Source organism: Armigeres subalbatus, chromosome 1, assembly GCF_024139115.2.
Source record: "Armigeres subalbatus isolate Guangzhou_Male chromosome 1, GZ_Asu_2, whole genome shotgun sequence".
NCBI classification, from domain to species: domain Eukaryota; kingdom Metazoa; phylum Arthropoda; class Insecta; order Diptera; family Culicidae; genus Armigeres; species Armigeres subalbatus.
Genome location: NC_085139.1, coordinates 92,602,131 through 92,673,668, shown reverse-complemented (window position 1 = coordinate 92,673,668; position 71,538 = coordinate 92,602,131). Strand labels below are relative to the sequence as shown.

Here is a 71,538-nt window from a genome sequence, read left to right as displayed (position 1 = left end):
TTTCAGCTTCCGAAAGTTGTGCCAGCGTGTGAATCGTGTGTACCGGCGCAAGCGGAACGAATTAGAAGTGGCCAGGAAGGCCGCTCATCATGGTGTTGTAGTTGAACCCCTTGCTATCGAGTCGAGTGTTGTACCGGAGCAGATACTTGTAGGACAGGAAGCTGCCTTGGAAGACATTTCAGGTGGCTTACCTGCACCGATTGAGGTAACGGACACGACATGCGAGGTGCAGATAGCCAATGAACCATCAGCCTTTGAGGCTTCTGTGGCCGAATCCTTGGTTGTTCATGAGCTCTCTGACGACGACGATGAAGTGGAGTGCGTTGGTGTTATGTCTTTGGAAGAGAGCCTCATGCAACACGCAAACGCGAAGGATGCGACTGAGTCGCTTCCGTTCATTAGAATGGAAAACGACATGTTCCGTTGTAAGATATGTAGCGGAATTTACCCATCATTTGTTAACCTGGCCAAACACTTTCTTGACTTCCACCCGGAGAAGGCGAGCTTGATTCGTAGCAAATCGATGGTAACTTACTTCAAGGTAAAGCCTGGCACGCTACAGACCCGGAAATACGACTCTCAGGTTCTCATGAAGTGCGATCTGTGTGACACGCTGCTGTCCAGCAGTCTCTCCGTGAAAAGGCACCGCTGGAGATATCATGGTGCCTTTAAGAATTGTCAAGAAATTCCGTGCTCGGTGCCATCTTGTAAGAGCTTCTTTATGGATACCTACGGACTGAATCGGCATTTGTGTATTGTCCATTTCAATGGGGCTAAAACGGGTGCTACGGAAAACCCTTCAGCATCGGAAACTGATGGCGTCGAAGAAAATGGGAACTTTACTAATGGAAATGAAGCAGTATGCGTGCCCGATAGTACGGAAGACACCCCGCAGAACATGGACACCCCGATGGATGTGGTGTACTCCGATCTCACCGAAGGCTAAGGTAGGCTACCGATGAAATTGACCTTAATATTGTTTCATTTAGGAGAAACCCGAAAGTAATAACCAAAAGAAATTTAAAACTGTTCAATTTTTGCAAAAGAACACTCCCTTTATGACTAAGGAATTGAAGGTGTTTTGGGCATAACAAACAGGAAACATTTTATCGGAAACTCATATTTCAATTTTTAATTCATACTTCAATTTTTTATATAAATATCCATAAAATAATTGGATAACATGTTGACAAACTTGGCATTAGAATGATATACAAAAAAAAAAGCAAATTCACATTTCCATCGCTGCCGCTTGTTCGTGCGCATCGCCCGTGTACGGCTTGCGATGGATTAGCGCCATATGCCCACGAAGGGAGTTCTTCGTGTTGAACGCCCGGTTGCAGTACGGACAAAACCGGATAACCTGAGCGGGTGCACCGGGAACGTGATATTTCGTCTTGTGCTTCCTCATCGTGTACTGCTGGATGAACATCATCGGGCATTCGTCGCATCTGTAAGGGTACTCGCTCCTGTGCACGTAGGCATGCCGCTCGAGTCTGCTCCGCAGTGCAAACTGCTTCCCACATTCGGTGCACTGGTAAGCGATGCCGTGGTGAACGAACTGCGTATGAAGATTGAGCGACCCCGAATTAGTAAACTTTTGCTGACAAATCACACAAACGAACAGCTTTCTAACTTGTTGCGTGTATGATGGATAGTTCATCGCAATTTCTTGGTCGAGCTGGTCGGTGGTGTTCAATTCGGGTAGTTGCTGCTGCTGTGCGTAAAAAATCCTCCCAAGAGGAATTTCGTAGTTTAGAACCGGTGGAGCTAAATTAGGATCCAACCGTTCAATAGCGATAACGAATGGAGATAACACTTGGTATTGAGGAATTTCCGATGAAACTATCGCCTCGTCTTTTTCAATTTTGGAAATGAGCATTTGGCTTAAATCGTCCATAAGCGGTTTTTGATCATAGTCAGGAACAACGGTCCTGCAAGTGGTGCTAACATCATCTGGCAGCTCAGATTTTATTTCCGGATTCTCCGAGGTTCTAGGAATTACAGGAGGAGGAACAATTACTGGTGCAGATGAATTAGCAGTTATTACTGCAATCTCTGGTTGACGTATTTCAACTCGATCAGCAGTAGCCCCCTTTTGCTGATCCGTTCCAATTGGAGCCCTCAACATAATTCCATGTCCATCGCTTAAATGACGCCTTAAAGATCCAATAAAGTAATATTGTGCTTTGCACACTTCACATTCAAGGGGCTTTTTGCTTTGACCGTCCTGCTTATGTTTTACCGACTTGTTCAGTTTTCTTTTCTTTTTTGGAGGAGCGAATTCCTCCTCAGTTGCCGCTCGATTATGCAGTAATTGCGTGTGGAACTGCAGCTGCTTATCATCGACGAAGACCCTTGGGCAAAGCGTGCAACTCACGTTTAGACTGCCCACACTAGGATTTCCGTGATATCGGAACTGATGAAATTTCAACAAGCTCAGCATTGAAAATTGGGCATCGCACCGATCGCAATGGTGCGGCAGATCGTGGGACGATTTCCAATGTTTCTCATACTCCGACTTGAAGCGAAACTTGATCGGACATTTGCTACACTGGAACGGTAGATCCGATCCATTCTGGATATCGTCTTTTTGTTTCCCGTTGAGAACAAAGTCACATCGCAGGCATCTTTCCCGGAAGTTCTCAAATTCTTCCAATAACAACCGACAGGTGCTACAGATTCCGCAAGGACTGTCCACCAAAGTCAAAAGGTCAATTTCCATGTAGCGTTTAATGAGCTGCAGCAATGCGTGCTTTGGCTGCAGTAATTGGTTCGCTGCTAACAGCAAAGGTTCAACATTGGCCTCCGATAAACATAACCGGCAGTAGGAATCAGGTGCTCCGCTTGGCCTTAAATTAGTCGGAAGAAACATCATTTTGTAACTTTTTTCATATAACAATTAGGGGACCGGTTCGGCACTTCATCCCATAGCTCCTATTTCCATCCCATCAAAAACAAATCAATGCAAAGGAATTTGGTTTGTTTCTTATTTTTGTGATTGTTTTCAGCAGTGAGCACGCGTGTTAGCAAAAAGAAGCAACGAGATTGGCGCTGTGTTTCTTTGTTTTGCGATGAGATGAATATATGTTCAGTGAGATGGAAAATGGAACAATTCCCCTATTTTGTCAATTATTGTTCTCTTACACTATAACAAACTCTTCCTCCATCGTATAAAATGAGAAATTTCAACAAAAAACTTCGAAAAAATTGGAAAATCGCTTCACTTCATATTCATGCGTTTCGCGACGTCCACGACCGGCACCAGAAATGTGTAATGTAAATGCCATCAGAAGCAGAAGCACCGCCACCAGCGTCAACAACTCGAAAACTCCGGTGACAGTAAGCATTTTGATCATTTTGACAGTTCAAGGAGTGCACGGAGAAATATACACGGTTGTTTGTGAAAACTCATTAATAGGGCACTGCACGGACTGCTTTGTCTCAGAGTCTATTATTAGAGTTACGCAAAGAGTGAAGCCAAATCTACCTATTGAACTGTCAAACCGTCTACCTATCGAGCAAAGTAAACAAATGCTTGTTGGTAAGGCGGAAGTATTGTTATCGCCTAATGATTTTTATGGCGGATTAAAACGCATGAATTGAAATGTATTAGATTTGTTCTAGAAACAGTTTCAAAAACTTCAATACACCCCCCCAATAAAATAGCAACAAGAAACTCACGTGTTTGCACTCTGTGGGTGACTTGGTTATCGAATTAAAAAGCTTTAGCAGTGAACACTCCTGTGAAGTCACTTTAAGGGTTGGACAAAAATGAAAGTTGCAAACACAATAACAAGAAGATTATTCAGAATAAGTGTAAGAAGATCCTCTTTGCGCAACTCTATATAATAGACTCTGCTTTGTCTCTTTCTTGCTGCAAAGAAATTAGAAAACAACAAGGCCAGTAAACGTCAAAATGGATGAGGAATGAAAGAGCAAGAGATGTTTCCGTGCAGTGCCCTATTGGTGAAAAAACCAGGGGGGTAATATGCGGTGCATCGCGCCTCCTCTGCATGTAGTATGAAGCAAATGTAAATAAACAGTCCCACAATTTTTTCGTTAGTCAGCAGTAGTGTAGGTTATACTAAAGACACACTGGTGGTACAAGTACCACGGTTATATACCCTAGTACATATTGTACCATGGTTTTCCACGTTGTACCAGCATGGTACAAGGTGACACACTAGTGGTACAACTTGTACCATGGTATGAATACCATCAGTGTGTCATTAGTATTAACCAATATCCTACAAGATTCCAGTTCGAAAAATGTTACACTTGCCAAGCACCCCTTTCCCAAGCGGCGAGGCCCGGATAATACATCTTAGGTAGGCTTGTTTTGTTCGTGGATGACAGGCTCACTCCCCTGGAAAAAACACCCATTTTCTGTAGAAGTGCCTCTCCCCATTTAATGGGTAAACCCGATTTACCCATTAATGTGTAAAATCAGTTTGTGGCACAAAATGGGTATTTATTCACCCATTGAAATAAAGCGAGAATCACACAAAATGGGTGAAAAAATATCCATTTTTTGCCCAGATATAATTTAGCATTTTTGATAAATAGTTAATTTAATGGTAATAATGGTACTCATAATCATTAAGCATACACAGCAAAAAAAGTTGTTGAATATTACATCGAAATCGCTGCAACCCGGCGGATACATCGGTTGTTGAATATTACACAGCGCGACGTACTCAAGAGCTTGCTGTGTAATAAACAATGGCGACGTAATTTGTAACGATGTAATAAATAAGACGATGTAATTTAAGCGATGTAAATTATTGTGGTGTAAAATCGTCCAAAATGTATGATGCTAATTTGAATGATTTTGATCATTATATTTTTATGGGGTGGAATTTTCGGTTTTGAATGCTTTATTGAATTTGCACTAAAACAATATTTTATTGATCTTACTTACTTTTTTTTTTCAATACTGTACAAATTACAAAGAAAATTAATTTTGTACCCACAGATCGGGTTACGATGTTTTCTATATAATGCTGAAATGGCATAGTGAAATTCAACACTTCAAGATTACCATTCCTCCTATACCGGTAGCATTGTTCGCCTATTGGAAGGCTAGAGTATCATTCGTTGGCCTGTTCAGGCCATCCGCAGCTCTGAAATGGCATGGAATTATCAGCTATGGGCAGCGTATCGTCCTGAACATGATCTTCTAATCTGATGAAATGGCATGGCGGAAGCTGTGTGGCCTGTCACTCGAAACTGCCAGGCTGTTTTGGACGAATCACCACCGTGGAAAGAACATATCCGAGCGGCACGGAAGTCGGCGTTCTGGGACGACGTCAAACACTGAAAACAGGTATTCGAGAGGATACATATTTTTTGAGATGGTTCATTTAAAATGTTTTGTTATTCTTCAAAAACACATATAGGAATATCACGATGATCCCCAGAATGGAAAGGCGAATTTTTTTTAAGTTCGTGGAATGAATTATAAAACAAACCCTACTGAGATTCTGAAGGAAATTCTGAGATTCCTGAGGGAATCGGACTTTGGGATTCCGAAGAATATCTTTCTGGAATTTTGAAACGAATCTTTTTAGAATTCGGAAACGAATCTTTCTGTAATTCCAAAACGAATCCTTTTGATATTCCTTCTGGGTTTTTGACAGGATTAGTTTTGTAATTTCAATCCTTTTGGGCTTCGGAAGCGATTCCTTTTGGGATTCAAAAACGAGTACTTCTGCGATATCGAGAGACTACGAAGTGAATTTTTTTTGGGATTCAATAGCGAATCTTTATGGGATCAGGGATTCCAAAGCGAATCCTTATGGAATTCGAAAGTGATTTCAAATATATTCTTTTTGGGATTCCTTTTGAGATTCTGAAGCAAGTGTTTCTGAAACTCCAAAGGAAGTCCTTCTGGGAATCTAAATGAAATCCTTTTGGGGCTATCCATGTACCACGTGGACAGTTTAAGGTGTTTGGCGAATGTCCACGGTTCATACACATAAAATTTATATGCGCAGTTGTCCACGCTGGGGATACCCCCTCTATCTAAAACTGATCAAAACCTGTCCACGTGGTATATGGACATTCCATTTGAAATTCTAAAGCTAATTCTCACATTTCATTTCACTAAAGCCCTCTCACATTTCAAAGTAAATCGTTTGGGATTCCGAAGTAAATCTTTTTAGGATTCCGAAGTAAAACCTTTTGGGACTCCGAAAGGAGCCCTTTTGGGATTTTGAAGGATTTTTTTTTAATTCCGAATGAAACATTTTGAAATTGCGAAAAAAAATCTTAAAGAATTTCAAAGGGAATCCTTCCGAGATTCCGAAAGAAATCCTTTTGAGATTCCGAAGTGAATTCTTTTGAGATCCCGAATGATAACCTATTGGGATTTCTAATGGAATCCTTTCGAGATTACGAATGGAATCTTTTTAAAATTTCGAAAGAAATCCTTTTGGGTTCCTGAATGATATCCTTTTGAGATTCTGAATGAACTCCTTTTGGGATTGCAAAGGACACACTTTTGGGATACCAAAAATAAACATTTTGGGATTCCGAAGCATTTTTCTTGGATTTAGATGTGAATCCCTAAAGAATGCTCGATGCAATCACTAAAGGATTCCCGATGGAATCCCCAAAGGATTCTCGATGAAATCCCCAAAGGATTTCCGATGGAATCCCCAAAGGATTCCCGATGGAATCCCTAAAGGATTCCCGATGGAATCCCCAAAGGATTCTCGATGGAATTCCCAAAGGATTCCCGATGGAATCCCCAAAGGATTTTCGATGCAGTCCCCAAAAGATTTCCGATGCAATCCCCAAAGAATGCTCGATGCAATCCCTAAAGAATGCTCGATGCAATCCCTAAAGAATGTTCGATGCAATCCCCAAAAGATTCCCGATGCAATCCCTAAAGAATGCTCGATGCAATCCCTAAAGAATGCTCGATGCAATCACTAAAGGATTCCCGATGGAATCCCCAAAGGATTCTCGATGAAATTCCCAAAAAATGCTCGATGCAATCCCTAAAGAATGCTCGATGCAATCCCTAAAGAATGTTCGATGCAATCCCCAAAAGATTCCCGATGCAATCCCTAAAGGATTCCCTCTAGAATCCCTAAAGGATTCCCGATGCAATCCCTAAAGAATGTTCGATGCAATCCCCAAAAGATTCCCGATGCAATCCCTAAAGAATGCTCGATGCAATCCCTAAAGAATGCTCTATGCAATCCCTAAAGAATGCTCGATGCAATCCCCAAAAGATTCCCGATGGAATCCTCAAAGGATTCTCGATGGAATCCCCAAAGGATTTCCGATGCAGTCCCCAAAAGATTTCCGATGCAATCCCCAAAAAATGCTCGATGCAATCCCTAAAGAATGCTCGATGCAATCCCTAAAGAATGCTCGATGCAATCACTAAAGGATTCCCGATGGAATCCCCAAAGGATTCTCGATGAAATCCCCAAAGGATTTCCGATGGAATCCCCAAAGGATTCCCGATGGAATCCCTAAAGGATTCCCGATGGAATCCCCAAAGGATTCTCGATGGAATCCCCAAAGGATTCCCGATGGAATTCCCAAAGGATTCCCGATGGAATCTACAAAGGATTCCAGATGGAATCCCTAAAGGATTCCCGATGGAATCACCAAAGGATTCCCGATGGAATCACCAAAGGATTCCCGATGGAATCACCAAAGGATTCCCGATGGAATCCCCAAAGGATTCCCGATGGAATCCCCAAAGGATTCCCGATGGAATCCCCAAAGGATTCCCGATGGAATCCCCAAAGGATTCCCGATGGAATCCCCAAAGGATTCCCGATGGAATCCCCAAAGGATTCCCGATGGAATCCCCAAAGGATTCCCGATGGAATCCCCAAAGGATTCCCGATGGAATCCCCAAAGGATTCCCGATGGAATCCCCAAAGGATTCCCGATGGAATCCCCAAAGGATTCCCGATGGAATCCCCAAAGGATTCCCGATGGAATCCCCAAAGGATTTCCGATGCAGTCCCCAAAGAATTCCCGATGCAATCTCTATAGAATGCTCGATGCAATTCCTAAAGGATTCCCGATGGAATCCCCAAAGGATTCTCGATGAAATCCCCAAAGGATTTCCTAAAATTCCTAAAGAATGCTCGATGCAATCCCTAAAAGAATTCCCGATGGAATCCCCAAAGGATTCCCGATGGAATCCCCAAAGGATTCCCGATGGAATCCCCAAAGGATTCCCGATGGAATCCCCAAAGGATTCCCGATGGAATCCCCAAAGGATTCCCGATGGAATCCCCAAAGGATTCCCGATGGAATCCCCAAAGGATTCCCGATGGAATCCCCAAAGGATTCCCGATGGAATCCCCAAAGGATTCCCGATGGAATCCCCAAAGGATTCCCGATGAATCACCAAAGGATTCCCGATGGAATACCTAAAGGATTCCCCATGGAATTAGCAAAGGATTCCCGATGGAATCACCAAAGGATTCCCGATGGAATCCCCAAAGGATTCCCGATGTAATCCCTAAAAGATTCTCGATGGAATCCTTAGAGCATTCCCGGTGGGATCCCCAAAGGATTCCCGATGGAATCCCCAAAGGATTCCCGATGGAGTCCCCATAGGATTCCCGATGGATTCCCCAAAGGATTCCCGATGAAATCCCCAAAGGATTTCCGATGGAATCCCTAAAGAATGCTCGATGCAATCCCCAAAAGATTCCCGATGGAATCCTCAAAGGATTCTCGATGGAATCCCCAAAGGATTTCCGATGAAATCCCTAAAGGATTCCCGATGGAATCCCCAAAGGATTCCCGGTGGAATCCTTAAGGATTCCCGATGGAGTCCCCATAGGATTCCCGATGAAATCCCCAAAGGATTTCCGATGCAATCCCTAAAGAATGCTCGATGCAATCCCTAAAGGATTCCCGATCGAATGCCCAAAGGATTTTCGATGGAATCCCCAAAGGATTTTCGATGCAGTCCCCAAAGGATTTCCGATGCAATCCCCAAAGAATGCTCGATGCAATCCCTAAAGAATGCTCGATGCAATCCCTAAAGAATGCTCGATGCAATCCCTAAAGGATTTCCGATGCTGTTCAGATTTCGGTAAAATTTACCGAATACTGTAAAATGAGTTAAGTGTGTAAGTTGGAAAATAAAAAAAAACTTGCTCGTTTTTATTCATTTCTGATATATGGTTAAGGAAACAACAAATCTGTGACAAATCTATCAACATATCAATTGAGTTAAATATCTATCTTGGCTGTGCATATGCACAGCACATGTTTCGAAATGGACCAATTGATATGAAATTTGCAAAAAAGAATCCACGTGTCTTGGAGGGACTCGAACCCTCAACCTCCTACCAAGGATGTTAACGATCGTGCAGTAATTTGCGTTCGATCATTTAGTAGTTTGTCAATAACACAATCCAGAAGCTGAATTTCAAAATATGTTGTATGGTGGACTTCTAGTACGAAGGTTTTCTACCAACTATGCCTAATAATTCGTTGTATGAATTCCACTAGTAACGGAGGTATAGCTACAGTTTCAGTAACATAAACTAAATGATAACAAAATTCCAATCATTTAGTTTAAGTTACTGCAACTAGCGCTCTAACTTCGTTCTCAGTTGAACTCTACTAACGAAACATTAGGCAAAGTTGTAGAAAAACCTTCGCACTAGAAGTCCAACATACAACATATTTTGAAATTCAGCTTCTGGACCGTATTATTGACAAACTACTAAATGATCGAACGCAAATTACTGAATGATCGTTAACATCCTTGCCTCCTACTCTCTAGATAGGCGTGATAACCCCTACAAAACAAGACCACTTAAAGGTCACGTTTGCGGAAAAGCCATCAGAATCCGAGTATACTCTGGCACAGACCAGTTTGACGTCACCGGTTGATACATGGGTGGTAACGACCCAGCCGACACTGCGTGGGGTCGTGACAGTCCTGTGGCGGTCTGTGTAGCCGCTTGCAATTGCGATACCTGTACAAACCGCGGAGGCACTACAGATGCGTGTTCAGGTGCGGAAGGAGGAGCCCCATTGAAGGTCCAGGTGCCGACGATGGTGCTGCTATCGATGAAGTTCTCCTTGCCGGCGCGGATGCTGTCGTTGATGCTGTATGATGTTGCGATGAAGCAGCCCATAGTTCTGGTGGTTAAGGTAATGACGATGGTTGTGGTGGAAGTACTACTTCAGGACCGCCAACCAATGAAGCAGACTGGGTTTGAGTTGGAGTGGATTGAGCCAATGGCACCGTACCGGTGATCTTATTAAAAACCACAGATTCGACAACATTTTGTTTCGAACCTGTTTTAGAATCTACTGTCATCGTGTTGATTGTAGTCAATTTTTGGTTCGGCAGAGCAGAATGTTTCAGAGGACTTTGCAGGTTGACGTCTGAACACTGAACTGAAATTTGGACTCTGACTATAGTTGGCGTAGCGATAGATAAATCGATCTGATGGGGAATGCTGGTGGAAAGTAGGTGGGATGTACAACCGCGATTGTTGGAGCGTGCGGGGCTCCTGTTTGCTCTGCACAGCTGTTCACCCATTGAACAACATTATCGACTTTAGACCGCTTACTTAATCGGCTGCCTTTACTACGAACACTTTTGTTTTCTTCTTCTAATTCCAACTGAGATTCGAGCAGCTTATATTTGTCTTCAATAAATTTTTTATACGTTGCTTGGAGCTCTTCCAGCTTCTCAAGCTGAAGATTCAATTTGGGTTATTTTCCCGACTTTACGGAGTTGTGAGGCGCATGTGATTTAGACGCTATGCTAGCTACTTCGTCCACCTGACAGTTTTCACACGAAAAGTTGTCGATCGAATCAGAAACCACAGCACATGTGAAGTGCCACCAAGTTTGGCAAATATCACGCTGCACCATACTTTCCTCGCCTTTTAGGCAATCGCACTTTACGCAATCTGACCGTAGTTTGTCGAGCGTGTGTGCGTGTTGCAAAGCAAGATCTTCAAGCATGTCCGGAACCGATTTACTTGTTTCCATGACCGACGAGTTATTCGTAACTGCTGGAGATTTATCTAAAGTTTGTTCTCGATGTTTGTAGGGTTGATAACGTCCGCCACGAGCGTTGTAATTTGCTGAACGAAAATCTACTTGTGGCGGACGTTCTTAACTCTACAAACATCGAGAACAGTTTACATATCTTATTTTCCCTGCAAATAATGCTATATAATCTATATCAAGTAGCTATATCAGTAGTCTGAACGTAGTCTAAGATTCTGGCGAATCGGAATACTTCTCTGAGTCTGATTTTGAAAAAAAACGTCAATACCTGAAGAAGATCGTATAGATGCTAAATTTGTATTTTAAATATCTCAGTTTTGAATTGACTACCATGACAAGGTAATCTTCAACCTCAGCAACCTGCGAGTTGCGAGATCCTAACTCGGTCTTTTTTGCATTTGGCCGTGGTCTAGTGAGACGATCCCCACCGGTGTGTATCCAAATGAGTGTCTAGTATAAGAACAAATTGCGTTCATATTTTATTTACGCACTTGTTCTCGCACCGGTTGTTTCTATCAAGGTTGTTGAAGTGCAATCATGTTTCGCACCGGTGGTGAATATCCGCGGTTGCTATAACAAACACGGAATAAAAAAATCAGAAAAAATATTTATAAATATTTATTATTTTCAAATCTTTCAGATTTGTGATTATCAGATTAGTTCGACACACATCTGCTTGGTGGCGCTAGCTTACATGCAACAATTTAATGAGGTGGATATCTCGAGATCTATAAGACTTGGAAAGAGTTGCCGTCTTCTACAAAGTTATCTGGATGGTTGGAACCATTGCGATGGACGCCAGTTAGACGCCAAGTGGTTGTATTTCAAACTAAACTTGATGACTTCGACCATCCGAACAATTTTGTAGAATACGACAATATTCTAAAAATTTCAGAATACGAGATATCTAACCTATCAGGTTATTTCTTATACACTAGCGCCGTCAAGCGGTTATATTTCGAACTATACTTGCTTTCGTCATGATGGTTTAGACCACCCGAACAACTTTGTAGAAGACAGAAAAATCTAAAAATGTCAGAATTCGAGATATCTAACCTATCACATAATTTCATTCACACTAGCGCCGCCAATCAGTTGAAATCCAAACTAAACTCACAATGGTTTTGCCTTTCTCGTACAACAAAGTTGTACCGAAAAGGCTATCATTTCACTCCGAAAACGACCTTTTATCTAGGACTCGTAGACCCTAGTGTTATATACCAATCGACTCAGCTCGACGAACTGAGCAAATGTCTGTCTGTCCGTGTGTGTGTCCGTGTGTGTGTGTGCGTATGTGTGTGCACACTAAAACATTAGCCAACTTTTCTAGTACTAAACCTTAATCGATTTTACCGCAGCAAGTTGCATTCGATGGAGGATGTTTTCTTTTGTTCACTATTGAATTTCAAAACGGTTGAACTTCGCAAAAATAGTAAATATTCAAATAGTTCTCACATATTATTATTTCGGTATGAAATGCTCTCGGATGACAAGGTTATGTTCTCCCAAGACACAATTCGAAACTGACAGCATTCAGTTTTATAACAAGTTCAGTCTCAGCATCATGATGTCACATGAAAAGGCCTTTTCCATCGTACACCGGAAGAAAATGTAGCTACACAGAAAAATATAAACCCATAATGAGATAAAAAAATACCCATTTTAATGTTTTACGCACGGTAAAATTGGAATACTAATTTTCGGAGTACTTTCAATTTTCAGAGTACTAATCAATTTAAATAAAAATGGAGTCTGTTCAAATATTACGTAACGCAATAGGGGGTGGGAAGTTATTTTCACAGAGAAAAAAAAATTATTCCAAAAATATTCATTATCTTTAAAAAAGCATGAATCATACAATAGATAATAATTTATTGCATAGTCGACGGAACCTTCAAATTCTACACAAATTAGGATCTTTTTCATAAAATAGCATTTGTTACGCGTTACGCATAGGGGTGGGGGTGGTTCTGAAAATTGTAACGGATTGTTACGAGGGGGTGGGGGGTTCTCAAAAACAATATTTTCCACGTTACGTAATATATGAACAGGCTCATACCTAAAAAATGCGATCCTTCATATTTATTATTACCGAGGAGTACCCGAATAGAAAATACAATAGAATTACATTAAAATATTATAAAATTACAATAGATTTTATTTATGAACAACCAATTCTATTGTTCTTCTATTGTACCAATTAATTTTCCTTATTGTTCCAATAAACGTACAATAAAATCTATTGACAGAAAAATGTTGACAATAGAATTACAATAACAACATCTTTTGCTGGCGAGGATAGGGGATCTAAATGTCAATGAAGGAAAAATACATACGATTTGACAGTTCAGTACCACACATGTTTCGGACAGCAGAACAAAGGGAACCGAAGCAACAATCTTTATCTAGTAACTAAAATATCTTTTAACTTGATCCTTCGAGTTTGACATTTCACTTCAGCGCCTTCTGGTGACAATGTCATACGAATCATTGTTTCGTGTAACATTCTCGCAAGATGGTGGTAGAGGAGTTGAACGATGGATTTTTCAGAAAAATGTTTAAGCTGTTACGTCTGTTTGTCTGTGGCATCATTATCGGTCGCATTTTAATCAATCGCGCAGCGCTGTCATTTTAGTTTCGTTACTCGTTTCTGTATAGGTCACTATTTTCGGCTCTCAATTGGGTTGCTGTATTCCGTACCGGTGACGTTTGACAGTACATCAAATAGCAGCTACTGTTTTAGCAGCGCGTTTAGTAGCGACCGGTAATCTTGCTTTAAAAGCTAGTTATTGCTTTTTGCATTGAAACTTTTCGTATCGTCTTTAAAGATATTGACACTTGTCTTCAGCGATTGCTTCCTCGATTGACCATTTGTGCATGTTATTCACTCATACATAAATAATACTGTCAAAACTTGCATTTTACAATAAAAATGTTTAGCTAAAAGCTCTATCACAGAGAAACAAACGTCTCACTAAGAACAAAATGCAACCAAAATCATCGTCACGAAAACATTATCGCCCAATGCTAAATGCACTGTAGGTGGACAAGCGGCAATCAGGTGGCGGTAGTGAGCAAACGTCAAACTCAAGCAAAACCGATAGAAGCGCCATCAGTGGCCGATCGACCACCTACAAAAAATTGAATCCACCGTTAAAAAGATGAACGATGGAAGATGTGTAGAGTGAGACGTCTGTTTCTCTGTGGCTCTATTCTTTGACACCGATGCAGTCACACAACCGATCGAATATGATTGTCAAAAATCAGGGTTACCGATTTGATAACTATAGACCAGTGCATGATGTCGTAGGTTGACCGTTCACAGAGCTTTTTCACCGGGACTTAGTCTCCGGCGAATCTTCCGATAAATTGTTTCGTCATTTTATTCGCCTGTAGATGTCCTTTGCGATTGATTTCATTCTGAATGCAAAGAATATCACTGAAATATTAGGACCACAGCAATTTTAAACTTAAAATATGAATTTTAATTTTCCCCTCGTCTATTTTTCTTCTAACACCTTGTAAACAAGCTCTGTGAACTGTCAAAATAAGTGAGGTTGGGTAGAGTTTGCATTGGTCTATTACCTTGTCGCCGAGTCTGCACGGAGAAACACGTTTACTCATTAAAGGGTACTTTTTCTTAGCTATCTCTCTCTGCTGAAAAATTTATTCCTTTTGGGAGAATAGGGTAAAATACCCAATAGTGGACCCCCTAGTAGCGGAATTTTGCTCTTCCTGTCATAAGTCTTAGAAATTTTCAACATATTAACTCTGCTTGATATCTAACAACAAGCTCTGCATCCCCTCTTCACGATAGGGGATGCACGGATTTTATGACGGAAGGGGAATTGTCAAAGTCAATTTTTTATTTATTTATGTTTGATGTTTGTCTCTTTCTTGCTCCTCCTCCTGATGGTGGTATTGAACTCGATGACTCAGCGTGCAAGTCCCTGCATAATCCGATGCACCAGCGGACATATTTGAAACGAGTGAGTAATGTCACTTACTTATTTAGTGCAAATAATCTTCTATGCCAACATGATGAAATTTAAATTATAGACTTTGCATCTACAGATCACAACACCTCAATAGTGTAGTGGTTAGCAATTGCAGCTGTAATACGAAGTATGCGTGTTCGAATCCCACTTCATCCTTATTTTTTTATGATTGCGTTAAATAAATATAATATGAAAATTCATTTTTTGCCTAAACTTTTGAATAAACTTTGATAAAATGACTATGTATAAACTATTTTTTCTTATTAAGTTTTGCATGAGAATTTTAGTTGAACGTTAAAAACATAGAAGTCGCTTAGAAGGTTCACAGTGAACTTGTTTGGAACTTTTATGTTCGAAGTTTTTATGACGCTATTACACGTAAAGAAATAACCTTATATGTTATGGCAAAAAACCATTCGAAAATACTTATACTCTTCATTATGCCACCTAATGAATGATCCCATATCAAAAAGCTAATAACATTCATAAGTTAATGAAAAGTATAAGTTTCCGAATGTATGTGACTAATGCGATGTATAAGTTTTTTCTTATACAGTAGCCGTTCGATAACTGCAAAATGTTTACTTTTCAGTTAACGAATGCCGTTCGATAACTGCAACGCCAAGACGGTTTAACCAAATCGATTCTATTCGCACCACCCAGGTGTACATGAGCGAAAGCATAGAGATGAGTGACGTTTAGCGCTCGCACACTGGTGTGCTATTCGGCATGTGTAAATACATGTTTGTTTTCTTTCTGCTCATAACCTGATCGGGTCATCACAATGATTGCAAAGGAGTCAAAAAATATATGGAAATATACTCATTTTAACCCAAGCTTTGCTGAGTTGCACCATCTAAGAGTGTTTGTTTTCCTTTTATCGCCACTCACACATTCGGAGGTGAGAATCTCAATAGCTGAGTCGATTTTTTTGAGCGTGCACGCGCGCATATGACGTCGCAGCCCTTAACATTGACATTGAAATCGTGTCGTCATGCTCGTTTGGAGACACGTTTGACAGTTCGTTTAGAGACAAATGATTTATCTCCGCTCATCTATATATTCCACTATCTGTTGCGCTTTTTGCACTTTATAGGAGTTCTGCGAGTTTTTTTTTTCTCACAGTCATCTTTTTCTCACACTCAAAACACTCAAAAAAGTTTGATTTCCGGTGAATAATATTTGTGTATGAGTGCTCAATCTGAAAACAAATATACGTCAAATCATGGCGGAAATCGATTTAGTGTACACGCTTATATGTGACTAACGAGTAATGGGTTACAATTGGGTAAATTTCAGTAACAAAAATCGATCAACCCGAAATGAGAGTGAGTGTGAGAAAAAGAAGCGGGCAAATCACAATCTACACATAACTCTTCAAATTGGTGAAATAGGCAATAAATATATATTATTTATTATTTAATATTATATTTTGATATTAATAGCGCATAGAGCGCTTATTTGATTCACATTGTACTGAAATTTAAATAATGAGACTATATTGCGAATTATTTTGATTTTGGTGTTGCTGCCCTTTTAGCAAACCATTTTAGACATTACTGAAAATACAGCTATGCACCTGTCATTTTAATGATCTATACATGTTTGCTGGAAGAACAGCAAAATGAAATTTCGCTGGATGGATTGCTGGTTTTATAGCTCGGAAAAAATCCAGCAAAATTTCGCTGGTTTTTAGCGAAAAAAAATGGTGTGTAAATATTAAAATAGTTAACAAACATGATTATTTTGTATTCCGTGTATTCCGTGAAAATCGGAAATTTGTTTTCAATAAAATGAAAATATCTGCAGTTATCAGACGTCGCAACTCATTTCTGATTAGTGCGCATGATAGTACATCCATGCGTGCATGATGCGCACTACTAATGACATATTATAATCAATAAACCAAATTGTCACGAGTACTCAATCGCGCGGTCCGGTTTGGTGGCGGCCCAACAATATAATGAATTATTTGCAGTGGCTGATTTTCTACCCGCCGCTGTCACATCCAGGCGCTATAGTATATGCGCAAAATAGCCAGCAAGAGTTAACCGCCAGAAATTTGTATGGCGAAAGTCATCTAACGCGGGTTTTCTCAAAATAAGAAACTTTTCATGAAAAAATATTTGGTACCGATTATGTAGGAAGGTGTCCGCTACCATGCCTACCAAATATTTTTTTGATGAAAGTGCTTAATTTTGAGAAATCGAACCTTAGATGCCTTTCGCCATACTGATTTCAGAAAGTTAACTCCTAGTGTGCCGCTGTAAGCACGCTCAAAGCAGGCGATTCATTGAAATAGTCTCGGATGACAAGGTTAGGGCTCATTCACAAATTACATAACGCAAAAACACAGATTTGAACCTCCACCCACCCCTCCGTGACTTGTTTGTAAGAATTCCTTTATACCCACCCACCCCCGTATGTGACGCATAACGTCTTACTAAAATTTCACAAAAATGATAAATTGTTATTTTTAATGAACTTCACCTTAACTTCCTTCATAGTACATAAATAATAATGCAAAAATTGAATCTACCCAAGTAACCACCAAGCATTAATTCATGCATGTGTTCAATCACAGATCAGCATATTAAATGCTAATTGCATTAGATCAGTTTTACCTATGTAAAGATGCATTTATTCACCGCCTGTCAAGCAACGATACACTAGTTCAGCGTTATGAATGCAGCGATGCATTACATATGTTTTATTTCAACATGTCAAAATAATAAGGCATTATTTCTGTCGTAAAAGGGCCTTTTTCCACTTTAAGTCAACTTTAATGGCTGTATTATTTGCAAGCATATATAGCTTCATGGTTACTTGGGTAATTAGTAATTTCATTTTTCATATTATTTTATTATCATAAATGTTACCCGTAACTAAGAAAAACCGCCCACCCCCCAGACAAACCGTACATTTTGGGTCTGTCTCATTTGGAGAATTAAGGCCAGTATCGACTTAAAAAGTAGAGAGGTTACGGAATTTTGTTCAATATTACCAAGAGGAATTTTGACAACTGATCTGCATGGAGCAAATTGTCTCATTTACTTACGGAATAATCGAGCAGAATATTTTTCCGAAAGTAAAGTGACAGCTCCCATTACTTTGTGTGGGAACCTTACAAATGCCAATTGGGACCTAAAATGAAGAATCGATATTCGATTTTCTTTCAGGGAACGATGAAGGTAATCATTCTAAACGTGTCAGTTTTTCTTTAGACTCAAAAATCGAAAAGAACATTGTTTAATTTGAAATTGAAAAATAGATGAAAAATGCTTCCTCGACATTTTCGGTCTTGTTTGACGTACGGATTCAAACGCACTAGCAAAACACCGCAGGGCACTTGACTCAACCTTTGACAGTTAATATATGGGGCTGACGTTTTGGGCTGATGGTTCATTCGTTCTGAAATGTTGCACCGCCCAAAATTTGCCTTAAAATGTCTTAAACACAAAAATATTATTTTTACTGATTTAGAATTTTACCAGAATTTTTATAACAACGGTACAAGTATTCTTGACCGATGCACTATCGTTTGCAATCATAAACGAGGTAGGGCTTTAGGACCCAATTTTGTTTTTTGTTCTTTTCATGTGGATACTGCTGTAAGAATTTTGTTTCGATTCTTTACTTTTCCGATTCAGTGAACGGAATTTAACATGTGATTGAGATTGAAAAAGAAATTTATTTTGAACACGATACCAACCTTTAAACTTAAAAACACAGACAAACAGAGATAACACTCGTCAAATTCTATCGTTCACTGATTTACTGGTCAATTCATTAGTCAATAATCATTAGTTGGCCAATCGGTCACTAGTAGCGCGCGTATCGGATTTGCTCGAGTTTGACATTTGCTCACTATCGCCATCTGATTCGTGATTTGCTCAACTAACTGAAATCAACAGATGTCGTTAGTGTTTAAATGACGATGAATTCGATGAGTGAATGTTCAATGTGTTATGTCTGTTTGTCTGTGTTAGGGGCCATCCACAAAGTACGTCACGCTCATAGGGGGGAGGGGGGTTCCGAGCAGCGTGACGACTCATACAAAAATTTTAGAGGTTTAATACAAAAAGTGTGACGAAGGGGGGAGGGGGGTTCGAAAATCGCCGATTTTTGCGTGACGTACTTTATGGATCTTCCCTTCCCTTTTAATGTCGAATTTTGTAATTCCCATTGCAAACGTAGATTAGAAGCAGTTCCAGCATAACTTCTGTTAATTTTTTATTTACACAGGTTGAATTTAGTTTAGCACTAGTCTAAACCCCAAAAACACGTAGTTTTACACTGTGTTACTTTACAGTTTTGCACTTGATTCACCAATACAACTATGTTGAAGTTGCCAAAACCGTATGGGTGAAATAAACAAGTAGAAGAGAAAACAAACCACAAGAAAAAACACAATCGTTCTATAGCTAGTACAAAATACCTAAGAAATTTGTTTGGCAAATTTCAGAAATTTCAAAAGGAGTTCTTTCTGGAATGGTTTCAAAGTTCTTCTGGAATTCGTTCGAAAATTCTTCCATTGATTGTTTTGAGAGTTCCTTAAGGAATTATTATGGCAGAAGTTCCAGGAATTCATTCAAGAATTTTTCCAGAAAATCATTATACAATCCGTATAGATTTTTTTTCGTGAATTCTTTCAGAATTTTTCATGAAATTTCTTCGGAAATTCTTCCAGGATTCTTTTCTTGAATTATTCTATGTATCCCATGTATCCTTGTTGAATTCTTCCAGGAGCTCATTGGAGAATTCTTTCAGGCATTCATTCATAAATTCTTCAAGAATATTCCAGGCTATGTTATAAATGTCATTGGCATGTCACTTGACTTATTTATTCAGAGCTTTTGTAGAAGCCTGACTCACTTCATAATTTTTATGAAGCCATAATCCTTGAGTAGCCCAATATGTTTGTCCAAAAGTACATGGCTCTAATACTAAATCTGTGGTTAAAGAGTGGAATCTCTCCAAAATGTCACCTGTCATTTGAAATAATGTAATTTGAATTACATTTTGCCTCGCGCCTCAGATTGCGATTTAATTGCTACAAGCTCGTCATCATTACTGAACTGTTGTCTATATACTTTTGAAAAACTATAGCTTAAAAAAAAGTTCTAGGAAAATTATACAAATGAATGAAAAAGACATTTTACAAGGAATTGATGGTTGATTTTCAAAAGTAATTTGCAGAAACAGCTCCTGTAAGATTTTCAGGAAAACACCATTTACACGGATAAAAATGAATAAGCTAGTTTGCTTATTATTCATTCATTACTTATATTTTTCAAATTATATATTCTCTCCGAAGATTAAAAACTAATCCATTTTTCAAGCATTGCGCTGCTTTTCTAAAATACAATCATAAGATTGATTTTCCAGTTCTCATTATTATTCTGAAAACTTGGCGAATTTTTTTTCATGTTTTGCAAAGTGACGCTGCACATGTTGTTCAGCGAGAGAAAAAAAAGATAGCTGCAGGATTCCTGTTTTTTATAAAATAAGCAGTTGGCGGACGGCCGATAATGGAGGCTAGCCGTTCTTCCTGGAGGAATAAGTTCTGCCATGTACAGGTAACTTTTACTATTTCCGTTTTTCTACAGACCCTTTCAAAATAATATGACGATTTTATTTCAATTCACCCGTTCCACAGATTGATTTGGTCATCCCGATTTTGGTTGAGGAATTATGCTTGCAAAAAACAGGACTCCTGCATAATTCTCAACTCTATTGAAGTAACGATCGCTACAACCAGCGGTGCAGTGACGATAGCAGATTCAGTTTGCTTCCCCTACTGTTGTTTTAGCTGCTACCATGTCACCACCAGCAGCACGGCGGATAGTGTCCGGGAGTGAATCTTTCTAATGTCCCCTTGGAGGAGCTCAGATTATGAATGATTTTCCACCGTCGCAACCGATTTCGCCACCGTCTCTACTATCTCTAAAATGGGCATTATGACTATACTATACCGCAGAATGCTCTGAATGTTTATGCAACGAATACAATAAAAGTTCAATAAGTTTATAAAACAAGTTTCTTATTTCCTCGTATTATCTTCCAATTTTGACATTTCATATTGTTTATTTTGTTTTCTATTCAAAAATCGTTTTGGCGATAAACTGCATTTAATCTTCATAAAACTAAAAGTTGAATAAGCGTTTTCAATGATTAAACTTAAATTAAGCATTCACAGCTTACTATAAGTATAATCACACCAATGAGTGGATAGACCGAATATGGTTTTAGATTAAAATTTAATCTATTTAGCTTTTTTATTTTTGTCCGTGTAGACATCTCAGGAATATCTGCAATAGTTTTAGAAAAAAAAAATTATGAATAGGAATATCAATTAACCACTTGAGCTAAACATTTTACCTCGTTTTATTGTCTCAGTCAACTCTTTGACTTATTTGAGGTTAACTTCCCAAAGAACTCAAAGTTTATGAAGCCTCTAATAATTTAAAACTCCGAAAAAAAACGAAAAATAGGTTAATTTGTGAACTAGCCTGATGTTGGTTCAAAATCGAACGAATGTTCAGCCAAACCTAAAGAACAACATTTTGACGATTTTTAGTTTTAAATTTTGAAAATAGTAAGAGACGTCAAAAAACATGGGTTCTTTGGGATAATTGACCTTAAACATATCATCGATTGAGCGGACAAAAACGGGAAGGGTCAATTAGAAATCCGGGAGAAATCTTAGGTACATTTTGCTGATTGGAAGCCAAAATACATGAGATAGGCCGTTTGGCCCGAACTCACAATTGTAACCAACCAGGATGAATGAAGACTGCATTCCTTCTCGAATACAACCTGTTGTGAAGAAATCGGATAATGCTAAGTACCCAAAAGTGTGTCTCAATATGTTTCCATATATGGAAATTTTGAACTATTGTACTATTTACTACATGCGAGTTGTTATGTTATGAAATCTGATATGAGTCCTAGAGGTTTAAGTAAATTTTATTATATTTTGAGTAGCTTTAACTTCAATTAGGGTAAATGGGTTTGACCGTGCAAGTGTTAAATGTCAATTTGAATTGTCAAATCAAAATGCGCCCGACTGTTCTGTTTCTGAATGCGCACCCCACTGTGTTTAGTTCACCCAATGACCGATAGAAGGTTGTTTCCTGTGGATTACAAGCAGGGATGCCGCAGTGAGCAATCTATTGTATTAATTATCAAGGTAAATCCAATATTCTCTATTTTGGGTTGATTAAGGTCCGCTTTGGATAAAAGTAACTCAGCTTTGGGTAAATTGTATACTAGGGATTAAAGGCAAACTACCTACACGCAGAGTGTATGTAATTAAGAGTGGCGACACTGTCAGAATTGGAACAAAATTCATCTGTCATTCCCATACAAAATCGTGTTCCAAACGAGCAGGAGACCTGTCAAATGCGGCACACTTTTAATTACATACACTCTGCCTACACGGTTAGATGACTTTACCCATTAATGGGTACTGTGTTATTGTTGATATTATTCCCACCGTGAAAAATTCACCCATTTTCTTGAAAAAGTGTTACTACCCATTTTAATGAGTAGTGGCGCTTTTTGAAGAAAATGGGTGAATTTTTCACGGTGGGAATAATATCAACAATAACACAGTACCCATTAATGGGTAAAGTCATCTAACCGTGTAGTGCCAGAAAAGTCATTTTACTCAAATTTGGGTTATTGGCCCAAACCACGGTTTTGAGTGCAAACAACCCACTTTTGGGTAGTTTTGGTTTTCAGTGCAAGACACAAATTCAAAACTGACAGCATAAACAAGTTCAGTCTCAGCATCATGATGTCACATGAAAAGGCCCTTCCCATCGTATCCCACTGAAAAAAATGGAACTCAGAATCAAGCGCGTTGAGCGACATAAACTGACGTTTACATTTGAACCGTGTGCAGAAATGAGAGAGGACATTGCCAGGGATGCCAGATGATATTTTCAAATGTCTTCACAGTCGTTTAAAAATGTCTTCAAATGTCTTCAATATTAAGATTATAATTACCAGCGAGAAATTTCAAAATCCAACAGGTCTTCTTCTTCTTCTTCAATCGCTCTATATTCCAACTGGAACTTGGCCTGCTTTTCAACTTAGTATTCAATTAGCATTTCCACAGTTCTTATATGGAAGCTTTTCTATATGCTCGTCATTGCATGAGTATGTATCTAGTGTGGCAAGTACAATGGATACACTATGCCCAGGGTGTCGAGAATGTTTTCAACCCGATAACATCCTAGGGGACCGGGACCGAGAATCGAACTCACCATCTGCGGATTGGAAATCCTACGCCTTTGCTCGCAAGACTACGGGAGACCCCAATAAGTGTGTAAATTCAATAATCTCCTTGTATTACTGATATTGAATGATGTTTATTTTTCAACATTCAAATTGTTGGAATTCAAGAGAATATTTTTTTAAATTCTTAATTTTTTAAAACGAGTTTCCCCTGGATTTTGTACTAAGTTAGATTTTTAAACTGAATCTCCACGTGGAACTCTTCCAAGTTTCTTTTTAAAGAATACCCTGTTGGGATTCAAAAGTTACTGTGAAATACATCCAGAGAATTTTCTGAAGGAACGTCCGGATAAATATCTAGATCAACTTCCGGATAAATTCTCGATGGAGCTTCTTATAACTTTCTTCTGGATGCAGCTTCTTATTATTTCTGAAAGTCTCCTGAAAAAATTTCCCGAGGAATTCCTGTTGGAACATCCAAAGGATTTACTGAAGGAACTTCTGGAGAAAGCTCTGAAATAACTTCCGGATGAATACTTGGAAGAACTTAAGAAGGAATTCCTGTAGAATCTTCAGGATGAATTCCAGAGGGATTTTCTAGAGGAATACCTGAAGGATTTTGCTGATGAATTTCTGAAGGATATTCCTGAATTATTGAAGCAATTTCCGGTGGAATACTAAAATAAACTTCTGGAGAAATTCTTGGAGGTAGTTGGAGAAGCTCCTTAAGGTATTGCTGCAAAAAAATTCGAAAGAAACCCTGGAGGAAATAGAACTATACTTCCGGAGGCATTCTTGGAGAGTAATTCGGCAACTTTGAACGATCTTCCAGAAGAGAAACATCCGGAGGGATCCCTGGAATAGCTTCCGCAGAAATCCCGGGGAAAACTTTTAAAAGAATTCCTGGAAAAACTATTGGAGGAATTCGTGAAGGAACTACCGAAGGAGTTCTGGAGGAACTTCTAGAGGTTCTTCCAAATGAATTCCTGTAGGATTTTCGAAAAAAAATCCCTGAAACTTTCGGACAATTTCCTGGATGAATTTAGAAAAGAATACCAGAACGTATGTTTGAAGAAATTCTTAGAGGAATTCTCAGAGAAAACACTGGAAGAATGTCCAAAGATAATTCTAGAAGAATTACCAAAGGAATTCAAGGAAGATTTTAACGAAAGTGTGTAACAAGTTTCCTCTGATTTTGCTACTTAGTCTTTAATTAAAATTCCCTCGAATTTGTTGTGGAATTTCTCTGGATTTTTTTAGGAAGATTTTCACGGATTTTCATGGAAATAATGAGAAATAATCATTTAATACCAGAACATATTCTTGTCGACATTCGTAAACATTTTCTATTAAAATTAATTGAGACAATTTTCTTGTGGAAATTAAAAGGGATTTATTGTGGGAGTTCAGAAGAACTTGGAAAATAAGGAGAATTTAAATTTAAATTTTTTACGGAAATTATTAGACATAAATTTTGAACTGAATTCCCAATTTCAATTCTCTTGAGCTCTGACAAGAAATTCCTCATAATTTTCATCGGAAATTCTCCTTATTTTACACGAAAAATTCTTTGATTCACGGAAAATTCAAAGAGTTTCACGACGGATATTTACAGGAAAATCACTTGGAAATGCCTAAAAGATCAAATGAATTCAGAAGGAAATAAGATAAAATTCAGGTTCTAAAGCCTGTCCACGTTAAATTTCGGACATCCATCAACCCATGCGATTTTTTAAAATTTTCACAAACCACTAAGAAGATCAATTTACACGACAGTTGAATCTCTCCGCTTTATGTTATTCTTCCAGCGGGTTTTCCTTCTTGTCCAAAGAGATAAAATGGCTACAAATCAGTTGGACATTTTCTCAGTGTCCGAAATTTAACGTGGACAGGCTTTAGCTCAACGGCTGAATAGATTGAATCAAGTCATAAAAGAATTCAATTAATTTTTGCGTTCCGATGTAATGATCGAAATAACTTTTACATACACGTCAAAAACGCCGCCGCCAAGGAAAATTTAAACAAATTCTGCCATTGGGATTTTTTTAACCAGCGCACAACTCAAAGTTAAGTTCGTATGAGGTCTGAAATGCGTTGCAGTTATCAGCCCGCAAGTGTGAAGGTATTTTTATGTTTGAAATTCTAGGCCCGGGACAAAGACTTTTATAACTTTTGTATTTTTTTTGAATAATTTACATATAGATGACGCAGAATTTATAAGTAAAAAATAAAAATTGTATTTTCCACTCGCTGGCTTATTGATTGTCTTCAAGTATCTTCAAATAAAAAGATAAGTCTTCAAATATTTTGAAAAGTCTTCAAAATGTCTTTACGAAATAAATGTCTTCACAGAGATTCAAATGTCTTCAAATTGAAGACATGTCTTCAAATCTGGCATCTCTGGACATTGCATGCGTTCTATCTAGGCTATTGACATGCTATTGTTTAGCCCATTGTTAGATCGTAGTCAGGATGTCCCGGGCCATAATTTTTTTTCATACTGCGTTTAAATGATGACAGCGGGCTATGTCTATTGATGATGATGACAGCGCGCTTGTCACCGGCTCGGTTTTATCGGCATGTTTTGTCTCATTTTCACCTTTTGCTCGACGTTTAGCTGCAGTGGCATTCACACCACATTTTATTTTCAAAGCTTCCAGCTTGCAGCAAGCACGTATCATCGTGCACCACAAATATATTTTTAATTTTCCAGCATAATTGGTGAGTATTTCATTAAATATTTATGGAATTGAACCAAATGAATTAATAAGATGCTAATTCAACAGGAATTATAGTGAAATTGGCAACATCCACCACGAATTGTGAAGCTGCTATGCGAGGGCAGAGCACCGCAGAAACTTCCAGCAACCCAGCAAGTGTTCGTTCGTTACATAGGTTCCGTACCGCTCGGAAGCACATTCATCACCGCCGGGACCAGCGATGGGCCGATGAGGACTACAAGAAAGCCCACTTGGACACCCGCTGGAAGTCCAACCCGTTCGCCGGAGCCTCCGACGCCAAGGGAATCGTGCACGGAAAGGTCAGTGTCGAAGCCAGTGCCGCCGAATGCAGTTCATCAAGAACGGCAAGAAAATGACCGCCTTCGTACTCCGGGCCTGAACTACATTAAGGAGAACGATGAGGTCCTGGTTCCATAAGTGCCACCGAGTGCAGCTCATCAAGAACGGCAAGAAAATGACCGCCTTCGTACTCCGGGCCTGAACTACATTAAGGAGAACGATGAGGTCCTGGTTGCCGGTTTCGGTCGTAAGGGTCACGCCGTCGATGACATTCCCGGAGTTGCCAAGTCTCCTATTTGATAAGCATGGTTTAGAATTTGAATGAATATTAAATATATTTCTTTTTACCCTTCTTACACCCTGAGAAGGGTATAAAGATCGCTTGGAAAACCGACTTTTTATCCGAGGCTCGGAGACCCAAGTCGTATATACCAATCATCTCAGCTCGACGAACTGAGCACATGTATGTATGTGTGTGTGTGTGTGTGTGTGCGTGTGTGCGTATGTGTGTGCGTTACAAAATCTCACATCAAGATCTCAGCCGTCCGTGGACCGATTTGCACGATTTTAACACTAAACGAAAGCTATGACTTTGTCATTGTACGAGTTCATTTTTTTGCAATCGGACATTTGGTTCCAGAGATATGTGAGAAATACGAACATGAAGTGCATTTTCAGAAAACTAACCAAATAATGTCACATGAATATCTCAGCCGTCTGTAAACCAATTTGCATGATTTTATCTTTAAACGAAAGCTATGACTTTGCCATTGAACCCATTGTATTTTGTTCTTGCAATTAGACATTGGGTTCCGGAGATATCTCTGAAATACGAACATAAAGCATTAGACGTATCAACTTCACACATTGGTAAAATATGTCCCATCAAGATCTCAGTCGTCCTTGGACCGATTTGTGCGATTTTATCTTTAAACGAAAGCTATGTTTTGGCATTGGACCCATTCATTTTTTCTGCAATTGGAAATTCGGTTTCAGAGATATCTGTGAAATACGAATATGAGACATATTTTCAGACTACTAATGAAGAATTGTCACACCAATATCTCAGCCGTCTATGACCCGATTTGAACTCTTTTGGACTTAAACAGAAGCTGTAATATTGCCATTTAAGGCGGCAAATCAAATCTGCAGTCTTTTTGTATTTTTTAAAAATTGTTAAATTTCCAGAAATATCCCTTTTTTTCGATAAAAGCATGATGATATCAGATATTTTATACTCAATTGAAGGTCATATGCATAGAAATTGTAATATGCACAGGGCACACACAACCATTCAAAAGTGTAAGAAGGGTTGCGTTCACTGTAGGTGGATTAAGTCGGGTTTTTAATATTGTTTGTGCCTTTTTTTAATTGAAACGAAGAAATAATAATATTGCTCTACAAGGGTTTGATTCTTCATAGCTCCACAACCGTCTGATATCGGACTTCTACGTGAGGCTCAGGGGGCTTGATTTTGCATAGCTCGACATCCGTCCGTTGTTCGCTCCGCGTCAAAATCGTTCGGTCGGTGGCGAAAAACAAAAGATATTTTATAGATAGTTACTAGATAAAGATTGTCGCTGTCCGGAACATCTTTTGCTGGCGAGGATAGGGGCGCTAAATCCTAAATGGCAAAGAAGGATAAAATCCATACGATTTGACAGGTATGTACCACACATGTTTCGGACAGCAGAACAAAGGGAACCGACGCGACAATCTAACTAAAATATCTTTTCGAAAAACCAATCCTACGCCTTTGCTCACAAGGCTACTTGAGACCCCACTGAATATGTGAAGACCCGATTTTTAATATATCCAAATTCTGCCTACTCCTGATTTTGTCTACACTCGATTATATAACAGTTTTTATATGATTTAGGGGCCCTCCTTAGCCGTGTGGTAAGACGCGCGGCTACAAAGCAAGGTCATGCTAAGGGTGGCTGGGTTTGATTCCCGGTGCCGGTCTAGGCAATTTTCGGATTGGAAATTGTCTCGACTTCCCTGGGCATAAAAGTATCATCGTGTTAGCCATGATATACGAATGCAAAAATGGTAACCTGACTTAGAAACCTCGCAGTTAATAACTGTGGAAGTGCTTAAACACTAAGCTGCGAGCCGGCTCTGTCTCAGTGCGGGGATGTAATGCCAATAATAAGAAGAAGAAGATATGATTTATTCACGATCCAATTTTGCCACATTTTTTTCTCAGAAAAAATACTGAAAATAACTAAAGATTTTCATCGCCTGTTGCTTATAATGAATTATTTCAAAAATTTGGAGGTCTAAAAAGTATAGACACTATAGGTTCCATAGACGAGCTGAGGCGAAGGCGAGTGTAGCCAAACGAACTGTCAGTTAGTGTAGCCAAACGAGCATGACGTCACTATTGCAACCCAAGCAACGCAGCGTGTGACGTCAAATTCGCGTGGTACACTGTGAAAAAGTGGAGAAACACACATAATCGAAATAACCCAACCGTGCCTGGAACCTATAGTGTCTATACTAAAAAGTATAGTAAGAATTATTCAAAATGTTCCCTGTCCACGGATGATGGGGTCAACGTTGATAAGTCAAGTGTCTGCATATTGTTAACATTGTGAAATAATTTGTTCTTTTATAGTTCGCATTGCTAGTATAAAAGTATTATTAGTACCCAACACATTACCGATAGACGATAACGAGATGAATTTATTTGCATCCGAGTATGGTTACACTATTAAGCAGTACTGAAGTAAGTACTTTAAACCCGGTAACATTTCAATTTAACAGAAACGCGTCAAATATTTCTACCAATATATAGAAAATAATTAAACACTTGATATATCATACCTCCATGCAAATACTTAGAGAAGGTGTCGCATGATCTAACATCTGCTTGAGTATATGCTGCGGAGGTTCCGGCAGGGTCTAGTACCAGTCTTAACTAACAAAATACTAACACAAAAGACTGGGAAGCAAACGATCATCCATTGCACCAATTGTAGTTCATAGTTCAGTATACAGTAAGTAGTAAAAGTAGATACTGTAGATTTACTTATTTTGCATTATATACGGTGAATGTATTTGTTATTTCTTTTGTGTAATCTTTTTTTTTACTCTGACTTTTATTGCATGGATCAACGTATAAACAAACCTGTTTCTCTTTTAATTTTTTCGGGTTAGGAAAAAATAAGACATACTCTAATATAGAGAAAGATTGAAGGACATAGAAGACGTGACTAAGTGTATTCTGAAAGACAGATAACCTTATAACACATTAAATGACCGATAGGGAATGAATTCATCATCAGCGCTTGCTTGCTAATCAATAATATAGAGTCACGTTTAACTGAGACCACAGCCACCTATGTACATGAGAATATACTATATGATGCTTTCATCCACTATCCTTTTCTCTACATGACTAATAGTTCGACCACCTAAGGTCGTGAGGAGGATCAACTAATGTCTTTTTAAGCCCATCATCAAATGGAAGTTCACGAAATGGTTTGAAAACATTACCTACTGAATCTAGTTCCGAGATGATGGTGATGCTATGCAAGGCCGTCATAAGTCCACAAAGATAGTATTAGGCGTTTTCTTGGAACAAGGTTCAAAATATGTAGTTGTTAAAATTGCAGGCTCAATTTTTTTTAAGATTGTTTGGTGAACGGTTCTGAACTGTGGCCCATTTTGGCTTTTCGATTCAGTTTTGACTGCTTTCACTAGGTAATTTTCAAAACTTTGGACGATTATTGATACTCATCAAATTGTAATACGATATTTTAGTTTCAAAATACGTTTTCATTAAAAGTACAAAATCGAAAACAAAATATCAATGTTTAGTTATGTGACCAAAAGATCCAACGAGTAGTACATATTTTTAATGATGTTATTCATATAAATCAATGCTTCATAATCGTAAAATTCATTCATTTAGCTAGGAAATAGACGCAATGAAGCATTACCATACCATTGATAACTGAATCTTGGACCAGACTTTAAAGACTTGAATTTTGAAGAGCGGAATAGAACATGACCATTTGACTACTGAAATTTATGATATCAGACAGTACTGTAAAGGATATGACGCCATAATCTTGATCAACCGCCAAAATAATGGAAGCTCTTAGATTAATATGTCGATTTATTGCAATAGTACTTAAATTAATTTATTGTATATTTACGATACCATTTAAATTATTCCATGTTGAAACAAAGTCCACTAGTATGATCCCATCACATTACATCAAAGTGTTATGGCTCGGCTGCGGTGGTGGGCGCGGTGACGCGTTTTGACAGAGAATACAGAATTACTGTCAAGATGCGCCGTTGCGTTAATCGCTATAGAACGGCCTTTACTTGGAGATGGCATCAGTACCACCCGTTGTCAACATAGACTACTATTCGGTATTGAATGTCGGCTCCAAGAAAACATTAAATCAACTTTACATGTTAATTATTCGGAAAACATTCATGCGCGTGATGAGCTTTCATTATTATTATTATTATTTGTTTTCTAAACTGTCAGACTGCGGGAAGGGAAATGTATCGGTATGATCACAATACGAACCCAGACCGCAGTGACCTAGTGAGCAACATAGCTTGAGTCGTCTGCTAGTATTGTGTATCACACTGTGCCACCAAAGTACTCTTTAATGGGTAAAAAAGTACCCATTATGAAGTTAAATAGTTCAACTCATTAAAAGAGTAAACATCGTTTACTCATTAATGAGTAAACAACTTGTACGTCAAAAAAAAGTGTAAATTTCACCCATTATTGGAAAAAGTTTTTTGTTGACAATGGGTAAAATTCACTCTTTATTATTTTGAAAATCGCTAATAATAAAATCTACTTCAATTGTAATTCAATCAATAATTAAACAGTTGCCAAATATGTACATTAAATAAAATCGTTTTATTTCACCAATAATAAATAAATACATCTTTCAATGGCAGTACCGCCGAGAGTTCCGCACCGCGAGAGCATTCTCTCTGCGGGAACAGGCTTCAAAAATTCAGCTGGCACATTTCGTAGAAATAATTAAAATAACCTCCTCACTTAATGCTTCCGGCACTTCTTGTAACCATCACGTATTTTCCCGGGGATTTAATTTAGAGGGCCAGCGATTACTTCATGAGCTTCAATCGAACTCATCCATCGACATTTTCTCGCAAACCTAATTCTTTTCCGACAATTAGCTGTCCGCGAAGATTGAAAAGTTTCCATTTGCTGAAATGAATGTAAATAATATAAATTAAAGCATACAAACCAAATAAAACTAAAACAATGCTCACTTTAACTTCAGTCAACTTTTCGTGACGGCAGTCTTATGTAGATTTGCCGCAAACTATTTTTTCACCCATTAATGGGTAAAATCATTGAACTTGAAAGTGGACACAAATTACCCACAATCAAAATTTTTAAAATACCCATTATTTTGACAGTTTTATATATCGTCAAAAAATGGGTCAATTTTACTCTTTAATGAGTAATGCCGGGTTTACAGTGCACATGCATAGCCCAGCCGAGATACCAGTCTATTAAGACTTTAAGGTTCTGTCTCATTTGGAGAATTAAACTGAAAATAAACTTAAAAGTGACATTTCAATAATTATCGAATAACCCTGCTGGCAGAGCAAGATTACTTTTGACAGATATAGAATCATTTTGCATCGATGTCTTATTGGAATTGCTGGGTAGCACCAGCCATTCTTATAACCGGGTTATTTGCTAATTTTCGAACTGTCACTTTTAAGTTTAATTCTCCAAATGAGACAGACCCTTAAGGACGTTTTCACCGCTGGTCTATTTTTTTGGTCCAATTTTATAACAGTTTCAAAAATATAGACCGCCAAAAATAGACCAAATATTTGGCGTTTTCACCGGTAAAGTTTTATATCGAATGTTTTTGTTTTGATGCCGGAAAAAATGGTAGAAAAAATCTCAGCGGAGATGGTAGGTACGGTTTGGGGTATAAACAAAAATCATTACATTGATTCCGAATTTGTTTGGTAAGTCCTATTTTAAATAGTCTGCTGATAATAGAAATTGATTTTTGCATTTCTTTTTCAGATCCGATTGCAGAATCTGGACGAAGTTAATTGCCGACCGAACTTACTAAGGTAACGAGTGGTACCGAATCTCAGGTACCGTAATCAGGTCAAAATGAGCGATTGGTTTGATGAAATTTTGAACTCCGCCACTGTTGCTCAACATTTCATTGCGGATGACGCCGAAGATGCACTTTTCGCAGAAACTTCTCAAGATGGTGAGTTTATTTCACGTGATCGTTTAGTATCCGCTGTATTCCGTATGATGTTCACTTCATTTTATATCGAAGCGAGGATACCTATACTGTCCAATTATCGCATATTTGTAACATTTGCATTTTGGTTGATTTGGAAAATCATTTGTCAATCCTCCCCACAAACTCAATCATTTCCAGCTTACCACAGATAAGCAAGATAGTAAAGCCTATTCTACTTTTGTGTGATTAGATGCAGCAAATTGAGCATTCTGAACGATTCACAGGCCTTTTACAAAATGAAAAAACAATCAACTCTTCCGCTCATTTTTGGTCGCAACGAAAAATACGCGCCAGATAGTCGCATGAAAAACATACCTCCACAAAAAAGCTACTTTGATATTTCTTAAAATTTGGTCGCCACGTGGTGCATTCCGGCTATGAATGCCTGGATACCACGTGCTATTTGTACTGCGGAGTAATTTTTCACATCTATCAGCGACTTGGAAAATGATCACGAAAATTGTCATTCTGTTGCAAGGCACAATATGCTAGTGTTACAAATATGCAACCATGGGCAGTATACTGGGATTTGCAAATTAGACAGTATATTAAGAATAATCACGTAAACCTTTTACATTTGATGCTTAGGTGAGATCAAGGAAACACGCATATTGATCTGTGAATATTACTGATTAAATCCATGTCCTGTTCAAATCTGAACAAAATCAAGGGAGATTGGACATTTCTTAGAAATAGGTTCAGATCATTTAAAAAAATCAAATTCATTGCAATCAATTCCTTCGATCGCTTATTTATATGACTCTATCCCATTACTGTTTTGACCAGATTCCGTTCTGCAGCAGGTTTAATTAAGGCCGACCTTTTAATGAGTTAAACACATCTAAAACGGTAATTTATTTTGAGACGAATCCCCTTTGGGAACTTATCTTCGGTCCCAATCGGTTTGAGATAATGTGGGTGCTTCGAAATCGACCAATGCATCAAGAACCACCGCAATGTTGTCGTTAGAAAATTCACGCAGGGACCGAGCAATAAAAGGGAGTTCAGATTTGGATTCAGCAAGCTCCAACTCTTTTTTACAATTGTGCATCAGAAGAGATGAGGCATTGGTACTAATACTCTATATTCATTGGTGATTGAAGCATTGGTGATTTTCATCTATATTTTGTAATGTAGCACTTCAATTACCGGACCCTATAGTCATACCATGAACGCACTTTGAATTTTACGTTCAGGCGTCCTGAATAGACAATATCAGATTATAATTAACAGAGTTACAACATATTTAATTACACCTAAAAATATTTATTCCAGTTAATTTGTCCATCCTCGTATGTCTGTTGTTAATAAAAAAACTATTCTGTTTTCAGGAAATGAACAGGGTCGGCGGGGATCTCGACCTGGGCGGAGCCCGAATGTAGATCGAATGTTTAGCTTTGGACATGATAAAATTTACAATGATTACTTTCGTGAGAATTGTGTTTACAATGAGGAGACATTTGAACTACGTTTTCGCATTCCAAAAAACCTTTTTTTGGAGATTATGCAAAGACTACAGGATCGTTATGAATATTTCCGTCTCCGACACGATGCGACTGGTAAACCAGGCCTGAGTACACTGCAAAAATGTACAGCTGCAATTCGGCTGCTGGCATATGGCTCGTCGGCAGATTCCATAGATGAAAACGTTCGAATCGCTACTTCTACCGCTCTAGAGACGTTGAGGCACTTTTGCACTGGTATTATTGAAATCTACGGTAGTGAATACTTAAGACCTCCTAATGCAGAAGAATGCCGAATGCTGATGGCAGAGAACGCAATCAGAGGATTCCCGGGTATGATAGCATCTATTGACTGCATGCATTGGATATGGAAAGCATGTCCAGTTGCGTGGAAAGGACAATATCAAGGAAAGGAAGGGAAGGCAACCATAGTTCTTGAAGCATGTGCCTCATATAATACTTATGTATGGCATTGTTTTTTCGGCTCTCCAGGCACGTTGAACGATGTGAACGTGCTAGATCGATCTCATCTCGTTCATGACATCGTCGAAGTAAGTAACAATCATTTTTTGTTCTGTTGTAGTACATTGCTAGCTACAGGCAAATCCTAACCCAACGAGTATTTTCCCAATATCCAGCCAGGGCCAGGAATAGGGTAAGGCACCCAGAAATCACCCTCCCCCCAGTTTTTGCCCACCTATTTTAAAATCTTTATTTCTCCAAAATTAATTGGAAACAGCTAAAATTCAAGTTTTATTATAATTGTTTGATTATTGTATGGAAAAAAAAATTGAACTTCAACTGTTTCCGACAGCTAGTTTTCGAAAAATAAAGATTTAAATTGGTGGGCGAAAATATTTTGAAATCATTCCCATAAGCAAAATTATTTTGCAGTTACGTGGCTGTCAAACATTTTCCGCTTTTCGATTTTTTCCTTACATGCTGCACGGCGTACAAATGCGCGAGACTCTACATGAATTTACGATGATTTAAATACATCATTGCTCCAATCAGCTGCTGAATCTCGTGAAATTTCGTAACGAGTGTTTTTTAGTTGCATTCTTAAAAATTTTCTACTCGAAATATAATGTGAAAATATTTGTTACAAAGAATACAAAACTTAGTTTATTTTTTTTTTGTTTCCCAAATAATAACAATACTTCTCTAAAATGAGCATAACCAAAATCTCACACTTAAATCATTTCACAGATTTCGGTGAATTTTGCTTCAATTCACCGAAATCTCAACAGCAGAATTGTTCGGTAATTTTTTCATCAATTTTTCTGCGTTTTTTCCTTATTGTTAAACCGCAGAGTTAAACTTTCAAAACCACCGCAGATCTGTAAAATTATTCACCGAACAGTTCTGCTGTTGAAATCTGCGATTTATTTTAATTCAATGTTTGGCTCCGGCACAATAGAAAATTGAGATTGAGTGAGTGACAATGAGTGGGAGTGAGTGAGTGAGAGTGAGTGAGTGAGAATGAGTGAGTGAGAGAGAGTGAGTAAGAGTGAGTGATTGAGTGGGAGTGGGTGAGTAAGAATTAGTAAGTGAGTGAGAATAAGTGTATGTGTGAGATTGAGTGAGTGAGTGAGAATGAGTGGGTGTGGGATTGAGTGAGTGAGCGAAAGTGTGTGAGTGAGAGAAAGAGTGAGTAAGAGTGAGTCATTGACTGGGAGTGAGTGAGTAAGAATTAGTGAGTAAGTGAGGATGAGTGTATGTGTGAGATTGAGTGAGTGATTGAGAATGAGTGGGTTTGAGATTGAGTGAGAATGATTGAGAGAGTACGTGAGTAAGAGAGAGTGAGTGAGAGAGAGTTAGTAAGAGTGAGTGGGAGTGAGTGAGTAAAAATAAGTAAATGAGAGAGAGTGAGTAAGAGTTAGTGATTGAATGGGAGTGAATGATTGAGTGAGTGATGTGAGTGAGTGAGAATGAGTGTGTGCGCGATATTGAGTGAGTGAGAGAGAGTGAATGAGTGAGAGTTAGTGAATGTGTAAAGGTGATTGAGGTGAGTGAGTGATAGTGACTAAGTGATTGAGAATAATAGAGTGAGAATGAGTTAGAGCGTGTGAGTAAGTAAGCGAGTGAGTGAGAGAGAGGTGGCCGTCTCTCTACTGACTATTTCAAACTTCTCAACTTTTACTGCTCACTTTTCACTTCTTACTACTCATTTCTCACTTTACTCTTCTTACTTCTTTACGCTTCTTACTTCTCATTCTCAATTCCCACTTCTCGCTTCTCACTATTAATTTCTTCACTTCTCACAACTAATTTCTTACTGCTCATCTCATTTTTCATTAGTCACTTTTCACTTTTCTTTTCTCACTCATCGTAATTTACTTCACACTTTTCACTTCTCATTTTTCACTTCTCGCGTTTAATTTTCACTACTCACTATTTATCACTTTTCACTTCTAGTTTTAAAATTCTTTTTTGTTATTCTAACTGGTCATTTCTCACTGCTCATTGCTCACTTCTCATTTCTCGCTTCTCATTACTCAGTTTCCTCTTCACACTTCTCACATTTATCATTTTTTACTATCTACTTCACTAGGTTCTTTACATAATTAGTTTCCGTCAGAGATTACGCATTTCCCGTGCGGAATAAATTCAAACGGCATTTTTTTCCCGCGGGATTTGCATCTCTACACATGGGATTTTTATCCGTAAACTTTTCCCGCGATTGGGTTTACGGCAAAATATTTTTTCTTGTAGACTTCTCCTGTCACGGGAAACGCAAATCCCTCTCCCATTTAAATTACATGGGAGACCAAATCCCGTGACAAGTTTTCCGAACTGTAAATCAGCCTTAACCCTGGCCCCTAGTTGATGTTGCTATCTAAAAATATGTACCACGTTCGAAACAACTTCACCAATTATTTTTCAGAATTCTTTTTGTACTGGTTGTGTTATAATTATTCGTTATTTTACAGCGTCGCAGTTTGGGCGGATCCTGGGAAATCGGAAATCACGAGTATGAGCGTGGTTATCTGTTGGCGGATGGCATATATCCCGATTGGAGCGTGTTCCTGAAAACTATATCTATGCCTCAAACTGCCAAGGAGAAGCTTTTCGCCAACTCACAGGAAGCAGCCCGGAAAGACGTAGAACGCTGCTTTTCCAATATTCAGGGTACATGGCAAATAATCGGTAATCCTTGTCGCCTCTTTGACGTCAAGTCAATGCAGGACGTAATAACAACGTGCATCATCTTGCACAATATGCGAATTAAATTCAGAAGTACTGTGAACGAATGTTTTGAACAAAATCCAAACAGAATGGCGGGTTTCGTCGCTGGATCAGCTCCTACGCTGAATATTGGATTCCTTGACTTTTTGGACCAGCGTCAAACAATTAAGGATTCGAGACTTCACTTCCAACTTCGTCAAGATATTATCGAGCATCTTTGGGCAGTCAAAGGCAACAGCGTCGACAGTTAAAGGGAACTGTGAAAGGAAACAAATGTATTCCAATAAATAAAATTAGAAAATTATTAGGGCTCTTTTAGTGGAATATCTTCACCTGTCTTAAGACGAGTTTAGTCAAGAGTTTAGTACTTTCCATTTAACTCGTTATATGACCTCACAGTTGAGGTTGGAATACGTATCTGCAAAGATTTCAAAATGTGGTAGAATCAAGTGGAAAATACTTGGGCTTATTCTATGAGTAGAATGACGTGAGATTCCTCGAATGACGTGAGAAGAGTCGTATAGCTCCATTTGAATAACATGGTCACCTCACGTGAGAATTGCTAAAATCGACTCACCTCACGTCACTCGACTCGTAGAATAAGCCCAACTAAACTCGTCTTATGACAGGTAAAATAAAACTAGTTTATACAATTCTTTGGTTACGAAATCAGTGTTGTGCTGAATCATTATCATACGATAATGATTGCAATTTTTGAAAACTTTGAAAACTGACGTGAAGACAGTAGGCGAGTTGTCGTCGGCGACAACTTCTCAAATTTTGTACTCAAACGATAATAAACACAGAATTTTAATTCAAACATTGATCTTTACTTTTTGTCACTCCCCGATTTTATCACGTTTTCGACCCGATTTTGTCACCCCAAAAAAATTTGAAAATTTTAGTCGTGAATTTTATTTTTGTAAATAATACCGCAAACAACAATCACTTTCATGAAATAACTTTCACCGCCTTCAGTTTAGTATACATCATTTCTGAGTACATGTCAGGGATTTTTTACGCCTTTTCAACAAGAAATAACGAGTACCACTCCCGCATTTTACCTTTACAAGACATAAACTGATTCATATTTGAAAAATGAAATAGAAAAACTAAAATAAAAAATTTTACGATTTTGTCACCCCAAAATTCACCAAGGGGGTGATAAAATCGGAATATTACTGTAATGGAGATTGTTTCATCTTTGTCATTAAGCATCACTGAAAAACAATGTCACTGAGCAAAAGGGATTGTATGCTATAGAAAATCAATAATCAAACTTCCTCGAGGAACTCGGCCTCAAAAAGTTCCTCATCAAATTCTTCATCAAGTACTGGCTGTTTTTCAGCTTCGTCGTTGGGCAGATATTTTTTTGCTATATCAAATTTCTGTTTCTCGATTACTTGTCTACTCAGCACATCCAGATCGTTCAATGGTGTTGTGAGTAGTTTTAGTTCTGTAGCCCTCTCCATAACTACTGTATGTCTTTCTAACAGATCGTTTTTTCGCTTCATTTCGTGTATCACTTTCTGCCATACATTTTCTCCAGGCGTTTCATAAATCCGTTTAGCCTTATTCCTGCCAAGTGGTCGTTGTGCAGCCGTGGGTGTATAAAATAAATCACGTTCCATGGACTCCGTTCCTACGGGCGCATTGACAGGGGACATGGTGATAGATCCTTCTGCTGTGAAGAACAGTTGCTAATTAAAATGAGTAGAAAAGATACAAACATATTTGAAACATACTACCTCTACTGTTGAAAAGCATCTATCTACTAACAGATAACTACACTGCCGTGAATCGCATATCTGTCCCATCTTTGCTAGCTTTCCTATTCATATGGGATTAATATGCGATTCAAGGCAGTACACAGAACATATTATTACAACCGCATTGCTGAAAGCATACAGTGGACGTTCGATAACTGAAATGCTTTTTAACTGCATGCGAGTTATCGGACCGTTAAACTTCAAAACCAGTGACATTCATTTTGCTCATTCGGAAGCATTTGTATTGCATCTGACATCGACTAACAACCGTTTAACGTTTAAAATGTGTTGCAGTTATCGAATTTCTAGTATTGTAGGACAATATTTTTAATAGACGTGCTAACAGCAGTGCATACCCGAGCAAAGCTTGAGAGCAAATCGATAACTAATTTTGTTCTTGTGAAATCGCCTAATTTTGATAACTCAGGGTGATATCCTTTTGGCCGTTTTAACGGTTAAAAGATCAAAATCTACAGCAGAAAATCTTACTGTGACATCAAATCGAAAACTATTCCTGCTATCGATGAGAGCAAATCGAAAACTGATTTTGATATTGGTTCCGATAACAAAATAAGTACACAGTTTGATGTCAGATTATACAATTTAGAAATCAACAGCAAAATGAGATCCAAATATGTAATCAGTCATGATGATTCATATTTGAAAACAAATTATGATTTCAATTTGATATCTATATCAAAATATGTTCTCTATATGCTGTCTGTATGTTTTCAGACTTTGCTCGGGTAAGAAGTACAAAAAAACATAAGGGGCGTTCTAAAAAAAGGGAGGGTCAAGATTTTGTGCGTACACACAGTGCATACACTTGGTATACAAAAACAAGCGAAAAGAGAGTTCGAATCACCCCTAATACTAAGGACACACCTGTGGTACTTGTACCACAGACAAACAGACGTAACTCTTCATACAAACTGTTCGAAAAATTATCGTCATTCGCTTCCTGTTTCGTGTTTCAGAAAACACTACTGCCATCTGTTATCAGAATCGCGAGAAACACAGTCGGCCATGATTATTTCCCATTTGACGTTTGCTGCTAACGCATACATCTATATCAATCATCATCATCGTCATCAACACAGAAAACATTCAGCAGCATATACACTAATCAAATGTCAAAGCGATTGAACACTAGCGCCTCTCTTGGCACAATCGCGTAGCACAGATGTATTTCAAATCAACCGTTGAACACGTGAACGATGTTGAAATGAGAAGTGTTACGTCTGTTTGTCTGTGCTTGTACCATGGTACAAGAGGACAAGAAAATTATTCCAAGGCTATTTTTAATAAAGACAATAATCGGTTCGGTGCTCATTTCAAGATTCTTGTACCATGGTTCTTATACCACCAGTGTGTCATCAGTATAAAAAAAACTACTTATTTTTCATGCAATACATAGAATTCAAAAAAATTGAATAAATAAAAAAATATCAACATACCATCGTCAACTGACCTCATCCTCTTATTGGCACTAGCGACTTGGAATTTCGGCTCTGTTTTCAAAATATCGTAGCACCTTTGAATCTTAAAATGTCTTTGCTTCGTCTCTCTCAAAAATAATTCTCTCGCGGCCTGGTACTTATCATCCGTACTTTCTCCGCTTTTGTTCGCCCGGTTCACAAATGCCAAACATCCGATGTACTTCGATATTTGGTGGCTCAATTGGTTGAATCGCTGTCGCACACCGTCCACCGGTCTGTCTTTAATATAGTACATCTTTATCCCCGCGTGCTGTCTGACTGCCATCCAAAAAGTTGTTTTACTCTGATCTGTTCCTTTTACAGAATCTTTTGATATGGCCAGCCAGGAAAGACATAGCTGGGCATCTTCATCCTCAGTCCAGTTCCTACCTCTCTTGCTCTCATTGGATTGAGTTTGAGTTAATTGTTGAGACGTGGATCCTGAGGAAATTATGAGAACGAGTAGAAAAACTTTAATCCCAGATATATTAAAATTATGCTTAAAGCCTATCCAGCATTTCGCGCACAGTAATGGCTGCCGTTTTTTGACACTTGGCTGCCTAGAAAAGTTTCAAAAACGGCAGCCATTACCGCGCGCGAAATGCTGGATAAAGATTACGCCACTTATTAGAATGAAAAATCATGTTAACGAGAAAAAAAATATCCAAACTTCCGATTATTTTTTGAATGTTTTATAGGTCATTATAGCTGTACTGATTAGCAATTAATATTTCTGATTTTCTATGTGACGTTTTTATTTTAGTTGTATACATGCTTATTTTCCTACCTTCTTCGAAGTCCATTCTTTTCAGTTAACAGATGAATAATAGTTGTTTCAAAGATATTATGTCGACGATGTTCGGCACAAAAAGAAAATCAAAATAATCAGCATACGCAAATATCCTGAAAAGAATAATAAACTGACATTATTTTATCTAATTCTATAGAAATTGTGCCGTGAATAGCTGCGCGAAATAATCTAAAAGGACTTCCAGAAAGAATTACTGGATGAACACTAGGAAGAATCCTTGGAGGAACTCCATGAAGAATCCCTGGAGGAACTCCAAGAAGAATCTCTGGACGAACTCCAGGATGAATTGCAGGAGGAACTTCAGGAAGAGTCCCTGTAGGAACTCCAAGAAGAACCCCTGGAGAAACTCCAAGAAGAATCCTTCGAGGAACTTCACGAAGAATTCGCGGAGGAACTCTAGAAAAAAAAAATGGTGGAGGAACTTAAGGGAGAATCCCGGGAGGAACTCTAAGAAGAATCCTTGGAAGAACACAAGAAAGAATCCCTGGAGGAAATTCAGGAAGAATCCCTGGAGAATTCCAAGAAGAATTTCTAGAGAAACTCCAGGAAGAATCCCTGGAGATATTCAATGAAGAATCTACACACTAAGTTTTTGTTTTTCGAGCTCGGCAAGAACACAAGAAAGAATCCCTGGAGGAAATTCAGGAAGAATCCCTGGAGAATTCCAAGAAGAATTTCTAGAGAAACTCCAGGAAGAATCCCTGGAGATATTCAATGAAGAATCTACACACTAAGTTTTTCTTTTTCGAGCTCGGCAAAATCGGGCACCGCTGTAGCTCAGTAAATTTAAAAACTGAATCTCGGCAGAAAATTTCGTTTATTACTGATTTTCAGCAAAATATTTACCGTATCTCAGCAACCGAAACGTCACTTTTACTGAGATTTCGGCAATTAAGTGTGTATGTAGTAACTCCAGGAAGAATCTCTGGATGAACTCAAGGATAATTCCTTGGACGAACTCCACGATGAATCCCTGGAGAAACTCCAGGAAGAATCTCTGGAGGAACTCCAGGAAAAATCTCTGGGGGAACTCCAGGAAAAATCCCTGAAGAAACTCCAGGTAAAATGCCTGGAGCAATTCCAGGAAGAATCCCTGGAGGAACTTCAGTGAGAATCCCTGGAGGAGCTTAAGGAAGAATCCCTGGAAGAGTTTCAGAAATAATCCCTGGAGAAGTTCCAGGAAGAATCCCTGGAGGAGCCCCAGGAAGAATCCCTGGAGGAGCTCCAGGAAGAATCCCTGGAGGAGCTGCAGAAAGAATCCCTGGAGGAGCTCCAGGAAGAATTTCTGGATTTCCTTCAAGAATATGCCCTGGGGGAACTTCAGGAAGAATCCATGGATGAACTCTAGAAAAATCCCTGGAAGAACTCCAGGAAAAATCCCTGGAGAAAGTCAAAAAAGAATCCCTGGAGGAATTCCAGTAAGAATAACTAGAGGAACTTCAGGAAGAATCCCTGACGAAACTATGTACATGAAGAATCCTTGGAGGAACTCCAGAAAGAATCCTTGAAGGAGCACCAGAAAAAATCCGAAGGAACTAAAAAAAAAACCCTGAAGGAACTCCAAAAATAACCCTTGGAGGAACTCTAGGAAGAATCCCTGGTGGTACTCCAGGAAGAATCTTTGGACGAACTCAAGGATAGATCCCTGGATGAACTTCAGGATGAATCCCTGGAGGATCTCCAGGAAAACTCCCGGGAGGAACACCAGTAAGAATCGGTACAGGAACTCCAGGAAGAATCACTGGAGGGAGTTTAGGAAAAATCCCTGGAAGAACTCTGGGAAGAATCTGTGGAAGAACTCCAAAGTAAATCCCTGAAAGAACTCCAGGTAGAGTCCCTGGAGGAACTCTAGAAAGAATGTGTGCAGGACCTCCAGGAAGAATTACTGGAGGAACGCCGGTAAGAATCCCGGGAGGAACTACAGAAAGAGTTCTTGAGGAGCTCCAAGAAGAACCCCTGGGAAACTTCAAGAAGCATTCGTGGAGGAACTTCAGAAAAAAATTTGCAGAGGAACTTAAGGAAGAATCCCGGAAGGAACTCCAGGAAGAATCCCTGGAAGAACACAAGAAAGAATCCCTGGAGGAAATTCAGGAAGAATCCCTGGAGAATTTCAAAAAGAATTTCTGGAAAAATTCCATGAAGAATCCCTGGAGAAATTCCATGAAGAATCTATGGAGAAACTCCTGGAAGAATCTCTGGATGAACTTCAGAATAATTCCCTGGACGAACTCCACGATGAATCCCTGGAGAAACTCCAGGAAGAATCTCTGGAGGAACTCTAGGAAAAATCTCTGGAGGAACTCCAGGAAAAATCCCTGAAGGAACTCCAGTAAGAATCCCAAGAGGATCTCTGGGAAGAATCCCTGGAGAAACTCCAGGAAGAATCCCTGGAAAAGCTCCAGGAAGAATCCCTAGAGGAGCTCCAGGAAGAATACCGGGCGGAGCTCCAGGAAGAATCCTTGGAGGAGCTCCAGGAAGATTCCTTGGAGGAGTTCCAGGAAGAACCCCTGGAGGAGCTCCAGGAAGAATTCCTGGAGGAGCTCCAGGAAGAATCCCTGGAGGAGCTCCAGGAGGAATCCCTGGAGGAGCTTCAGGAAGAATCCTTGGAGGAGCTCCAGGAAGAATCCCTGGAAGGGCTCCAGGAAGTATCCCTGGAGGAGCTCCAGGAAGAATACCGGGCGGAGCTCCAGGAAGAATCCTTGGAGGAGCTCCAGGAAGATTCCTTGGAGGAGTTCCAGGAAGAACCCCTGGAGGAGCTCCAGGAAGAATCCCTGGAGGAGCTGCAGGAGGAATCCCTGGAGGAGCTTCAGGAGGAATCCTTGGAGGAGCTCTAGGAAGAATCTCTGGAGGGGCTCCAGGAAGAATCCCTGGAGGAACTCCAGGAAGAATCCCTGGAGGAACTCCAGGAAGAATCCCTGGAGGAACTCCAGGAAGAATCCCTGGAGGAACTCCAGGAAGAATCCCTGGAGGAACTCCAGGAAGAATCCCTGGAGGAACTCCAGGAAGAATCCCTGGAGGAACTCCAGGAAGAATCCCAGGAGAATTTCAAAAAGAATTTCTGGATAAATTCCAGGAAGAATCCCTGGAGAAATTCCATGAAGAATCTATGGAGGAACTCCTGGAAGAATCTCTGGATGAACTTCAGGATAATTCCCTGGACGAACTCCACGATGAATCCCTGGAGAAACTCCAGGAAGAATCTCTGGAGGAACTCCAGGAAAAAATTCTGGAGAAACTCCAGGAAAAATCTCTGGAGGAACTCCAGGAAAAATCCCTGTTAGAAACTCCAGGTAAAATGCCTGGAGGAATTCCAGGAAGAATCCCTGAAGGAACTCCAGGAGAAATATCATGAGGAACTCCGGGAAGAATCCCTGGAGAAACTCCAGGAAGAATCCCAAGAGGAACTCTGGGAAGAATCCCTGGAGAAACTCCAGAAAGAATCCCTGGAAAAGCTCAAGCAAGAATCCCTAGAGGAGCTCCAGGAAGAATCCCTGGAGGAGCTCCAGGAAGAATCCCTGGAGGAGCTGCAGGAGGAATTTCTGGAGGAGCTTCGGGAAGAATTTTCGGAGGAGCTCTAGAAAGAATCTCTGGAGGGGCTCCAGGAAGTATCCCTGGAGGTGCTCCAGGAAGAATTCCTGGAGGAACTCCAGGAAGAATCCCTGGAGGAACTCCAAGAAGAATCCCTGGAGGAACTCCAGGAAGAATCCCTGGAGGAACTCCAGGAAGAATCTCTGGAGGAACTCCAGGAAGAATCCCTGGAGGAACTCCAGGAAGAATCCCTGGAGGAACTCCAGGAAGAATCCCTGGAGGAACTCCAGGAAGAATCCCCGAATGAGGTCCAGGAAAAATCCCTGGAGGAGCTCCAGGAAGAATCTCTGAAGGAGCTCCAGGAAGAATTCCTGGAGGAGCTTCAGGAAGAATCCCTGGAGGATCCAGGAAAAATCCACGAAGGAGCTCCAGGAAGAATCCCTGGAGAAGCTCCAGGAATAATCTCTGGAGGAGCTCCAGGAAGAATCCCTGGAGTTCTTTAAAGAATAACACCTGGAGGAACTGCAGGAAGAATCCATGAAGGTACTCCGGAAAAATCCCTGGAAGAACTCTAGGAAGAATCCCTGCAGAAAGTCCAGGAAGGATCCCTGGAGGAATTCCAGTAAGAATAGCAAGAGGAACTTCAGGAAGAATCCCTGACGAAACTGCATGAAGAATCCTTGGAGGAACTCCAAGAAGAATCCCTGAAGGAACTCCAGGAAGAATCCTTGAAGGAGCTCCGATAAGAATCCGAAGGAACTCCAGAAATAACCCTTGGAGAAACTGTAGGAAGAATCCCTGGTGGAACTCCAGGAAGAATCTTTGGACGAACTTCAGGATGAATCCCTGAAGGAACTCCAGAAAAAATCCCTGTAGGAACTCCAGGAAAAATCCCAGGAGGAACACCAGGAAGAATCCCTGCAGGAACTCTAGGAAGAATCACTGGAGGGACCAAAGGAAGTTTAGGAAGAATCCCTGGAGGAACTCTAGGAAAAATCTGTGGAGGAACTCCAAAATAAATCTCTGGAAGAACTCCAGGAAGAACCCCAGAAAGAATTTGTGAAGGGCCTCCAGGAGGAATTACTAAAGGAACGCCAGGAAGAATCTCTGGATGGACTCCAGGGTGAATCCCTGCAGGAACTCCAGGAAGAATCCCTAGTGGAGCTCCAGGATCTGAAGAAACTCCAAAAATAACCCCTGGAGGAACTCCAGGAAGAATCTTTGGACGAACTCCACGACGAATCCCTGGAGAAATTCCAGGAAAAATCCCAGGAGGAACTCCAGAGAGAACACCAAAAGAATCCCTTCAGGAACTCCAGGAAGAATCCCTGAAGGAACTCCAGGATTAATCAATAGAGGATCGAAAGGAAGACTTCTTGAAGAAACTCCAAGAAGAACTGCTGAAGGAATTTCAGGAAGAATCCCTGGATAAACTTCAAGATAAATGCCTGGAGGATAATAGAAAGAATCTATGGAGCAACTCCAGGAAAAATTTCTAAAGGAACTCCAAAAAGATTCCCTGCAGAAACTGTAAGAAAAATTCCTGCAGCAATTCCAGGAAGATCCAGGAAACATCCCAAAAGAATTCCAAGAAACATTTCTGCAGGAACTCCAGGGAGATTCCTTGAAAGAAGTCCAGAAAGAATCCCTGGAGGAACTTCAGGAAAAATCCCTCGAGAAACTCCAGGAAGAATCTCTGAAGGAACTCCAAGAAAAACCCCTGGAGGAGGTTCATGAAGAATTCATGGAGGAACTCCAGGGAGAATCTGTGGAGGACCTTCAAGAAGAATCCCTGGAAGAACACCAGGAAGAATCCCTGCAGGAACTCCATGAAGAATCCCTGAAGGAACTCCAGGCAGAATTACTGGAGGAACCAAAGGAAGACTTCTTGGAGGAACTCCAAGAACTCCTGGAGGAATTTCAGAAAGAATCTCTGGAGGAACTCTAGGAAGAATCTGTAGAGAAATTCCAAGATAAATCTCTGGAGGAACTCTAGGCAGAATTCCTGAGGGAATTCCAGGAAGCTTCCTAGAGGAACTCTAAAAAGAATTTGTGGAGAACTCTAGAAAGAATCTGTGGAGAAACACCAATATAAATACCTTGAGGATACCTTGGGCCCTCCTTAGCCGTGCGGTAAGACGCGCGGCTACAAAGCAAGACCATGCTGAGGGAGGCTGGGTTCGATTCCCGATGCCGGTCTAGGCAATTTTCGGATTGGAAATTATCTCGACTTCCCTGGGCATAAAAGTATCATCGTGTTAGCCTCATGATATACGAATGCAAAAATGGTAACCTGGCTTAGAAACCTCGCAGTTAATAACTGTGGAAGTGCTTAATGAACACTAAGCTGCGAGGCGGCTCTGTCCCAGTGTGGGGATGTAATGCCAAAAAGAAGAAGAAGAAGACCTTGAGGATATCTAGGAAGAATATATGGAGGAACTCCAGGAAAAAACTCCAAAAAGATTCCCTGCAGAAACTCTAAGAAGAATTCCTGCAAGAATTCCAGGAAGATTCCCAGGAAGAATCTCTGCAGGAACTCTTGAAAGAAGTTCAGGAAGAATTCGTGGAGGAACTCCAGGAAGAATTCCTAGGGGAGTACCAGGAATATTCTTGGAGGAACTCCAGGAAGAAATTCTGGAGGAACTCTAGGAAGAATTTCTGGAGGAACTCTAGGAAGAATCGGTGGAGGAACTCTAGGATAAATCTCTGATGGTACTTCAAGAAGATTATCTGTAGGAACTCCAAGAAGAATTCCTTCAGGAACTCCAGGAAGATTCCCTGGAACAACTTCAGGAAGAATCCCTGGAGGAACTTCAGGAAGAATCAGGAGGATCTCCAACAGAAACGGGAGGAGGGAATTCTAAAAAAACTCGGGGAGCATCTTCAGAAAGAACATCAGAGGAATTGCAGAAGCTCCAGGAAATCCCGCTAAAATTACTTCAGGAATTGCTATAGGAGTTCCTTCAGATGATTTTAAAAACTTTTCCCTTCAATTTCTCTCGAACCTCTCCAAGAATTCCTCACGAAGTTTTAGATGGAATTCCTCCTGCAAGTTTCTACAAGAAATCCTTATTCAATTGAGTTGCACCAGTAAGTTCTCCTGTAATTACGGAGAAACTCGTGCTATTTACTCCAAGAGGATTTTTACTGAAATTTATTAACGATTTTTATTATTAACGATTTTTTTTAGGAACTTTCGGAGGAATTCCAGGTGAAGCAAACCTCGACAAATATCTGGAAGCATCCATTCATGGACGAACTAAAAAAGGAATACCCTCTTAAAAAAATTTCTACCCGAAAGCCAAGTGTCATTCCCGGCGGAACTTCAAATCCAGGGGAGTTATTGCTGGTGAAACATCAAGGAAGAATTCCCGGAAGATATTCAAGCGAGAAATTTCTGACGAAACAGGAAGAATTCTTGAAAGTACCAGAAAAGGAATTCTAGGCAGAACTCCATGAAACGTTACGTCATATAAGCGTGGTGTTATTCCATATTATCATACAAATCCTTCGAAAATTCAATGAAATACTTCCTGCAACCTGACAGGAGCAGCTCAGAAATCTGGTTAATTGAAGATCTAATTTATTTGGAGGATTGGAATTTCTAATGGAATTTCAAACTCCCGAAGTTATCGGAAAGGAGCGCAGGTGAAATTATTTAGAACTCTTCGAAGCGAAATTTCCGATTTCCTATAGGAATTATAATTATCACCTCGAATATGATTATAGCTCTGGGAATACTTTGTAAAATAAACCTACCTGAATTACTGACAAGAAACAAGCAAATTATATAATTAAAAGAATCTCCAGCTGGCTATTTTCCATTCGAAAAAAAAAATTACTGCTGATGCTATAGCTATAGCTGTTGTTGAAAAATTCAATAAAATGAAAGGATAAAAACAAAACAACGTCTGTCAAACAAGTCTTCTTCTTTTTGATATTGTTCGAAAAAAATTGAAACCGGACTGGATTCTGGTCCAAAACTCAGAAAAAATGAACCAAAAGAGTATGACAGTTTCAATTTTTTGAAACGAAACTGTTCGAAAAATAAATTTAGACCGCCCCGGTGAAAATGGTAAATTTAGATTTGGTCTATTCTACTGTCAAAATTTGGAATAGAACGCGACCAGTGAAAACGTCCTTACACTACAACTGCACTCCAAATAATCTAAACGGTACATTTTACGTGCACACGTAGCTGCAAATGCTTCAGAAAATTCAGGTGAAGCTTACGTGTCCGGTGAATTCTATCCAAAACTCAAGTAGAACTTACCTGATTTTCACGTAGAATGAGAATTCTATCAAAAAATCAGGTAAAAGTTACGTGAATTTCAGGTGGAAAAAATCTACGTACTTTTTCAGGTGGAAACAACGTGCAGATTTTTTTGGGTGTGGTCAACTCTCGAAAAAAAAATAAGAATTATTCAAAATGTTTTGGAAGTCTATATGACAGTCAAAAATCATTAATTGCTTTATATTTGTGCAATGTTGAATCCTCTAAAGTACTTTTCTCGAAACATTTTATAATGAGCGAGAAAGGCATCATCACCGCTAGGTGGATTAATCTGGGTTTTGATGATAAATAACCGAACAATTTTCAGAAGACGGCAAATTTTTGATTTATGAGTTACATTATTTTTCCGTGTGATGGTTTGGCAACGGTTGGAGCGGGTCGCCAAATTTGCCAACTCGCTATTCACCGATGGTTGCGTTTACATTTCCCAAACCCGTTTATTGTACTTCCAGTTGAAAACCGAAGTGAGCTCTCGCGACAATCGTGTTTTCTCCCGTTTCCTTTTGTCGCAACTACGTCGCGACTAGTGCGCATCACGGCGCACGGCGGTGGCATAGATGCGCACTAGTCGCGATGCACTTGCGACATCAGGAAATAAGGAAAAACTCAATCGTCGCGAGAGCTCACTTCGGTTTTCAACTGGAAGTACAATACCAATGACCGGTGCGAGTTCGCGTCATGATAGAGGTTGCTATTTTGGCTTTATTCACGCACTGGTGGGGATCGTCTGAAGACGCAATAAAATTAGTTCTTCGTAAATAAACCGCGTTTTTTATTATTTCGGCTGAACCCGAAACGCAGAAGTGCGTCTGACGCTTTGCATGTCCTGACCCAGCGCCGAAAGCTTTTCGGCCGCCCGCATCGATTAAAGGACTTCGGGGTACTTATTCTTGTCTTTGGGAAGATCCATTAATTACGTAACGCAAAAATCGGACTTTTTCAACCCCCCCTCCCCCCTATGTCACACTTTTTGCATTAAGCATCTGAAAATTTTGTATGGATCGTCACACTTCACTAAACCCCCCCTCCCCCTCTAAGCGTTACGTAATTTGTGGACGTTCCCTTTTTCACCAACAAAAGGCTTCGCCTCTGACCTTAGCTTCCTTTGTGGGTCGAGACTTCCGCTTTGCCCTACTGGCCAGAGATTTTCGGTTCTTTGTGCCGACGGCACCGGCCGGCTGGTACCCTATTGCGGCCCAGCGACTTGCGCCTGGTTGGTGCCTTTCGCCTTTTTGGGCCGAGAAGTCGCTTTCTCGGGTCGACGGCCTGTCGGATTCCTCTGCACCCCGATCTGCTCCGTCCAGGCAACCTTTATGGTCGCACGTCTCTCTCCCCACCACCCGCCGGATAAGTGCGTCCTGTTCTTGTCCTTCGACTTGAACAGCCTGGCGGAGCATACGAAGGTTCTGTTTTAGTTCCTTACTGATGTTCTGCCTTGCGCTCGGAAAACTCGATATTATCGAGTTGCTCGGCCAAGAAATCTTCAAACATTTTTCCATGAGTTCTTCACAAAATTCCATTAAATATTCTTTATAAAGTTTCATTGCTGGTTGATTTGATAGCAGTTGAACTTTCTATAAATAAAATAATGCTGTAATTCCAAGACGATTGATTCACTTTGGAAAATTTTGTTTCATTCAAACCGAACAAAATCGAATTTGACAAAAAACAAACAACCTGAGTGTATACTGACCAAAGTATTTAAAGTATCACAGTGGTTGGAAGCTTTCCTGGGCTTACTTTCCTGATATGTAAATATCGATGTGTATCGATTTTCGTCGGACTGTTTCCTTTTTTGGCTCGGATTTAAGTCGCTTTTTATCTGTGTTGTGTTGATTTTTTATAGTCGGTTTTTGTATCTGGGTGTGATTGATTGACTTTTCTAGCCCTGTGCAGTAGAAGTTTTCGTGTATCGGTCGAGGTAGCGGTGGGTAATATTGAGAATAATATCGCGTTTTTTGTGCACCGTTCAGCATCGCTAAATATGTCGACGTCTGCCTGTGATCACTGTGCGAGACCAGTTAAGGAGGAGGATTCCATCATTTGTATGGCTTTTTGCGAAAAAGTGTTCCACCTGAAATGTACGGCTTTGCCGACGACGCCTACGAAGCTCAATAAGCCATTTGTGAAGATTGTTCATGAAAGCCCAAACCTTGTGTGGATGTGCGATGAGTGTGCGAAGTTGATGAAGATGATGAGATTCAAATCGGCTGTCTCGTCATTCGGTGACGCAATCAATGCGATCACAGAAAGACAAGAATCTGTTCATAATGAGATCAAAAAGCAACTGACTAGACAAGGACAACAGATCGCACAACTCTCGAAACGCATCTCACTATCGACTCCGGCTAAAGTACCCGACAACACCCTTCGCAACCTCCGTCGAAAAGACGTCGTGACGATGACGCGGCTAACAATCAACAGCTTCTTGGTGGAACTAAGATCGTGACTGAAGCCAGTGTAATCACTGTTCCTGATCCCGTCGAGTTGTTTCTCGTATCCATCCAAGCGTTGAACGAGAAATGGTAGACAAAATGGTAAAGGAATGTCTGCCGGGTGCAGATACTGTTAAGGCCGTCCCGCTGGTACGACTAGGAGCCGACACGAGTCGTATGACCTTTATCTCGTACAAAATCGGAATCGATCCAAGGTTCCGCGAAATAGCATTAAATACCGATACTAAGGGAATTCTGTTCCGGGAGTTCGAGGATCGTTCCTCAAAAAACTTGTGGCTTCCTCGTCCGGACGATCATGATCTCCGACGAAATTGGAACATCGCCGTTTTCGACTCCTGCGTCTGGAGTAGATACCCGAATAAAAAGTACAATATAAAAACAGTAATTTTTTATGTTACAATTAGAAAGAATACATTAAAACTACAATAAAAAGAACTGTAAATTGAACAATAAAAATACAATACAATATATTGTATTGAACCATAAAACTTATTGTTATTGGGACTTTTACAATAGAAAAGCAGGGTTGTTAGTTACCGTAACAGTAAGAAAATCCTTTTTTTCCCATATATTCTGGAACACAAAACAATGATTTCTATTGTTCTTATATTGTTAAAAAATTTTGAACTAAACAATAAAATGTGTTGTTAAACAATTGTTTTTCCAATTCGAATAAATCATTGTTGTTCTATTATATTTTATTTGGGTTTTTTAAGACATTATACTGCCCACATTCGCATATTTGTCCCATATGAATAGGAAATCCAGCAAATATGAGATTGACATGCGATAATGGGCAGTATAGTGGAATTAAAGTAAATTTGTTATTTTCTACTATAAGATAATAGAGCTTTATGTCAATCAATTACATTACAATAAAACAAATATTTATTTTATACTGTTATATATATATTTTATTTCCTCAAATAAACATATTGTCTTCATTATAATCACTGTAACAAATATTAAGTCCTAATTAAAACTAAAACTCTTTATATCCAATATCAAGTGATATAGCTCATCTGGCCGGTACATAAAATTGAAACACTGCTACACTAATTGCTTGGTCTGAGCGAATTATTAGCAGCAATAGTATTTTATTACAATTCATCTAGTTACCGTAAACGGTTATCGGTGCATTTTGTAGACTTCTCTGGGTATTAGTGTTAAACCTAATACTTCTTCTTCTAGAATATAAATGTCGAATATAAGTGTCGATGGAGCACTTCCACAATAATTAGCTTTATGATGTTTATACTAAGCTACCAATTATGAATTCGTATATCATGTGGGTCATATCCATTTTAAGAATATTCTGAATTCAGACTATTGTCTACAAAGTTGTTTTCTAACCAACTAAGAACAATTGCAAATGAAACACTCACCCGTGCAATAGAATCAACAGCTCACTAATGTCTCCCATGAGACACCGTCCCGAGGATTTTACCACTGTACATTTATCGCGAAACACGTGCTGAACAAGCGATCCTGGGCCACGCGCGTGCTGAACAATCGAAATCCGGCTGCATAGGTAGCACTATTCCAGCTTTCGCATCACATCATCGGAGTGCTCGCTCCTCGGATCGCCCTCAATGAGCCCGACCAGTATGGAACCGCCATCGTCAGCATTGAAAATCACGTTCCACAGCAGATTGAATTCGTACAATGTATTGAATCACTCCATGAAGAACTTGGCCTGATCAGCGATCGATGACATGCTCACATCATAAGTATAGATGCAGTTCCTTGAGCCACCGCTCTTCCTCTGTGTCTCGTCTGCGGAATAGACTACGTGATGACCTCCGGAATTCAACGATTAACGATGCAGATGGTGCGCCAGAGTTGTCGTATCTGTTGTGGTTGTCGAATCACTGCGAAAATCAGTAATTGGTACTGGAAAAAGGGGTTAAAGGCTATTACACCGAATTAATGGTCAACAATCTGGAAAACTGAAACTTTTAGCCTTTTAGTTAGGCGATAGCCAACCTGCAAGAAAATAAAGAAAAAGCTTATTTGATCGAAGATTTTCTATATATCCCATTATCCGAGCCATTATCTATATTTACCAAATAAACTTACTGAAAACGAATGTTATTTGATGCAAATTTGAACGGAGTCTAAAAACTACATTGAAATCGCCATTTTTTGTCACTTTGTTTTTGTTTGTAATTGGAGAAATAGCATTTATTGTAATTTTATTGTATTTACAATAGATTGTTTTATTTGAGTTAGAAATCGTACAATACAAGAACAACAGTTTTAATTGTTACCCATAAATTTTATTGTTCCTGTATAGTTTACACAATGAAACTTGAAGTTTTGTTCTATTCGGGTAGCCCCCGGTGCAACCTGTTACCTGTAATATCGCACTATGACTTGATCCATTCTCTCCGTTCCTGTATGCCAGAACGCACTGCCTGTTGCCATATGGGAGCATCCACAAATTACGTAACGCTTAGAGGGGGAGGGGGTAGGCCAAAGTGTGACGATCCATACAAAATTTTCAGAAGTTTCATACAAAAAGTGTGACATAGGTTGAAAATGCCCAATTTTGCGTTACGTAATTAATGGATCTTCCCTATGGGAGACCCCGAACGACTTGATTCAGTCCCGCTAGCTGCTTTCTGCCTGCACAATCGTTTCCTGCCATTAGAGTCATACTGGCTCTGCTATGGAGTTTGGTGTTTAGGTCTCCCAACCACCTTTCTCAGGCAAGTATGCAATCCGTGACAATATTTATTTTCCTGATTTGCTCCTGTGTTCTAGCGCAACATTCAACTCTATTGTACCTACAAGCGGCCGATCCGGCAGTGATGCAGCTCCGACCAGAACATTTTTTACATGTGCGGCTATTGTCAATCCCTCGTTATCTTCGCAACCGGAACGCATTGTGGAAAGCATTATGGAAGCCCCCGACTTCTCTAGCTCAGTTCTGCCTTCTGCTGCCTGCGCTCACCTCTGTCGTCCTGGTCGCTAGCTGCAGATCGGGGGTCTTCCAGCATCCGACGACAGGCAAGTACAATCAAGTTTTCGTTTCTCCGACGTTTGATGCCGATTCACTTTTCAGTATCCTGCGCTCGACAAATCTACGTGCTGATTCCCCCATATGGCCTACCTTTGGGAATCCGGAACGCGCCGCAGAGAGTCTCAAAGGAGCTCTCAACTTCTACGACTCAGTCAAGCCTCTTGCCATCTCTGCTCATCACAGTTGCTCCGGTCTGTCGTGTTCGGAGGAGACGGAGACTTCCCGCGAAATACATCACAAAACTGAAGCTGACTCCGCTCATCTGTCACTCACACATCTGGCACTCGTGTCCAATGTATATGCCCTCTTATTCTGTTTATATTTATATTATCAATACCCGTCTCAATCCCTACACGGTCCTGCTGTCGGAAGCGGGGAGAGGGTCGTCCAACAACTTGAATACGCCGAAGAACATGATTATCCATCAGCTCAACCGAGATATGATATCGAACACCTTGCCTCTACATCCAGTACGCTCCCGGGACGCACTCATACCACAAGCTCAGAGAAAGACCCTCTAGTCCTCCCAATTCAGTCGTGCCATTCCTGGCAGCAACCAACAGACGTTCCGGTCCTGTGCTTGGGTCAGGCAATGGGGTCTACCAAACTCCTTATGTCGGCAAGTACTTCCATCCAATGAATCTTTCTCTGCATGATAGTGTTCCGGTTTGCAGTGATTCATCCGCTCATCGCCCCATGCAGTCTGACATATCCATCTACTACCAGAACGTTGGAGGAATTAACGGCCTTCTAAACGAATATAGACTAACTGTTCTGGATCAGAACATCGACGTCATAGTGTTTACCGAAATCTGGCTTGATTCTCGAGCGAGAGCTACGTTTTCGGAGCCGGCTACGAAGATTTTCGCTGTGATCGCAACACGACGAATAGCAGGAAAACTACCGGAGTTGGCGTACTTGTTGCAGTTAACTACAGCTCAAAAGCACAATTGGTTGAGGACGATTCTTGGAACACCATTGAGCAAGTATGGGTTGTTATTCAGCTTGGTGACAGGCAACTATTCCTCTGTGCTGTGTACATCCCTCCGGATCGGACTCGCGACTTGGATCTCATTGACAAACACTGCCGATCTGTATCTTGTGCTTCAGATATGGCCGCGTCTTGTGATGAGGTTGTGATTTTGGGCGACTACAACCTTACGAGCATTACATGGACTCCTATTCACAGCGGCTTCTTCCGTCCGGATCTTGAAAGCTCCACGCTCCACGCAGGTGCCGTTAAACTTCTGGATAACTACAGTATCGCAACGCTATCTCAAATCAATGGCGAGGTTAACGAGAATAATCGCTCTCTGGACCTCTGCTTCGTGAATGGTCGTACCAAGGCACCTTCCGTCTGTTTGGCCCCTGCACCCTTAGTTAAGGATGTTGCTCATCACCGCCCTCTAGTGATTGCCGTCGAAGATAATGTTATGCGTGATTTCTCCAATCCCCCAGCCGTGGTGTCGTACGATTTCCATAAGGCGGACCATCGCAGTATTACTGAAGTGCTATCAAATATGGATTGGAAACATATTCTTGATCCAGTAGACATTAATTTTGTTGCAGAATCTTTTTCTCACATCATGGTGTACATCATCGACAGATGTCCCAAAAAGTCCGTTCGATCAGACTCTCGTATCCCGTGGATGACGAATGCTCTCCGGTCGCTGAAAAGGTGCAAGAAAGCTGACCAACATGGTTTTACAGCTGGCCGTTCAACAACTACTAACTTGTTGTGCCTAACGTCGTACGTCACGGATAGCATGATTGCACGCACTCAAACGGACGTGATTTACACGGATCTTTCTGCAGCATTCGATAAGCTGAACCATAAAATTGCAATCGCCAAGCTTGACAGACTTGGAGTCGGTGGAAATCTTCTCGATTGGTTTCGATCATATCTGACCGGACGCCAGCTTGTAGTTGCTTTAGGCGATTGTCGCTCGGATAGTTTCCGCGCTTCGTCTGGTATACCGCAGGGCAGCCACTTGGGGCCTTTAATTATCCTGCTTTACTTCAACGATGTTCACCATGTAATCGATGGACCACGGCTATCCTTTGCGGACGATCTGAAGATATTTCTTCGCATCTGCTCAATAGCCGATTGCCAATCCCTCCAAAACCAGATCACTGTGTTTGCCAACTGGTGTACTCTGAACCGACTTGTGGTTGTTACAAATTGCAACGCAGCGCAATATACACCGGGGCTCAACTGCCGGGGGAGAGAAGGACCAATGTTACAAATTGCAACGCAGCGCAATATACACCGGGGCTCACCTGCCGGGGGAGAGAAGGACCAATGCGTCCGATATACCACCGCTATTTTCACTAACGACCACGCTAGCAATTCGGATAAACACCACTTTTCACTGAACAACGGTTTCGACGGTTTACAAATTCAATTTATTATTATGCATCCCAAGATAAACACTCAGATCGTGATCATCCCAATCAGCCTCCGTTGAATTGCGCTGGAGCGCGCCCATTTACTTTACACACGGCGGCTATTCAACTATGGCAACCCCATTCGGCGGCTTATTAAATTAAACAGCACAGGCTCACACCCTGTGTAAAAGCTTATGGGCGCGCTGCTGCGCAATCTTTGCTTGCGCGTTATCACCGCGAAGAGTTGAGCGTTTAAGAAGAGCGCGACAATATTTCCACGTGTTCTCCATCACGCTTACTTTACGAATGAATGCCTAAAGTTCAATATGAATTTCTTCAACCGCGTTGCCTAGCAACCTATTAGATTCTATGATTGCTTTGATGTATTGCATTAAAATTTAAAATTTTTGTTATAGCGCTCAGTAGCCTAGCAACTTGTTAATCTATGGTTGCTATGATTGGATTTTGTTCCCAACAGTGGTCAATCCGGCGAAATGTTCGGTAATTACTTTTCACGAATGAAGGAGCCGATAGACGAATCCAAGTAAAAATAAGAAGAAGACACACGACGGTGTTAACTTTGACAGATCCTACAGCGCAGCATAGGAAGATCATTTTAAAATGCTTATAATAAATTATAGACAAATTGTAATTAAAATCTGATTGATGTATGATACGGAAAAAGTTCCGAAGTTTTTGATAGATACATTTTTGGAAAATATACAAAAAACAAATGAGATAAGCTTCCAAATAAGTACCTGAGAACTTTTTCCGTATCGTACATCAATCAGATTTTAATTACAATTTGTCTAGAATTTATTATAAGCATTTTAAAATGATCTTCCTATGCTGCGCTGTAGGATCTGTCAAAGTTAACACCGTCGTGTGTCTTCTTCTTATTTTTACTTGGATTCGTCTATCCGGTTTAGTTACTCTCTTCTCGACACGACTATTAATCGAGTGCATTGCGTGAAAGATTTGGGAGTTCTTCTGGATTCGCAACTTACATTTACCCAGCACATATCCTTTGTCGTCGATAAAGCGGCCAGAATGCTTGGCTTTGTGTTCAGGGTCGGGTGGCGAAAAATTTCACCGACGTGCATTGCTTGAAGGCACTCTACTACTCTCTCGTCTCGTCGGGTCTAGAGATGTCGCAAATTAATCGATTACTTCGATTAATCGATTCATCGTTGTGATAATCGATTAATTTTGAATCGATTATTACCCAACGATTAATCGATTCAATAATCGAGATGAATCGTGAGTAATCGATTAGTTACTGATCGATTAATCAGAATTTTACGACATCATAAGGATGTCGAAAATTAATTGATTATTTCGATTAATCGATTCATCGTTGTGATAATCGATTAATTTTGAATCGATTACTATACAATGATTAATCGATTCAATAATCGACTAGAATCAAGAGTAATCGATTAGTAACTAATCGATTAATCGGGATTTTACGACATCTCTAGTCCGGTCGACGTTGGAATACTGCTCGGCGGTCTGGTGTCCTTACTATATAACAACGGATCGGAACGCCTCGAATCAATACAACGCCGCTTTGTTCGTTTTGCATTGCGCAAACCACCATGGAGAGATCCATTTCGCCTCCCTAGTTACGAGGATCGCTGCCAGCTGATCGACCTTCTTCCGTTGCGTATCCGTAGGGACTTAAGCAGAGCACTGACCGTCGCTGACATTATACAAGGAAAGATCGATTGTCCAGACATTCTGCAACAAATTAACCATAACGTGCAACATCGGCCATAGCGGAATAGCATAATGTTGAGACTTCCCCTTCGCCGCACCAACTATGGTCTGAGCAACGCATTGAACGGCTACAGCGAGTTTTTAATATTTAGGGTGGCATCAGTATTTGACTACCACTTGACAAGAGATGCGCTTCGCCGTAGTTTTGTAAATGTTTTTCATCGTAGTAGCGTTGTGAACGGGGACGAAATTTATTCGGCCATGAAACATTGACGAGTAGGCATAATAGGCTGATCAGAGAGCTTTATTTGAGCGTGAAGTTCTGCAGACGATACTCGGCGGACTGGGCACGTTGTTCGTTTGACGGAAGAGCGTCAAGCGAAGATATTATTCAGTAGAGAACCTGGTAGAGGCTGTAGGCTTCGTGCAAGTCCGCGTACATGATGTACACCATAAATAAATAAATAAATACTGTAAGTGTAATGGATTTATGGGAGCTTGTAGGGATTCAATTATTGAATATCTAGAGGATTGCCAGCAGTCCGTGACTATTTTTAGAAGCCCATAAACCCCACAGTGAGTGGATACGAATTCTTACTCCGAAAGTACTTGAGAGCCAACTTAAAGGTATGTATTCTAGGAATTGAAAAAAACATTTTTCTTACTTGGAATTTTTCGAGAAATGGTGTGGAAAGTCAGGGAATTTTATTCTCAAATTTGACTCGACACCCTGATCGATGATCATACTAAAACTAAAACTTGTTCCATTTATTACACATATAATCATTGGATAGCATTTCGCCAAACTTTGAAAGCGAATGATGTACATTCACATTTCCGTCGACGCCGCTTGCTGGTGCGCACCTTCCATGTACTGTTCGCGATGGATTGACGTCACATGTCCATGAAGGGAGGCCTTTTTAGTGAACGCCCGGTTACAGTACGGACAAAAGTGTATAAACAGAGTGGGTGCACCGGGAACGTGATATGTATTCTTGTGCTCCCTCAACTTGCAGTGCTCGATGAACGACATCGGGCATTCGTCGCATTTGTACCGTAACTCGCCCATGTGCTGGTAGAGATGCCGCCCCAGAGTAGTCCGCAGTGCAAACCGCCTTCCACACTCGTTGCACGGGTAAGCGACCCCTTCGTGAACAAACTGCTTATGCACACTGAGCGAACTCGCATGAAAAAATTGTTTCTGGCAAATCTTACAAACGAAAACTTTCCTATTTCTTTTTCGCTTTTTCGGAATATTGTGGTCGTGCTGTCCGGTACTGTGCAGTTTTCTATTTTTTCGCTTGTATGATCGGCAGTTCTTTGGAATATTCCTGTCAAGCTGTTCAGTAGTGTCCAGTTCAGGTGGCTGCTGCTTTTGTGTGTAAAAAATCCTCTTAAGAGGAATTTCGTAGTTTAGAATCGGTGGAACTAAATTTGGGTCCAACCGTTTAACAGCGATAACCAATGGACATAACTCTGGGTGTTGATGAACTTCTATCGATTGGTTTTCATCAATCCTAGAAATGGGTATTTGACTCAAATCGTCTATAAACGGTTTTTGATCGTAGTCTGGAAAAACAACCACGCTCGTAGTACTAACTGGATCTGGCAGCTCCGACTTTATTCGCGGATTCTTTGAGATGTTGGTAATTACAAAAGGAGGAACAGTTACTGGTGTAGACGAATTAGCAGCTGTTACTGCAATCTCTGGTTGAGGTATTTCAATTTGATCAACAGTAGCACCCCTTCGCCGACCCGTTCCAGCCCAATCTCCCAACTTCATTCCATGCGTATCGCTCATATGACGCCTTAAAGATCCACTAAAGTGATATTGTATTCTACAGACATCACACTCGAAGGGCTTTTTGCTTTGAGCGTTCTGCTGATCGAATACCAGTTTTGTTTTCTTTGTTGGATGGTCAGATTCGTTCTCATTTGGCGCTGGACCATGCAGTACTTGTATGTGGAACAGCAGCTGCTTCTCATCGGCAAAGACCCTGGGACAATGCGAGCAGCTCACCTTTAGACTGTCCACGGTAGCATTCCCATGATATCGGAACTGATGAAATTTCAACAAGCTCACCATTGAAAATCGGGCATCGCAACGATCGCAATGGTGAGGCAGATCGTGAAACGATTTCCAGTGTTTCTCATACTCCGACTTGAAGAGAAACTTGATCGGACATTCGCTACACTGGAACGGTAGACTCGACTCGCTCTGGATGCCGTTTCTTTGTTTCCCGTTGAGAGCAAAGTCACATCGTAGGCATCTTTCCCGGAAGTTCTCGAACTGTTCCAATAAAAATCGACAGGTGCTGCAGATTCCGCAAGGATTGTTAACCGAAAACGAAAGATCAATTTCCATGTAGCGTTTAATGAGCTGCACCAACGTTTGCTTCGGCAGCAGAAATTCGTTCGTAGCTTCCAGCAAAGGTTCGACATTGGCCGTCGACAAACATAATCGACAGTAGGAATCAGGTGCACCGCCCGGCCTAAAAGAAAGACATAATTTGCGTTAACAATTTTCTAGCCATTGGAAATGTGATAATTGTTATCTTACACTATAAGAAACTCTTCCTCCATCGTATAAAAAGAACAATTTTTGGGCAAAAAACTGCAAAATGTTGGAAAATCGCTTCACTTTGCATTCCAGTACAACGTCAACAACTCTGAAGCTCAGCCACCGGGGCAGGTTTTAGAACTTGACAGTTTAAGCAGTGATGCCATCGTATACACGCTAATATTATGCATCTCGAGATAAAATAGAATACACTGCGGTTTTCTGCTGGTTGCTTCTCAGGTAATCGCAAAGGTCACTAAACACAACCTGGGACGGGACTTGCAAAGAGAATAGACCAGTGCATGATGACGTAGGTTGACAGTTCACAGAGCTTTTTCTCCGGGACTTAGCCTCCGGCGCAGCTTCCGATAAAATTGTTTCGTCATTTTATTCGCATGTAGATGTTCATTGCGATTGATTTCATGCTGAATGCAAAGAATAACACTAAAATATTCGGATCACAGCAATTTGAAACTAAAAATATGATTTTTAATTTTCCCTTCGTCGATTTTTCTTCTAACACCTTGTAAACAAGCTCTGTGAACTGTCAAAATAAGTGAGGTTAAGTTAGAGTTTGCATTGGTCTATATCGTGCTCAGAAGATTCTACCCGGGATTTAGGTAAAACACTCAAGGAAACAGTTGAGATTTGAGAATCGATGATCAACTGTGATGAAAAGAAGAACAAGTGTCAAAACAAGGAAAAAGCAGGGAAAAAGAAGCCGTCTTTGCAGGTCTCGTCTCAGAACACAACAGAGTCAATGAAAATCTTATCCACCGTATGCACTTGCTATGATAAACACTCTGCATGTACTTACACCGAGGAAAATTTCCGCATATACCTACGTTATGTGTGAAACTATAGATAGTGGAATATAATAGATTCTACTAAATATCTATATGTGAAACTATATAAATTTTTGCAATTAGAATTTCCAAATAAAACGTATGTTCACACCTGGGTGCTGCGGATAGAGCCGCTTTTCTGCGCTCAAGCGAGCAGAGGGATATTTTGAAATCACTCCCATAAACAAAATTATTTTGCAGTTACTTGGCTGTCAAACATTTCCCGCTCTTCGAATTTCTCTTTCCACGCTGCACGAGGGCGCACAAATGCGCTAGACTCTACATGACTTTACGATTGTTTACATACATTGATGCTCCAATCAGCTGCTGAATCTCGTGAAATTTCGCAACGAGTCCTTTCTAATTGCATTCCCACTAATTTTCCACTCGAAATATAATGTGAGAATATTTGTTACAAAGAATACAAAACTCAAACAAAGTTTATTTTTATTTTTTCCCAAAATAATAACAATACTTCTCAATATTAGATCAGAAACGAACATAACCACAATCTTCAATGTTTGGCTCCGGCACAATAGAAAATTTTGGCTTCAGTTTGACAACCAAATCGATTCTATCCGCACCACCCAGGTATTATTGTGCAAAATAAAATTTATGTTTGAGATTAATGACATTTATTTGACGACGCAAAATAGAAATTATGTTTGTGGTTTATGAGTTATATTTGTTAATAAACCATATCAATATGGTATTTCTTTCATTAAAAATAAAGGTAATTTTTGTTATCCAGTTTTCCGCGAGCGGTAATGGCCGCCAGCTAGCCTGCGGGTTAGTCTCTGATTTGACGTTTCTGGAGGTCAACTGCACCCACCGCTCCGAGCATTCTGACCAATGTGGCATATAAGAAGGTGCTGATTAGGTGAATTCAAGCCTTCATATATACCACATTGATCAAAATGCTCGAACGGTGGGTGCAGTTGACCTCCAGAAATGTCAGAGACTAACCCGCAAGCAAGCAGGCAGCCATTACCGCTCGCGGAAAACTGGATTATACATTTATTAAGAGAAAACAGATAATGGGATTGATTTTTGTTAGAGCAAAAATATGTTGGCCAATGAATTTCCTCATGAAGCCCATAATTCCACCATGTCTCCGATTTGCAGCTGCGGGTTGTATGTTCTCAGAGCTAAGAATTGCCAAATTTCTTGTTAGGCATTTGTACACAACGCCGAACATATCCAGCTTTTTACGCTAGCCATAAATAAACTGTGGTTGTTTAAATTTGACGTTTGATTTGTACAGATTTTATGGTACTGATCAAGTAGCCATGGAATCTGTCCAAAACATATGTCAATATTTTTCATTCCAATCTTTTAAAATATTGGGTGCATGACTTTATGGATATAAAATCCCGCAGGTGATTGAGCTAGGGACGGCTTGAAAGTAGAGACGATCGCCGTGGTCGGGAAACGGAAGTTGCGGGTAACCTCAGGGTTAATATTTTTCGATTTTTATTTCAGGATGCATTTCAACTAGCAAACAGTCCTGAAGAAATAAAAAAAGATCCTTGAGGTGATCTGAAAAATATTGCAGAGGTGATTGTTGTGGGTGTGAAATGTGTTCACAAACGTCAACTGATGTTTGTTAAATCCTCCTGGATCTCTTAAGGAGGCTGCCAACGAGTCATTCCAGCACCCACAATTAATCTTTCAGATACATTCATTGGTTGCCTTCATATACGTTCTATAACTTGCTAAATCATTAATAAAACAGTATGAAACACCTCTCCACCCGATTTGGCTCTTGAATACCTTTCCGCTTAAAATAATAAATTTCCCTTTGTGCTCCAAGCAACGCGGGAGATGCCAAGTAAAATACTATGCCTATAAAATACTGGTTGTTGTTGGTTTATCATGAAGCAGACGTAGTTTTCAATCTCGAATAGTAAACCATTGCAATGAAAATAGAGATGAGGCAGTGGGTTGTGTGAGTGAGAAGTAATTCCTTGAAATTGGCCTTTTATTAATCCTCAAAATCCACGACGCGTTGGTGTAGCGTCGATGGCGTGTAAATCAACGGGGTTGGCGGCAGCACGCCAGTGATCTTGTCCCCTATATCTGACCAGAGAGGATATGTTAAGCCAACGCCGTGGGATACACCTCAGCACCAGCACCACATACCAACAGAACACCGAGTATCATGCGCCCCCACGATTTAAACCGTTTAAAGGCAAGGTGTCCAGCAAAAAACGCACAGCTTCGCTATTACTCGTGATTTTCTCTCCTAAAATAGAAGAATATATTAGCCAATATTTATAAGAACGAATCGTAAATATTTCTCTTGAAAAACTTCTTTTTTGACATATTGTTTCAGAAATCTAAGCCTGCTTAGATCAGCGCTATAAATTCTGTACACAACAGATGTCAAAATCGATTACCATAGTTGATCCGTAGCTATAATAAAAAGCTGGATTATGGTCACTTCCGAAAATCAGCCCCTCATCACGATTGTTCCTCTTTTTTCTATGTGGATTGTCCCGATGGCCGGTATGTCCAAAGAATGGCCGATAGTTTTCGCGAGGTATCGTTCATCATCCGGATCTCCGAGTATGCGACTGACCGTATTGATGCTGCTGTCTTATTTCAGGACCTGTTTTTCGGCTCTTGCTCTTCTAGATTCAAGTGCAATCAAATGTTTATGTAGCCCTATCACATTCCGTCTCCATGGAGGACGATGCACCACCCGCATAAACACAAACTATTCTTGAACTCCATATCTTAACATTTCAAACGATTTACAACTGCGCCTAAACAATTTGATATAACATTTGTCTTAACTTTAAGCCCACATTTTCACGAATGGTTATGACCATTTGGAAGATGGTTATCGGACAAATAACCATGTGTGGAAGGGGTTGTTAAGTTAGGTCATCATAAAAAAATGAACATTTTCGCGAACAAAATATTCAAGGGAATCCATATTATAAGGTTGGATTATAATCCATTTTTGTCACGTGAAACATTATATCGCAAAGTTCAGTTATAATTGGATCGTACAAAACTAAAATGAGAATAACTGCAACCTTTATTGTTATGATTTATTATTTTCATTTCCTGTTGAATTCCTTTCGTAATAAAACAAAAAAAAACAAACCAGTTTCTTTAATGAATAATTTTTATTCAATAAGAGGTGAGCCAGCCTAGGGCTGAAAGCCTCTAAAATAAAGACAATAATAATAATAATTTTATTCAATCTGAGCTTCCATCAGCATTGTAAAGTTTGTAAATTCATGCATGCTCAACATCCAGAAATGCAGGAAGGCAATTGTGGCGTGAGTGCCGAATCCATGGCTGGCTGCATCTCCAATGATACCGCTCGTTGCATTTTCACATAACAGCAATTTACTCCCGAGATGCAAGCGGCATAGAGAAGCTTCGAACAGCACTAGATTTGTGTGCGGAAAAATAAATTTGATGTCAATACAACTTTTCTCCGATTTTTCTTTGTTATGTACCTACCATTTTGATGAAGGACAACTTGTTTGAGTCCCGAAAAGGAGGAAAAAATAACACTCCGGTTGTTTCGTTTCGAGGTTCGTAACTGGAACTCTCGTTCATTGTGAAACACTGCGAAAGAAAAAAAGATTACTTAAAATTCATAAAATCTCTGTAAATTGATATCATGGAAGAATTATAAGAGACGTACCTGATAGATTCGTGTGTATTCGGTTGTAACCGAGGTTGTAACGTTAAGCTTGACGTTCCTCATTTTCACTAATAGCACTGAGGAAGCAGAAATCAAAACTGGCAAATGGCAATTGAAGAAGTACAAATAGAATATCAGTACGCACACATGTGCCGCATAACTTTATCATTTAATGTAGTTTTAAGTTAGTATCATAAAATATTGTAGTGTATTTGTGACATTTTCCATGACCAGGATCATAAGTAACATTGTTTAGGGTCTGTCTCATTTGGAGAATTAAACTGAAATTAAACTTAAAAGTGACATTTCAATAATTATCAAATAACCCTGCTCGCAGAGCAAGATTACTTTTGACAGATATCGAATCATTTTGCATCGATGTCTTATTGGAATTGCTGGGTAGCACCAGCCATTCTTATGACTGGGTTATTTGCTAATTTTCGAACTGTCACTTTTAAGTTTAATTCTCCAAATGAGACAGAGCCTTAAAATATATATCGTGAAGTGATTTTGTGTGATATCTTTCACGAATACTTGTATAATGTGCGTATATCTAAAACATGCAAACGTAGATTGTAAAGCACAGTTGAGTAACCTCATATGTTAAATTGACATAATGATATAATGTAGCCTCACTGTTGTCTATAGTGCAATATTGAAAACTATTTGAAGTGCAGCCATATCCGAAAGTTAACATAAAAAGTTAATATGTGACTTAAATTGAATTTAAAGTTTGGAATATATTCCACACAGTTTTTGAGTATGCGGGCACTGTTCGTTTTGAAATTATTTATAAAAACCCAGATTAATCCACCATGCGTTGGTGGTGCCTTTCTCGCATATAGTTAAGACACGATTGTTTATATGATCTGATGTACCATTTTCTTCATATTTTTTAAACGCAATGACCGATCGTTGTGAAATTCAATAGTGACCAACAGGGCTTTGTCCCCTGTCGAACGAAACTTGTTGCGAGAAAATCGGTTAAGGAATACTATACGAAAAGTTGTCTAATGTTTTTTATAGCTTTTGTGCACACACATACACACACACATACACACACATGGCCACTGCGAGTTAGACCGGGACCATCGTCCTTAACCCCTAATCCCAAGGCGTCAAGCGACCCGTGCCGAGGGGATGCATGGCCAGGGGGGTGAAATAATAAGCTAGGCCTTTAACGGAGCCTGTGGGGTACCTGGGCACCCTCCACAGTAATTGTCCCTTACCGCGTTATGCTGGGCTCTGGCGTGGTGGACCTCTTTTCCCGAGCAACTCGTGGGACCAAAATGGAAAACCAAGTCAATTCTTCAATTAGTGGTAGTAGTGTAGGCGACAACCCCTTCGCAAGAGGTGGGTTGTTCAGGTCTCCGCCTAGGAGGCCAGAGGCAATAGTCGGTAGCTCAGTGCGCAGCGCCAGCGTGGGTCACTCAACCTTCCTCTCGGCTATAAAAACGCCGGAAGGGGTTATTGACGGCCCATGGCTTGTGAAGGCGATGAACCGCAAACGCGATGGGCTTTCGGCCTTCGAGGTGGCGACGGAACAGCTGGACGCCATCATCGACTTTGCGTCATCGAAGCATAATATCAGCAAGGACCTCAAGAGGAGCTTGCAGAAACTTCGAAAGTCGATGCTGGACGCCAAGCTGGAGAGGGCGGTCGGGACGGCCAAGTGTAAACCCGTGAAATCGGTGGAGTCGAGGTCTACCCAGACTGAGGCCCAAGGATTCGCGGACTCGGGCAAGGTCGAATCGACCGAAGGCGTGCCAGCTAAGACGGTGGTGCCAAAGTCTATCCCGACTGAGGCTCAAGTATTTGCGAGCACGTCGGGGGTGTCTGCTCCAACGGAACACACACAAACACGAGGGAGACAGTCTCCAGGGGATGAGCTCCCTGGGGGCCGCTCCAAATCGCGGAGGGTTACTACCCCGAACAAGGGTAGTGGGGCTGGGAAGCTGAACCCCGGTCAGGCACCTCCAAAACCGGGGGAGGAAGGACCTGGAAAGGTCCGTCCACTCAGGCAAGACGGTGGTAAGGGGTTACGGCAGGCTGAAAGTTCTCAGCCGCACCAGACCAGGGAAATAGAGGGGAATGACGCCTCCTGGACCCTGGTCAAGAACAAGAGGAAACCGAAGACGTCAAGGGCCGAAAAGAAGGCTCAGGCGAATGAGGGTAGCAAGAAGTCTAGGGTAGGCGCCAATCGCTCCAGGGGCGATGCCCTAGTCATCACGGCGGACGAGGCTAAGTACTCGGATGTTTTGAAGGCGATGAGGAGTGACGTCAAGCTCGGTGAACTCGGCGCCGACGTACGTCGAATAAGACGTACTCGGATGGGCGAGATGATACTCGAGCTGAAGCGGGGCGTCTCGCAAAGGGCGCCGCCTACAAGAAGTTGGCGGAGGAGGTCCTAGGCGAGACGGTCAAGGTGAGGGCACTCACGACGGAGGTGAATCTAAGGGTTAAAGACCTGGACGAGATCACTGAAGTCGAAGAGCTCGTCACGGCACTGCGGCGACAGTGTGAAGTGGAGACGCCCACCGCAGCCGTTCGGCTACGGAAAGGTCCGGCAGGGACGCAGGTAGCATTGGTTCGGCTATCTGCAGCGGACGCCTCCAAGGTAGTCAAGTTAGGGAGCGTCAAGGTGGGATGGTCGGTATGCCCTGTGCGCATATACGAGCAACCCGAAGTTTGCTTCAAGTGCCTGGAACCGGGGCACAAGCAATGGGACTGCAAAGGCCCTGACAGAAGCAATCTCTGCCGACGCTGCGGATTGGAGGGACATAAGGCCGAGTGTTTGGTGTGCGCAGGTTTAGAGGAAACGGCGGAACACGTGTTGTTCGTGTGCTCACGTTTTCGCGCAATGCGTGACCACATGCTTTTTTTTTTTACAAGGGAGAATGCATTTACACACTAACCCAGTACACGTGCATTGTAGTTGCCAAATTACCACACGGAAGTGTACTGGAGTGTCGGACTCGACCATACCGGTAATACCGACTAAACTCCCTTGGGCTCCACCATCGTTTCCCCCAGGAACTACCTCGCAGTACTACTTCTGGGGGGATGGCAGTACTAAGCGTACTCGCTCATTATCGCTCACACAGGCACTCGTCCCACGCGAGACTGACTTGGGTGCTCGCACACCATTCACTCCATTTGAGTCTTACTTGGATGCTCACCCGGGCGCTCCGCTGCCATGCCTCGAGGTGTCAATAGCGGTAACTGCCTGGGCCTACAGATATTACGCTACGACACTCCTGCCTCAGCACGAGCAGATCAATCACACCACTGCCGAAGCAGACCACACGCTACCCTGCCAGGGACACTCCCCATGCACCACATGTGCACAACTGTAGGTGTGTGGGTACAACCCACTGCTACCCCTGCCGCCGAAGCAGCTTCTCCAAAGACCATTCGCTCCATGTGACCCTTTTCGGTGCTCACTCTAACACTCCACTGCAATGCCTCGAGGTGTCGATGGGATACCTCGACTCCTACCTCAGCATGTGCAGTCCATACTCAGACTTCTGCTGCGCTTCGAGGTGTCGATAGCGGTAACTGCCTGGGCCTACAGATATTACGCTACGACACTCCTGCCTCAGCACGAGCAGATCAATCACACCACTGCCGAAGCAGACCACACGCTACCCTGCCGAAGCAGGGACACTCCCCATGCACCACATGTGCACAACTGTAGGTGTGTGGGTACAACCCACTGCTACCCTGCCGCCGAAGCAGCTTCTCCAAAGACCATTCGCTCCATGTGACCCTTTTTCGGGTGCTCACTCTAACACTCCACTGCCATGCCTCGAGGTGTCGATGGGATACCTCGACTCCTACCTCAGCATGTGCAGTCCTTACTCAGACTTCTGCTGCGCTTCGAGGTGACAATAGCGGCGACACGCTGTGACACTCCTGCCTCAGCACAACCAGATCACTAACTCCCTGCCGAAGCAGCTCACGCGCTACCCTACCGAAGTAGGTACACTCCACAACTCACTCTAACACTCCACTGCCATGCCTCGAGGTGTCGATAGCGGTATGTGGGGACCAATCAACGATACTACGCTACGACACTCTTACCTTAGCATGTGCAGTCCATACTCAGACTTCTGCTGCGCTTCGAGGTGACAATAGCGGTGACGCGCTATGACACTCCTGCCTCAGCACAAACAGATCACTCACTCCCTGCCGAAGCGCTACCCTACCGAAGTAGGGACACTCCCCATGCCAATTGGCACTCCCTGGGCTTGTGCTTTTGAAGCGGCACACAGTCGTTTTGATAGAGTCTGCTTGCGGACCCTTGTGATTTTTTGGGAGGCATTTAGCAGAGCCCACTGCTAAATCCCACCACGCCCTAGGCAGTTCTCCCTGACTCACAGACAGCTGGGGAGGGGTCGTCAAGCCCTTGGACATGGTCCATGCTGTCCCTGCTGTCCCTGCTGCCCCCTGACCACATGCTTGCCACATGTGGTCTGGACACTACCCCGGACAACCTAGTTCGGAGGATGTGTAAAGATGAAGTTGGCTGGAACGCCGTTTTATCGGCTATCGCCCAAATCGTCTCGGAGCTATACAGAAGGTGGCGCGTGGACTCAAGGATGGCTAGTTCAGGCGCAAATAAGAGGTGGTCCAAGGGATCGGAGTCGGCTTCATGGGTCATACCGGTGGTCATGCTCTGTGGTCGAACTCGATCCTTTTATCGAACAAGTGGCCGCGCGAAGAACAACATGGTATCGTCGCTTTCGCGGCGTCGGTCAACCAGGCGGGTTCCGAGCCCGAGGACGGAAAGGGGTCCTCGTCAAGGCTGGGGCAGGCGTAGGCACCGCGTCGGCAAGTCCCTCTGTGTGCTGGCGAATAGGCCCTATCGCAGAAAGGTCAATTTGGGGTGCACGCGGCATCATCATTCTTGATACCAGTCGTGCAGAGGGAAGCAGGCGCGAAGTCGACCCTGCCCACCTTCCGATGACATAGGGCGTGGTAAGGCCACCTGGAAAGCCGGTAATGCGCTGGCACGATACCATGGTGTTCTTCTAAAAAGCGAGTTACGATGTTCGATGCTGCAAGGACACGCAGCTAACCTCGAGAGTGCGTCATGCACTGGCCCCCTTTGAAGCATTACTTTCTGGTTGTACCGAAGGGACGATGAGCTTGGCGGCAATGGAAACGGTTTAGCTGGTCGGGGATGCAGCCCTGCCTCCCTCATTGGAGGTGGCCCTAACCCAGCACTTCCTGGTCAACCCAGGATCTCTGTTGAGCAGATTCCCTCCATTGTTTAGGAAGAAAAAAAAACACATGCATACACACGGACAGACAGACATGTGCTCAGCTCGTCGAGCTGAGTCGATTGGTATATAATATACTCGATTAAGTTGAAAACCGGAATACGGGACTAGCGAAGTTGGATTTTTCTCGGAATCCGTACGTTAAACCTAACTTCGCTAGTGGCGCGCTAGTCTAATTAGGGCCTAATTAGACTAGCGCACTACTAGCGAAGTTAGGTTTAACGTACGGATTGCGAGAAAAATCCAACTTCGATAGTCCCCTATTCCGGTTTTCAACTTGACTAGCGATACTATGGGTCTCAGAGGCTTCTATAAAAGTTCGTTTTCGGAAAACATACTTTGCTTTGAAAACATGCACTATCTAACTTCATATATTGTCTATTGTTGTAGTGGACTGTAATAGTACGTTCAGATTATGAGCTATATCACTTGATATAGAGTAGCTTGGCATCAAAGTTCACATATCTTATTTTCACCGCAA

At 40.9% G+C, this 71,538-nt stretch overlaps 6 protein-coding genes across 7 annotated transcripts in view; 2 read left to right on the top strand and 4 right to left on the bottom strand.

Moving 5' to 3' along the window:
• Positions 1-1,026, top strand: part of LOC134202495 (uncharacterized) — a 1,456-nt gene extending 430 nt beyond the window's left edge. Inside the window, exon 2 of the mRNA XM_062677484.1 lies at positions 1-1,026. This exon is cut by the window's left edge and continues 195 nt beyond it. Within this exon, the coding sequence (XP_062533468.1) occupies positions 1-946 (946 nt within the window). The 3' untranslated portion in view covers positions 947-1,026.
• Positions 1,027-1,100: 74 nt separating this feature from the next.
• LOC134202486 (zinc finger protein 189-like) lies at positions 1,101-3,332 on the bottom strand. The gene is made up of 2 exons (XM_062677474.1): positions 3,148-3,332; positions 1,101-2,852 (listed from the first exon to the last, which is right to left on the bottom strand). Exons 1-2 carry the CDS (start codon positions 3,168-3,170, stop codon positions 1,232-1,234), a joined length of 1,644 nt encoding a protein of 547 aa, XP_062533458.1. The 5' UTR covers positions 3,171-3,332; the 3' UTR covers positions 1,101-1,231.
• Positions 3,333-31,890: 28,558 nt separating this feature from the next.
• Positions 31,891-38,031, top strand: LOC134224034 (uncharacterized). Its single transcript, XM_062703301.1, has 4 exons — positions 31,891-32,284; positions 32,346-32,541; positions 33,912-34,594; positions 36,977-38,031. Exons 2-4 carry the CDS (start codon positions 32,439-32,441, stop codon positions 37,481-37,483), a joined length of 1,293 nt encoding a protein of 430 aa, XP_062559285.1. The 5' UTR covers positions 31,891-32,284; positions 32,346-32,438; the 3' UTR covers positions 37,484-38,031.
• LOC134224117 (uncharacterized) lies at positions 37,370-48,690 on the bottom strand. 2 transcript variants are annotated; one of them, XM_062703488.1, is made up of 4 exons: positions 48,578-48,690; positions 41,267-41,382; positions 40,459-40,920; positions 37,370-37,489 (listed from the first exon to the last, which is right to left on the bottom strand). In XM_062703488.1, the coding sequence occupies exons 2-4, from the start codon at positions 41,280-41,282 to the stop codon at positions 37,458-37,460; spliced, it is 510 nt and encodes a 169-aa protein (XP_062559472.1). In that variant the 5' UTR covers positions 41,283-41,382; positions 48,578-48,690; the 3' UTR covers positions 37,370-37,457. The 2 variants fall into 2 exon arrangements, with proteins under 2 accessions (XP_062559472.1, XP_062559397.1); XM_062703413.1 differs by lacking the exon at positions 37,370-37,489 and adding an exon at positions 38,288-38,932.
• Positions 48,691-59,355: 10,665 nt separating this feature from the next.
• On the bottom strand, positions 59,356-61,410 carry LOC134223945 (zinc finger protein 41-like). Its single transcript, XM_062703199.1, has 2 exons — positions 61,261-61,410; positions 59,356-61,192 (listed from the first exon to the last, which is right to left on the bottom strand). Exons 1-2 carry the CDS (start codon positions 61,281-61,283, stop codon positions 59,530-59,532), a joined length of 1,686 nt encoding a protein of 561 aa, XP_062559183.1. The 5' UTR covers positions 61,284-61,410; the 3' UTR covers positions 59,356-59,529.
• Positions 61,411-65,245: 3,835 nt separating this feature from the next.
• Positions 65,246-65,912, bottom strand: LOC134223850 (uncharacterized). The gene is made up of 3 exons (XM_062703105.1): positions 65,773-65,912; positions 65,586-65,693; positions 65,246-65,511 (listed from the first exon to the last, which is right to left on the bottom strand). Exons 1-3 carry the CDS (start codon positions 65,833-65,835, stop codon positions 65,365-65,367), a joined length of 318 nt encoding a protein of 105 aa, XP_062559089.1. The 5' UTR covers positions 65,836-65,912; the 3' UTR covers positions 65,246-65,364.
• Positions 65,913-71,538: the final 5,626 nt, after the last annotated feature.

Coding starts and splice junctions, on each gene's coding strand:
- LOC134202486 (XM_062677474.1), bottom strand. CDS start 3,170: ATGGAGGAAGAGTTTGTTATAGT. Junction 2,853..3,147: donor GAGGAAGAGTTTGTTATAGT/GTAAGAGAACAA, acceptor GACTAATTTAAG/GCCAAGCGGAGCACCTGATT.
- LOC134224034 (XM_062703301.1), top strand. CDS start 32,439: ATGAGCGATTGGTTTGATGAAATTTTGAACTCCGCCACTGTTGCTCAA. Junction 32,542..33,911: donor CGCAGAAACTTCTCAAGATG/GTGAGTTTATTT, acceptor TTCTGTTTTCAG/GAAATGAACAGGGTCGGCGG. Junction 34,595..36,976: donor TCGTTCATGACATCGTCGAA/GTAAGTAACAAT, acceptor GTTATTTTACAG/CGTCGCAGTTTGGGCGGATC.
- LOC134224117 (XM_062703413.1), bottom strand. Junction 38,933..40,458: donor GATGAGGTCAGTTGACGATG/GTATGTTGATAT, acceptor CATTTTAATTAG/CAACTGTTCTTCACAGCAGA.
- LOC134223945 (XM_062703199.1), bottom strand. CDS start 61,283: ATGGAGGAAGAGTTTCTTATAGT. Junction 61,193..61,260: donor GAGGAAGAGTTTCTTATAGT/GTAAGATAACAA, acceptor TCTTTCTTTTAG/GCCGGGCGGTGCACCTGATT.
- LOC134223850 (XM_062703105.1), bottom strand. CDS start 65,835: ATGAGGAACGTCAAGCTTAACGTTACAACCTCGGTTACAACCGAATAC. Junction 65,694..65,772: donor AATACACACGAATCTATCAG/GTACGTCTCTTA, acceptor TTTCTTTCGCAG/TGTTTCACAATGAACGAGAG. Junction 65,512..65,585: donor AGTTGTCCTTCATCAAAATG/GTAGGTACATAA, acceptor ACACAAATCTAG/TGCTGTTCGAAGCTTCTCTA.